Below are 71702 nucleotides of genomic sequence, written 5' to 3'. Positions count from 1 at the left end.
TGAACACTTACATTCTCACTATCAAAACGCAACTCCCTTGCACAACCATGGCCTTCTTCACCACCTTCACGCAATGCTTCCGCTAAATCAACTCCCAATAAATCAGCAGCTAACCGATTTCGCATTGTCAAAATGTAGTTCGGATTCACAAAGTAACTGCTAACCATCTATAAACAACTACATCACACTTCCCCATTTCCAAAATTAATTACAAATCTACCTTCAAACTGAATAATTACAATAATGCATGTACGAAACTTACATTTTCACAATCAAATCGCAGGTCCCGAGCGCACCCATATCCGTCTTGTCCACCGTCACCAACTGCTTCAGCTACATCCACGTCAAGAATGTCAGCTAACCTCGTTCTCATCCTCAATTTCCAATGTCAAATTTACGGTATTTCAGTGGTTTTAGTGCACCTGGGAGAGGATTTCAATGCCTTCAGTTTCATTTCGCTCAATTCGCCATTGAATAGTAAAATTATGCTTTGGAAAGAAAGAGGAATGAAGGAGCTTTGGAAAGAAAGAGGAATGAAAGAGGAAAATTGCTTTGTCAGACTTCATTTTGGTTTCCCGCTTACATTTTAGTTTCCCCGTTTCACCTTTCTTTGCCCCGTTATTTTTTCCTCCAGCTGGCACCTAGTCCCCACCCAACTTTAACATATTGCCATCCTATTTGCTTCACTCATCAATGCGCTGATAGTTATTCTATATAACGTGTATTCTATTAAAAAAAAATCATCCTTTCCTTACTTATTATTCGTTCAAGGAATTTCTTCATTCAATTCAGTCGACCCCCTCTTTTTCTTTCTCTTTCCTCATAGCAAAGGTGAAGGATGCCTTCCACCACCTCGCTTAAGCTGACGTCGGGCAGCCACCACCACCTCTACCTTAAGCCGAAGCCGCACCACCACCACCAATTGGCACCATCGGCACCTCCTATTGTAAGTTTATTTCTTCTTTTTTTCGATTTAGGGTTATTTATTTGTTTAATTTTTGATTTTGGGGATTTCATTTTTTTTTCTTGATTTTACGATACATATAAACGACGGTTCTTTGAATTTGGGGATTTCGTTTTTCTTTTTTTTTTTTGTTTGTTTTTTTGCTTTGCAATTACTTGATTTTTATTTCTTGCTGCTTGCTGCTGTGAGTTTTTTAGGATTAGGGTTCGAATTTTGGGTTAGGATTCAAACTGTTAGGATTTGGGTTCGAATTTTGGGTTTGGATTCAAATAGGAGGATGAATATGATGATTAAGCCTCCACAGAGGAGGATGATGAAAGCGTTTGTGGTTTTGGAGTGCCTCATCTTGATTGGAAACATTAACTCTTGGTAATTATTGTAAGGAAGCAAGGAAAAAATCATTTCTCTGTATTTTAAGTCTTTAACTTTTACTTGATTTAGCTTTTGCAACTCTGCCTGTAGGGAAACTAGTGATTTACTTTCGTTCTTAGTTTAAACATGATTAAGATTGCTTTATATGTCCTTTTCTATATGTTTGTTGCTAGCTCATATTTATGCTTTCATTGTGGTGGAGCCTTATTGCTCTTTTGTCCTTTGCTTTCCCTATCCCTTTACTCATGAGCTATCCACGAACACTAATCGCATTGAAATCTTAAATTGGTGAAGTTGTTGTAACTGTTTTCAAAACTAACACACGAATAGTCGAATACTAATTCTAGTTCAAATTACACTATCAATGTATGATCCACTTTTTTTAATTTCACTATTAATTCGTGATCATGGTATGCGATTGCTTATCTAGTTGCTTGACTTGATTTAGTAAATTTGATACTGTTTGCTGGAGTAAGGATGTTGTGTATCAGCTATTATAGTGAAGTGTAAACAGACTAAACCCGTTGCTGAAATCTTCTACATGACATCTTTCATGTTTAGGATGGTACAACTTTTGAAAAACAAAGTGCTCTCTTTGCCCTTGTTATTTATGATATAGTGCTTATAAACATGTAAGTACATAGTCTAATTGTTCTGCTTACCTGATTTGTTTAACCAATTTTTTTTTTTTTTAAAAAAAAAATTGTTATATGTGAATTTGCTCAGTAATCTGCAATTGATATACATGATATAGTACATGAGCAAGAAACGAATAGACCTCTATTGAAGACTGTATTTTAAGTGCAACAGTGTTTCCTATATTTATCTCTCTTTGTTTTTGCTATATCAGACCTTTAGCAAGTATGCTTGTAGATTAATTGATGTATAGATTGCATTCGTAAACAGTAATTACTATTTTTTTTTCAACTCTGATGTTTGTGATACATGATAAGTCAAGGATAAGTTTATCTTCTTTTTTTTTCCGTCAAAGGTAGTCAAGGGTAAGCTAATCATCTATAATACTGAATGTTGGCAATTTTAGAATTTAACAGTATCCCTTTTTTATGTTAGTAACAAACATCCATTGAAAATCTCAAAGCTCTTCTGCGAGAAGATATTCAAAAGGTGATTGCTTTGTAAAGTGCCTTTTCATTCCATGACCAAGTTTGAAATTAATGTTTTCTAACCATATTTCTCTTGCTATATAGATATGGGATTTGGTTCCTAAACCGCAAGCACATAAAGATACACCTCTGAGTAAATTCTAAAAGCTAATATGTTAGCCTCTTGTTGTGGAATGTTAATAACTTGGTATAAAATCTGATGAGTAGAATCTGCTATTGGTTTTCGGTTTTCACCTAAACTATCTGCTACTTAATATGCTATTCAAGATTCAACTAACTTCAATTTGTGGTGTTTTTTTCCAGGTTTTTATTCAGAATCTTTAATGAACACTTGCCTTTTTTATTTAGTTCTGTGTATAGTTTTTGTCTTGTACTAGGCTAAAGTCTCAGAATGCATTGATTGTTAAATGGAGTTTGTTTCGGGGTTTTCTGATGTCCTGCGGGAGAGTTACAACTCCGAGACTGGAACCGGACGCCTGTACCTGCAAAACAAACAGATGCTCCGGATGATTGGAGATCCGCCTTCGACGGTCAAGTTAGTACTTGCTTAAGGAGTAATTAATGCGGAAATTAAAGTGATTGGGTCTCTCTAGGTGAGAGTGTTTAATGTGTGTAATCCCCCTTAATGAGGATAAAGGGAGGTATTTATAACCTCGGGAAACGTGCCAATCTAGGTTTAGGTTAACCTTGGGCTGATTGGGCTTCCCTCGGAAGTTGGGCCTAGGTGGCCGGCTTCTCCATTAGGCATGGAGTATGCCACGTGTCATGACATAATAGGTCCAGGGTGGACGAATAAGTGTGTGCCACGTGGCAAGCCCTGACAGTTCCAACTGGGGGACACTTGGCAGGACCTGATTGGCCCACGTGGCGCATTCCGATTGGTGGGAGCAAAAAATCCCCTTATCATTTGCCCCTCATAGGTGGCACGTGACTGGTCACGTGTTACCTGTGACATGTGTCGCCCTGTAACAGGCGACGGCCTGCTACAGGTGTCACTCGGCGAAAGGCCGAGAGATTCTCCCGCCAAAATTTTGAATTCTGGAAGTGACCCTTCGCCTTCTCACTTCGCCTATATAAAGGAGTGTTGACTTCGGTCATTTTCACACTAGAGAACTTTGTGAGAGAACATTCGGACCCCTGAACTTGCTCTGACATTTTGGACCCTTTCTGCCTACCGCCTGCTCTAACAAGCCGACTGCAAAGGATTTTCAGAACGTCATCAACGTCACTCGTTCAGGTAACCGTCGGTTCTCTTACTCTTAATTTTCTCTTTTTTTATTCTTTTTTGGAAATGGCACCACGGAAGCACACGACACGACCTAGGTTAGTGATCAGTCGGTCACCGGGGACGGCTGAATCTAGGACTAGGAGTGCCGCCTGCCCTTTTCCGGACCCATCTTTGCCCTTTATACAAAGTCCGACTGTCTCTGTGTCTATGCAAAACATGATGGCAAGAACAAAAAGAACTTCTAGGATTTCGAACTCAGACGGCTCCTCTCACAGGGTGCCGATTAGTGAAACATCTGACAAGGCGTCAGATGTGGAAGTGAACCAAAGCGGCTTGAAAGCCGGCAGTTCTGAGGGAGGAGTCAAAGTGACCCCTTCTAATTTTACAGTTGACAAGTCTACATTTTCTCCTGCTCCTTTTAAAGGAGAGGAGGCGGGCCCCTCTGGGAGAGGGGAGGAGTCGTCCTCTTCGGACTCGTCAGAGGACGAATCCGAGTCTAGCTCTTCTGGTCATGCTTCTCTGGACACAGAAGAGAAAAACAGTCGCCTACAAGAGGCGAGGCTTTCTCATGCAGTTGAGAAGAGGGACAATTGGGCGGAGCCATCCGCCTCTTACCGAGAGCAAAATCCCCCTACTACTGCACTGTTCCATGGGGCCGGATAACGGCCATGCAAGAGAAAGTGGGGAGCTTTATTGCGAACCACACAATGGGCCCCGGCTTTTTAGTGTTCGTGCCGGATCCAGAGGACACAGTCGTCTGGCCGGCTGGTACTAGCTATGATGGCGCCTGCTTTGGCTGCTACGAGGCGGCCATCAAGGCTGGGCTGCGCTTCCCACTATATCCGGTTGTTCAGCGGATCTTGGATGGGTATGAGTTGGGGTTATGACAGTTAGCCTCGAACTCCTGGGTCAACGTACTCGGCTATGTGGCCGGGTGCGAACTGCACGGGGTGGAGCCAAACTTCGAGGCTTTCGCCCACATGAACTACCTCAGTCGGACCCCTAAGGCAGGCAGTACCGGCTGGTATCAATTGACGAGCCACAGGGGCTACCTCATGACTAGAGGTAAAGCAAACAAATGGAAGGACTGGCGGAGCACCTTCCTTATCATTGAGAGTTCAGACACAAAGCTGAACAAACGCTTCAACATGTGGAACAAGAATCCGCCCCTTTTTGCAGGCGGCCGCAGCATGCCGCCTGTTCCCCCCAAGGCTAAGAAAGAGATCCTAGATAAAGGACTCTTCAAAGTAGAGTCGAGGGTGAACTCTTTAGGGGTACGAGAGCAAGTACCCCTGCACTGCGTCCCGAGCTTCAAATGGCTCTACGACGAGTACTTTTTGGCCGCTTGTGGCCTCAGCAGTCGGTGCTCAAGAGGTAGCCGGCCTGTCGAATACTCTGTTTTTCCATGCATTTCTGTGATGACTTTTTATTAACTTTGCTATTTGTTTTTGCAGCGGACGCCATGAGCAAAATTACTGCCTCCAAGACTGCGGCGGCCATGTTGCGGGCCTCCATCATGCAACAGTCTTCAACCGACTCCCCCAACAAGGGGGCACCCTTGGTGAGCTTCGAACCCTTCACTCTCTTTTTTGGAGTTGGGTTTATGCATATACTGACCGAGTGTTTTTTTTTTTTTTTTTATAGACCGGAGCTCCAAGAGCTTCTTCTTCCCAACAACCGGACTCCAAGACTCGGAGGACGACTGTTGCGAGCTCTCCTGGTTCTGCCAGGAAACATGCGGCGGCTGAGAAGCAGCCGGCCACTCCTTCTAAAACTCCAGCTGGGCCACCTAGAAGTATGAAATTGTCCTTGTAAATTTTAGACTTGCTCCCTTCTTTACTAGGTCTAATCCGTTTGTTTATGCTTGATGCAGCCGACCCTCAGGAGCCTGACTTGGTCGAGGTGGCCAAGTCTATGATCAAGGCCGTTCCTCCAGCTGAAAGGGAGGCGGTCAGGGGTGTCGGCACCCTTGATCTAGACGGGATTGCAGGGGTCCTTGGTGAGGTATACTTAGCATATTTTTGAGTATTTGAATTCCAGGACGCCTGTTTTTTTTGTTTGGAAACTGACGCCTGTTCCCTTTTTTCTTAGGCCCTGCTCCGAGTGAACGGCCTCCGTAAGCCGCTTGACAGGAAGAACAAAGAGGTAAAGGTCGCAAAAGCTATGGCCGCCTCTGACTGTGATAAGGCAATGTTTCAAATTGCCCAAAATGAGGTTCTGACAATTGACATTCTTTATTATCAGGCGCAGGCTACTTCTGCCATCCGGGCTCAGTTAGAGGCGGCCCAGAAGAGAAAAAGCGAGCTGGAGGCCACCATCAACAATCTCAAGGCCGAGCTAACACCTCTTCGGCAAAAGATGTCCTCATACGAAACCTTGGAGAAATCCTTGGCGAACGTAAAGGAACGCCTGGTGACCCAGGAGAAGAGTCTTACTCAGGAGCTCTCGGAAAAGGCCGAGCAAGAAAAGAAAGAGCTGGTCCGGGAGATGATGGAAGACTCTGCTCAAATCCAGCACATGACCTGGGGCCGCCTCTTCCCCAATGCCGACTATTCCTCCTGGGAAAAAACGTACCGCCAGTGTTCTGATAGATATAATCAAGAGATCCTGGCGGCTGCTGAGGACGAGGCGTTGGAGGAGGAGGAGCCGGTAGTGGCGCTTGTGCCGCTTGGGGGTAATGCATCGAAGAAGGATGCAGCTGAAGCCGAGTCAAGCAAGAAGAGTGTTGACCAGGCGGCAGCTGCTAATATTGAAGATCTGCCCCCTTCTTAAGCTTTATGTCTTCTTTCCACGGCCTGCGTGCCGTTTGTTTGTATTTACCCGGCCAGGGGGCCGGGGGTTCTGAATATTTGGCCGGTCTTTAATGACCGGCTTCATTTATGCTGAAATATTTCATTTTTGTTTTGTTTCAAATTTGTTTAAGTATTGAATATTCTTATATCCAATTGCACACTATACCGACTGTTTTGCATGGCCGATAGTTGCGGACAGGTACGAAATAATTAGTCACACTACCTATGCCCCTGGACGACTGGTTGTTTGTCTCCAGGCTAAGCGATCAGTCGGCCACTTTAAAGAATGGATTTTTTTCAACCAAGTAGGAAGGTGGTTTCCTACCTGCCTTGTTTGTTTTTAAAGCTGGAGACTCTAGTCGGTCCAGGCCGACTGTTCCCCGCCATTTTTAATCTAGTGTGAACAGGCGTCGTATGAACACCTTTTTAGCTTCATACCAAATTTTTTTTTTTTTTAAAAGAGTGACCATGGAAACATAATTGTTACCTAGTCGCCAAGTGACTGAGTAGTAGAGGTATTCAGCGGTGGGTACCAGTTGTTCCCCTTTATTCGCCAATGTTTGTTGGCTATTAACTCATAAGATACCAACTGTTTTTATCCCAAGTAGTTCAGTCAGTCGGTTGACACGGATGGTTACTGCGAACACTTGTTTGACCTGATTAGTCAGTTAAGTGAGAGGTATCCTTGTCCGTGAAACGGCTACGTGGTTGTCTTGGTTAGACAGTCGTATAGGTGCCGTGTAATGATTTTATAGAACAATGTTCCACCCAAAAGGGAGCTGCTCTCTGCAACGAATTTCATCCGGATGGATGCCGTCGGACGCCTGCTATAACGTTGGGACAGGTCGAATTGAATTTTTATATTTTGATCATTGGCTTGGCGCCTGGTCTGATCATTTTAGCCATGAGCCTTTGATAGTTCTTGGTGAACTGTGTTCTGGGAGAGTAACCGGTTGTGTGGAACAAGCGGCGTGCCCCTCTTAAGTAAGAATGAAAATTAAACATGGAGAGTAGCCGACTGTTTGTCAGTAGGCATGCCCCTTTTAGTACAGAATTGAATAAAACATCAAACTTTTATTAAGCAGTCCTCGACTATTTACATCATTCAAAAGAAATATTTCTTAAGATTATCTACATTCCAAGTTCGAGGCAACGGTTGGTCGTCTGGTGTTTCCAGACGGTAGGTACCGTCCCTGACCTCTTCATAGATTCGGTAGGGTCCTTCCCTGTTGGGAGTTAGTTTGCCAGACTCATTAGCCCTACCAACTTCTTCCATTTTTCTAAGTACAAAGTCCCCCACTTTGAGTGGACGCCTGTGTACTTTTTTGTTGTATGATCGAGTCATTCTCAGGCGGTAAATTTCATGGCGCAAGACAGTATTGCCCCTCCTTTCAGGGAGTGAGTCTAATGTCAGGCGCATGGCTTCCCAGTTTGCCTCTTCGTCATATAGCATTACTCGAAGATTCGGCTCGTGGTGTTCAATTGGAAGAACAGCTTCCGCACCATAAGTTAGGAGGAATGGAGTTTCTCCAGTCGCCCCTTTTTCAGTCGTCCTAATGGCCCAGAGAACATGTGGTAATTCATCCGCCCATAGGCCGCCTGCTCGTTCAATCTTTTTCTTGAGACCGTCTGAGATGATTTTATTAAAGGCTTCTACCTGGCCGTTTGCTTGTGGACGGCCGACAGATGCAAAGTAGTGTGCAATTCCTTGGTCACCCAACCAGCTTTTGAGAACAGGCGTCTCAAATTGGGGACCATTATCAAAGACCATAGACATGGGAACCCCGAACCGGGTGATGACATTTTTCCAAATGAATGAAATTACATCCTTCGTCTTGATTCCCTTTACAGCCTCCGCCTCCACCCATTTAGTGAAGTAGTCGACTGCAACAAGTATGTACCTCCTTCCGCCTGTAGCAGGCGTATAGGGACCCAGAATATCCATGCCTCACTTAGCAAACGGTAGTGGGCTATGAATGGTAGTGAGGTCAGTAGCCGGACGGTGAATTAGTTTGCCAAACCTTTGGCACTTGTCACATTTTTTCGCCATCTCCATTGCATCTGCTTCTAAAGTAGGCCAAAAGTAGCCCTGCCACCTTGCCCGTTGAGCAAGCGTCCTACCGCCTATATGGGAAGCACAGTAACCAGAGTGAAGATCGTCTAATATCTCTCGCCCCTTTTCTAGAGTAACACACTTTAAGAAGGGTTGAAGGTACCCCCTTTTGTGAAGTTCTCCCTTTATCATTTCAAAACTGGCTGCTCGTTTTTTCAGCGCTGCCGCCTAGTGATGATCATCCGGCAGGATACCATTTGTCAGATATGCCCTGATTGGATCCATCAAGATTGAGCTTCTGTCTAGGATTCCAATAGGGTCTTCCTCGATGCTTCTCTTCTCCATCACTTCCCAAAAAACAGTTCGAGGAGTATCACAAGAGGCGGATGATGCTAATTTTGAAAGGGCATCCGCCTGGTTGTTTTCTGATCTCGGCACTTGAGTCAAATGAAAATCTTCAAGGGACCCAACTGCCTGTCGTACTGCCTGTAAATACTTGATCATGGCCGGATGGGTTGCTTCGTATTCACCATTATACTGACTCACTATCAAGTGTGAATCGGAACAGGCGTCTATTTTTCGTGCCCCTGCAGCCTTGCACATGCGGATTCCGGCTAGTAAAGCTTCATATTCTACCTCATTGTTTGAGGCCTGAAAACTGAAGCGTAGAGCATACTCGTACCTGTCGCCCTCTGGCGACTGACATATGACGTCTGCCCCACAACCATTTGAAGTAGAGCTTCCATCCATATATACCTTCCTGACTTGGTCTGGATCTCGAGAATCAGGGGGCGAGTCATCTCAACAATAAAGTCAGCAAAGGCTTGCCCTTTCACTGCTTTTCTAGGCTCGAAAGTAACTTCGAGGCTCTGAATTTCTATGGCCCATTTGATCATCCGGCCTGACGACTCCATGGTGGTCAGTGGCCGCTTGATAGGTTGATCTGTATACACGACGACTGCATGTGCCAAAAAGTAGGGCTTCAATTTTTTAACAGCCATGAAGAGTGCAAGACCAAATTTCTCCACTAAGGGATACCTCAACTCGGCATTTTTCAATACATGACTGACAAAGTAGACCGGGAGCTGACAGCCGTCTCTTTCAGCAAGAAGAACAGCGCTTAACGCATGATCAGAGACGGCCAGGTACATGTAGAGTACTTCTTTGGGCAAAGGGTTGACCAGCCTTGGCAAGGAATGCAAGTGAACTTTCAATTTCTGGAAGGCCGCCTCAGCATCTAGCCCCCATTCAAACCTTGCCTTCTTCTTAATGGCCTGGAAGAAGTATAAGAATTTGTCGCCTGATCGACTTAGGAATCTTCCCAAGGCCGCCAGACAACCTGTTAACTTCTGAACCTCTCGGACGGTACGAGGCGACTGCATATCGATGACCGCCTGTACCTTCTCAGGGTTCGCCTCTATTCCTCTCTGATTGATAAGGAATCTGAGAAATTTCCCAGACTCAACTCCAAATACACATTTCTTGGGATTGAGCATGACATGGTGCCGCCTGAGTGTGGCGAAAGTTTCTCGGAGGTCCGACAGATGATCTGTCTGAAGCTTAGACTTGACAATTATATCATCAATGTATGCCTCGACGTTTCTCCCTATTTGATTAAAGAACACAGTGTTTATCATATGTTGGAAGGTGGCCGGGGCATTCTTAAGACCGAACGGCATAACCGTGTAACAGTATAACCCTTGATCAGTGACGAAGGCCGTCTTCTCCTGATCTTTCTTCCATAAGGGAACTTGATGGAAACCAGAGTAGGCGTCCATAAAGCTCATCAAAGCATGGCCGGCTGTTGAGTCGACCAGGTTATCAATTTTAGGCAGAGGGTAACTGCCTTTGGGGCACGCCTTGTTTAAGTCTGTGTAGTCTACACACATTCGCCATGTGCCATTCGGCTTTTTAACAAGCACCACATTTGCAACCCAGTCTGGGAAGTAACATTGCCGAATGAACCCTGCATCAAGTAGTTTTTTTTATTTCGGCGGCTGCCGCCTGACTTCTTTCTTCGCCATGGTTCCGCTTTTTCTGCCTTACCGGCTTCTTTTTCGGATCCACAACCAGTTTATGTACCGCCAGGTCAGGACTAATGCCTAGCATTTCGTGGATTTCGAATGCAAAGATGTCCTTGTATTCTTTCAATAGTTTGTGCAAATCGTCACCCAGGATCTGCAGAGCAGTCGTCCCAACTTTGACTGTTCGGTCAGGACGTGAGTCGTCTAAGATCAGATCCGTATGCTCACCAGCCGGCTGAGAGCGGAATTCGTCCGACCGCTCCTCTGCCAATGATTGCTATTTTCGGTCTTTTCTTGCGGCCCCCGTCTGGGCTGCCTTTCTCTTCTTGCCGCCTGCTTCTTGAACAGGCGCACTCTCCTTGACATTGTCAAGGTCTGTTTTTCCACCACTTGATCCAGCCGTCATAACAGTGGGTTTGATATCCGAGAGATAGCACTCTCGGGCCATCCTCTGATCTCTCCTTAGGGACCCGACTGTTCCATTATCCCTCTCAAACTTGAGCAACATAAGTGATGGGATTATAACAGCCTTGGAATTATTCAGGGTTGGTCGTCCCAGAATCATGTTGTAGGCCGAGAGTTCTTCTACTACCAGGAACCGGACTACCATGTGTCGTCCTTCCCCTTTTTCACCCAGGCGGATGGGTAAATCCACTCATCCCACTGGGTGGACGACTCCTCCTCCAAACCCTACTAAAGGGTGGGATGCCGGATGTATGCAATCAGTCTGATATTTTAATTTTGACAGACATTTGCTACTGATAAGATCTGAGGAGCTTCCCGTATCTATAAGGATTCGGCCAACTCTTTGGTTGGCCACTTTACACTCAATAACGATAGGGTCGTCATGCGGCCACCTTATGCCTCCTAGATCTTCTTCGGTGATGACAATCTCAGGAAATGAATATTTGGAGGGCCGCTCTTGGTGAACGGAATTTACATTTAACCGCCTGATATTGTCTTTGTTACCCCTAATAGTGGGACCGCCTCCTGCGAAGCCACCTGCAATGGTGTAGACGACTGCATCATCTGTATCAGAGTTGTCGGCCTGTTGACTCTTTTTGGCCGACTGCTTTTTCGAGGAAGTGTTCCCCGTGGATTTCATGACATAAGAGTCAAGATCGCCTTGCTCAGCCAAGCGGTCCAGACACCGCATAAGACTGATGCATTCGTTGGTGTGATGACCAACATCTTCATGATAATCACAGAATTTTTCTTGGTTCCTATTGCTTGCAGAACCCTTCATGGGGTCCGGCTTCTCAATTGAGATCCGTCCCTTGATTTCCTTTAGGATAGCTTGGCTGTCCTTGCTAAACGCAGACTTTGGGGAGTATGGTTTGAATTCTTTTTTCTTCTTCTGGGCCGGCTGTTTAGAGGAATCAGCTGCCCAGACCTCTTTCCTTTTCTTCTCATCTTTGTTCGACAACTGTTTCTGTCGCCCTTCTTTTTTGTCGAACCTTTTCCCGTCCGACTTTTTTGTACTGCAAAGATCAGTCGCCTGTATATAGGCTTCTGCTTCAATCAAGGCCTCTTGAAGAGTCGCCACCCTCTTTCGGACCAAATCAAATTTGAATGTCGATCCGTCTTTGAGGCCTCTGAAAAAGTCAGTATAGGCTACCTCATCCGGTAACCCTTGAATCTGTATTCTCATCAGGTTAAACCGCCTGATGTAAGAACGAAGCCCCTCCTTCTCGCCCTGCTGAATCGTTCCTAAATCAAGGGTCGTTTTCTTCGCAGGGATGTTCATGGCAAAGTTGGAGGTGAATAAGTAAGCAAGCGTCCTGAAATTATTCACACAACCAGTCGGCAGGTTGCCGAACCATTGTTGTGCGATTCCTTTGAGAGTCGCTGGGAAACACTTGCACCAAGTGGGATCATCCAACCCTTGAAGGTACATCAGGTTGGTGAATGCCATCAAATGGTCTTCTGGGTTAGTAGTGCCGTCATAGGCGCCTACTAATACATTTTTCACTTTGGCCGGCTGAGCGGCTTCAGCAATTTCCTTGGAGAAGGCCGACGGCTGTTCCCCAAGTCTAAGCAACCGTAGCTGCCAGTCCATAGGTTGGACATTCTTTGCTGCATGCCCACCAAACAGAGGTGGCTGCAAAAAATATTGTTGTTGCGGTACAAATGATAAGTTTGGTACCGCCTGGTCACTGTGAAAGCCCGACTGACGAGAGGTACCGCCTAACTGACTCTCATGATGCGCTTGAGTATGTCTCATCGAGGTATTGCGCAGACTGTCTTGGAAGTTTGAAGTAGAGGCCGACTCTGACAATCGGTCACTCTTCTTCTGTTCTAGCAATAACCGAGCATCTGTGTATGTTTTCTTCGACCCGTCCGCCTGAATATGACGAACAGGTTTCCTCTTTCCTGGAGTAGGAAAACGGTATTTTGTGAAATCAAGGGCAGACGGCTCCCACTTCCTAGATTTGGGATGAGGGGTCGCCTCTCGCCCTTGAACTGGCTTCCTCTTCCCTGAAGTGGAGGGTTTCTTAGCCGACTGTTCCTTGGTCAGAGCAGGCTTCTTGTTGAGCAACTCTTGAATCTCTCCCTTGAAGTCCCTCATGAAGGTCATGAGTTCGTTCCTTGTGATGGGAGCAGACCCATCAGTCGGCTGCTGCCGAACAGGCGGCGCGCCTGCTGGCTCACTTCCAGTTTGAAGATGTTCCCGTTCCCCCCTTTCGGTATGACGGGTGCGTCGGGCCCTTAGGGTCCCGTCTGAAGCTATGTGAGCTTCAACTTCAAATTCATTCTCAGTATCATGGTCCGACTGAACTTGAGGGTCGTCTAGGGGACGCCACTCTTCAGGAGTCGGTATAGACATGGATGCCATCTCAGAAGTACTCTCCCCACAGATGGCGTCAAAATGTTTCGGGGTTTTCTGATGTCCTGCGGGAGAGTTACAACTCCGAGACTGGAACCGGACGCCTGTACCTGCAAAACAAACGGATGCTCCGGATGATTGGAGATCCGCCTCCAACGGTCAAGTTAGTACTTGCTTAAGGAGAAATTAATGCAGAAATTAAAGTGATTGGGTCTCTCTAGGTGAGAGTGTTTAATGTGTGTAATCCCCCTTAATAAGGATTAAGGGAGGTATTTATAACCTCGGGAAACATGCCAATCTAGGTTTAGGTTAACCTTGGGCTGATTGGGCTTCCCTCGAAAGTTGGGCCTAGGTGGCCGGCTTCTCCATTAGGCATGGAGTATGCCACGTGTCATGACATAATAGGTCCAGGGTGGACGAATAAGTGTGTGCCACGTGGCAAGCCCTGACAGTTCCAACTGGGGGACACTTGGCAGGACCTGATTGGCCCACGTGGCGCATTCCGATTGGTGGGAGCAAAAATCCCCTAATCAGAGTTCATAATAGAGAGAGATAATATTTTACTGATATTTATTTTTCTTTATTGTTTCTTTAGTAAGCTGGAATTAGTGTTGCCCCTTTTTTTAGTTCTTAATAGTGATAACATTTTGTGCTGATCTTTAATCCTTTCTTATGTAATTGCTTGTCAGGTTTGCTTGGAAAACTGGAATTATAATGCATTTTGCATGCATAGCTTTTGCCATTCCTACTGTTGTGAAATGTGTCAGGCTAAATTTGAACGATACTAATCTATAAGAGACAATTGATTGAGGTTAGCCCACTGAACTAGCTGCCTCATATTTAAAATATCCATTTCAAACACAGGCCTTTGCATCACAGTATGTTTACTGTCGTAAAAAACTGAACCTCGATTTAGTAAAAGTTAATGTTAATACAGGAGCAATAGCCCTTGGACATCGTTTGGGGGCTACACGGATGCTTTTTGAATTTTTAAAATTCATGTTTGCTTATTGAATGAGTTTGGCTCTATTTAGGGGGAAATAAAAAATAATATCAGCTAAAATCAGTTATACTTTGTAAAATCTGGTTATCAGCAAAAATCTAAATTTGATTATATTGCGTGAAATTAGTTTTAATCTATAAAATTAAGTTCGCGAACAAAAAGGCCTTGATGATTAGTGTACTATTGTTCTCAGCTCCTACTTTTGCTCTTTTTTCATGTGCTCAGTGTGTAGCTACTTCACTCCATGAGATGAAATGCCGAGAAAAGAGATTGCCGTTTTGGAGTCATTTCCATGTGCCTCTGTTTTTTAGAGAGGTGATCATGCTGACGGATTAACTAGTAGTTGCGAGTTTGCGACGAGGAGGGGCATAATAGCCCCTTGTCTTTAGGATTCCTAGTTTTTCTACTGTGAAAGAGTACACTTGTGTATTTGTATTTACAGTTTTATACTGATGTAAAATATGTTCATTTAAATAAATTTATTTTCAATGTTGAATCAATTTATTATTATTATTATTATTATTATTATTATTATTATTATTATTATTATTATTATTATTATTATTATTATTATTATTATTATTATTATTATTATTATGGTAAAGAGTGATACATCAGATTGAATGAAGTGTTACTATATGTTAAAAGATGATTAAAATATGTTACCTAATAATCAACAAGGTGTTACATTTGTTTACAAAAGTGATACACAATGTCGGAAAAAGTGTTACTATAAGATTGAAAAATGTTACTAAATATAAGTGTTACCTAAGAAACAAAAAGTAACACTTTAAAAATGATACCAATAATATAAACAAGTGTTACATAAGAGGGTTTATAGTAACACTTTTTAAAGTGTTACCATACGTTGTCTAAAGTGTTACATAAGACCTTAGGTAACATGGGCGGATGTATCACCCACTAAAGTATTACCTATTATCTATAATATCACTTTTACTACTTTATGTAACACTTTTTGGGTGTTACTTGAGGTTAATTATGTACTAAACAGAACCCAACAGTACGGTTTAATATTATTCGGATTTGTTCGATTTCAAGTTTACTAAAAAAGGTTTTAAACAGATTCGGTTCTCATTTAGCTCGGTAAATTTCGGTCAGTGGTGAAATTATGCGGTTTAAAATCGAACCGAACCGCAAACCAAACCGAATTAGAAACGTGGTGTGGCTTTTTTTCTAATATGGTTCGATGCGGTTTAAGAAAAAAAATTTGCGGTTTGCGGTTCGGTTTCGGTTTCAAGATATGAAAAACCGAACACCGAAATAGAAACCGAAATATGGCCCATATCTAAATTTTAACCTAGCCCAATTCTAATTTATAGCCTACATATATCACACAAAAAAAAAAACCTAATATTTCACCCTTATATGCCTTTTTGTATGCTCTCTCACTCTCTCTTACTGACTCACTCTAGTAGTCCACTCTCACACTCTAACTCCACCGTTCACCGTCCTCTGGACGACATCCACCCTACACCATCCGGTGTCCGAGACCTGATGGACCACTACCAGGTATGGACCCTATGCCCAATACCTAGGGGTATAAGCGTCATTCTAGATTTTATTAGGACATTAACCTCACAAAAACTTACTACATGTGCAAGCTGTAAAAATTGTGTTCTCTCTCATCTACTTAGAATGCTCCGTCCACCGGACGTTTTAGGAAACTAAGCTTCATTACGAAAGTAATTACAAAAATGGTTGCGTGGCAAAAGTATTTACAAAAATAAGCTTCTGGGGTAAACCGCTGCCTCGGGCAGCGTTTTACTTTCTATTTTTTTTTAAAAAAAAAAAATTCTGCTACAAAAACGCTGCCCCAGGCAGCGTTTTTATAGTTTGACTTTTTTTTTTCCTCGTTTATTTTTTTAAAAAAATTAATTAAAAAAAAGGCAACAGCATAAAACGCTGCCCCATGCAGCGTCTTATGCTTAAACATAAGACGCTGCCCCAGGCAGCGTCTTATGCTTGAACATAAGACGCTGCCTGGGGCAGCGTTTTATCTGTATATGTTTACAGGTAAAACGCTGCCCCAGGCAGCGTTTTACCTGGTTGGCAGCACCAAACCAGTTTCTTGCCCCAACCCTCAACATCCTTCCAACACCACCCCCAACCTCCTTCCACCACCTCCAACCCCTTTCCACTACCGCCCTCCACCACCACCGCCTTCCACCACCACCACCACCACCACCTTCCACCACCTCCAACCCCTTTCCACCACCGCCCTCCACCACCTCCAACCATCACCTCCACCACCTTCCACCACCTTCCACCACCACCGCCTTCCACCACCTCCAACCACCACCTTCCACCACCGCCTTCCACCGGCTTCCACCGCCTTCCACCACCTTCCTCCACCGCCGTCCACCACCTTCCACCCCGACCTCCCACTACCACAACCACCTTCCAACAACCGTCCACCACCACCTCCAACAACCTTCCACCACCACCACCTCCAACAACCTTCCACCTCACACCACTACCTTCCACCACCACCGTTGACAAGTCAATATATACATAAATCAAAACATATTGGGAAACAAAGAACATAACACACAAATGTTGACCGAAAAACATTTATTATATTAGAAATGTAAATGTTATATACCTAATCTATACAAAAATTTTACTACATGAAATAACTAAGCTAACACTATCCCGATTCATCTATCCGGGGCAATTGATCTAGGTCAGGTTGCTCGGCCCTCTGTCTGACACGCCGCCGCCTGTAATGAGTAATGGTGGTGAATGGGTCTAGAGGCGGCGGGGGAGTCAGCTGGCTGGTATCTGGCACCTCCTGGGAGCCGGACGGCGCAGTGCTGTGGAAGGTGTAGTCCTCTGAGAATGTCGGCGTCGTAAAATCACCTCCACAACTACTCTGTCCGAGCTCGAACTGTGAATGCATCGAGTGGCCATCATACGTGTCTCTTGTCTTGGAAGGAGTGGGTCTCTTGTCTCCACCTCTCCGCGAGCGCAGTCACAAGCGCTCGGTCGATGGCCCTGAAGGCCATCCGGTGAATTCCTCCAAAACCAGCGAGCTCGATGTACTCTAGGACGCGTGCCTCGACGGCCCACCCCACCATTACTCTGGCTGTGTGGTGCCTGCAAACAAGCGGCTTCGCGGGATCAACCTGCAAATGAAATACATAAACGTAAGTGTAAAACGATAATTTCAAGGAGCATTCTTAAGTATGTTGGCATAGGAAGTAAATGTTACCGATTGATGCCATACGGCAGTGCTCCGGTGCGTGGCCTGGAGTGTAAGCACGGAAGGGTCAAGCGGTCCGGGTAAATGCACCTCTCTGTCCATGGTATCTGTTCACTGACTACGGTATAGATTAAACACAAATATGATTTAACAAGTATTATTTGTTACAGCAAATGTTATTGTTTTATCTGTTACAGCAAACCAAATAAAAACTCAAAAGTAATGTTCTACGTCGTTCTGGCTGGACACGTTGTCCTGTTGTGACCTTGCTGATGGCATCTGCTGCATCTGGTGGGTGGCCGGTTAGTCTCATCCATTTCGTTGCGTATGCGTTTTGACCTCGGTCGCCCTCTCCCACGAACCATGCTGCTGTCGGCAATGATCTTCGGGCCGACGTACTGCTCCCAAGTTGTCTCACGGGGGATAGGCCAAAATTGGGCTGCATACGTGTCGGTGTAGGCCTTTGATTGAAGCGAAGGGTCTACCCATGGACGCTCTGACAATGAGTACGTCGCACAAACGGCTAGAACGTGAGAACATGGGAGATGGAATATCTTCGGTTTGTTGCACGTACACGTTAGAAGTTGAAAGTTAACCGTATGCTTATGACCTCCCTTGCAACCAAATCGCTCCCCCCTTTCAGTTGTGACCTGGTAAATATGCAATCGGCGATTATATGCTTCGACCCTGTGATATCTTGCATTTGCAGTGTTCTTCTCAAGAATGGCAGTGACCTTGGGGGGTATGGAAGTCCTAGTTCATACCTCGTCTTAGAAGACTCCCTTCTAAGCGTGAAGTACTTGTTAACCCTGTAGAAAGTTAACTCGACAAGAGACATGATCGGTAGAAACCGGGCTCCTTTAAGCACATTGTTAAAGGTTCAGAGAAGTTGGTAGTACATATCCCAAATCGGCGACCTGCATCGTGAAAGAGAGACCAGGCACTGAAAGGGACTTGAACAATGTACTCCATGGCCTTGGGACACTCCTGACCGATGAAACACAAATCAGTGTTGAGTTTTCTTTCTTGCCTTTGGTAAGCCGCACCCTTGAACGCATCTCTCATCTCGTTGCTTCGCACGTGTGTCCTCAAGTTAGACGCTATGTGGCGAACACAAAACCTATGACAGGCTCGCGACTCAGTGAATCCAACGTTAGGATCACTCATTGCTGCAATTATGCCTGGATGTCGATCAGATATAATGCACAACCCATCTCTTTGCGTGACATGAACCCGAATGCAACCCAGAAACCAAGACCAGCTAGAAGTGTTTTCCCCTTCCACCACCGCGAATGCTAGTGGAAATACCTGAAAGCTTGCGTCCACACTTGCAGCCACCAACAGTGTTCCCTTGTACTTCCCGTAGAGGTGCGTCCCATCGATGCAGATCACAGGCATGCAATGTTTAAAACCGTCAATACAAGGACCGAATGCCCAGAACACTCGTTCAAACACCTCCAAGTTACTGTAGTATACACCGTCCACCAAGCCCCGAGAGTCCGCACTTGACTTGGTACCTCGTAGCATCCAACCGCATTTCTTCTTGCACCGCAAATACAGGACACTCTCATTCAATGTCACCGTAGTGTACAGTTGATTCTTTTGTATGGAATACAGCTTCACCATTTCTAGGAGCATTTTCTTACTTTCAAAGAACATGCCCTTCTCAAATTCTCCACCGGGAGCAAAAGATGGACGACTGCCTGCATCAGTCCAATACGGATCAACTTCATAGTCCTCATTTATCTCATTGAACCAAGGTACGGGAGTTCTGACCAAGGGCTCACCAACTTCCATGTCTCCGAGTTCAACATCCATGTTCCGAAGTACGTCTGCCTCCTCTCCGCTCTCGGCCTCATCATTTGTGTACACATCATACACAGACAATTCGTTATTCACAACTGTGTCAAGATGAACCGCAACTAGTTCAGTCGGCGAAGCTCGAACATCATTTTGCACAGGCGTATTCTTATGCAGGTGCATCGGTGAAGAAGTGACGATGTTTGATGTCGAAGACCCAGGTTGCCCGGCCATTGCTGTATACGTCGCCCTATGTACAGGTGAAGCTATGTGAGAGCTGAACGGCATGTGAAATTGATCGTCGTTCAACATTCGACTAAAAGATCCTATCCCATATTCAGCCGGGGGAGTGTCGTGTGAGGGCACTTGCGGCTGTGTGTTGTTACCGGAAATAAATGTAGAATGTAGTTCTGCCCTGGTACTTTGTTGGGTACAAATAGGCACCATCTCCACATAAATCTCTGTGGGAACACCCTTCAACGCTACAACGCTCCTTAAAGCTTTGAAATGCTTATTCGAGGACACAGGTAACACTTGAACCCCATTCCCGGTCTCAAACCTCATTTTAATGTTTAGTTCAACACTCCCCGGGTTTGAACTAACGCTACTATGAACCTCGTTCATGAAATCACTGAAGGTCATGTTCGGTTCAAGTGTCAGTGGTTCCATATTTCCACCATTATACTCGACACGAGGTCCGTCAAACAAAAATTCACCTCCCCACCGGCACAACAAAACTACATTCTGTGCGGCCATATTCTACACAACAACCAAAACACATTACACTAAAACACACTAATCCATCTCTAAATCACATCCAACTAACCACTTTTGAACAACTAAGCATCACTAGGTCACCATTAACAAGCAATAATTCTAGAAATTCAAATACTTAACATCTTCAATATTTCAACACCAACAATTCTACATTATCCAAATTAATATTTAACAATCACAATTCATCAACTCAACCCTAAACCCCTAAATTCAACAAAAACCCCCAAAATTCAACATAAACCCTAGAAATTCAACAATTCAAGAAATTCAACAATAACCAATAATTCAACAACACTAACCAACAATTCAACAACACTAACCAACAATTCATGAATTCAACAACACTAACCAACAATTCAACAACAATATCCAACAATTCAATAATTCAACAACACTAACCAATAATTCAAGAATTCAACAAACATAACGAACAATTTGTAAATACTCAACTAATATTTAACCATACCTTGAATTGGATGTAATACGAAATTGGGTTGAAGAGGATTGAAGAGGAAATTTTGGAAGGGAAGGAAGAGGATTGCGAAGGAGGCGAAGGAATGAAGAGCAAACGTGATTGAAAACGAAGCTCGAGTTTCTGGTTTTACAACCAGACAGAAACGCTGCCTGGGGCAGCGTTTCATTAACAAGATAAGACGCTGCCTGGGGCAGCGTCTTATGTTTAAGCATAAGACGCTGCCTGGGGCAGCGTTTTATGCTGTTGCCTTTTTTTTTAATTAATTTTAAAAAAAAATAAACGAGGAAAAAAAAAAGTCAAACTATAAAAACGCTGCCTGGGGCAGCGTTTTTGTAGCAGAATTTTTTTTAAAAAAAAATAGAGGGTAAACCCCAGAAGCTTATTTTTGTAAATACTTTTGCCACGCAACCAAATTTGTAATTATTTTCTTCGGGAAGCTTAGTTTCCTAAAACGTCCCCGTCCACCACAAAGCTCCGGAATACACATCGGAAAACTGGTCAACTACATTACTCTTTCCCTTTCTTTCTCTCTCGTCCCTCCCTAACCCCAAGAGATAGAAATTCAAAATACCTTCATTTTTATTAATAGTAATAGGAGAGAGAAAGTTACCATCTTCGTCTTCAAATTACAGTGGGTAGGTGAGGTTATCATACTGTTCCACCACCTTCACTATCGAATGTGCAAGTAGTATACAAATTAACAATAACAATATAAATATTGATAATAACAGTATATTTATCAAAATAATAGTATAAGTAAAAACAAAAACCAATTGTTATAAGTTGATAACATTTAAATAAAACCCAAAAAATTATAAGAAAAAATATACCCAGAAAACAGACATGAGACATATCCAGATTCACGATGATAAAAATAATTTATCAGAGTGTAATAACAATATACAAATAAAAAATAGGAAAAATTACAAAGAAGGTCTTTTTAAGTAGTCGACCTTGTGAGAAAGGTCCTTTTTTAAAAAAAAAAAAGGTTAATTTAAGTGGTCACGTGCACAACACGTGACTTTTTGGTCGGAAAACGGAGGTCAACGCCGGAATTTGGTCAAAGGACCCTCCTCACAACCAAAACGCCATAAAAGGATCTTGTGTGCCACCTTTTTTTTAAAAGGACCTTTCTCACAAGGTCGACCACTTAAAAGGACCTTCCTTCCAATTTTTCCTAAAATATAATGGTAAGTACACAAATTAAAGTAGGCTAGTACAGGCAAATAATTCACGTCGTCGTCGACACTTCGCCCACCGATTATACTACTTTCACCAGCTACTTCCGGAGAGCAGTTGGCGTCATCGGCTTTAGCCATCACCAGAAAAGAATTCCACCGTTATTTGTGGTTGCAATGTGAAGTCATAAGTTTGCAGCTCCGATAGAGATCTCCCACCATTCTCATGGCTCAGACCTCTATTTTGAGAGAGCTCCGGCAGAGATCTTCCGCCGTTCTCATGACTTAGACATCTAGTTTGTTTGTTTGTTTTTTTTTTTTTTTTTTTTAACCATAATTTACCTTACTTTACATTTTCAATTTTCATTTACCTTTTTAAAATGTTTGAAAAGTAATATTATATTATGGTAGTGGGTATAAGGGTCCATACCAGGTATTGGGCCATAATTTCTCTCCGGTGTCCACCCTTGGCTATTCCTATGACTCACCGACTCCTCTCTCAAATCTAAAGGTATGCAATCTTCACTCATGTCTCTTTAATCCGAACCAAAATCAAGTTTTATTGTAAATTTTGTTATTTGACAGAAAATTATTCTAAGAAGGTAATATATAAGAACATTTAATCATGTTATTTATTTTCATATATGTATAAATATTTAACTCGGTTATTACTTTAATGCTAGACTTGAAGAATATGGCTATTGGTGATGCTGATATTGATGAAATGATCGAAATTATTGACTGATGTTGCAATTCTATACTCTGTGCTTGTTCTGTTGGATTGTTGCTACTGTTTTGGTGTTATGTTGCTGTAGTGTTGGTGTTCTACTACTACTACTATTTTAATGTTCTGCTATTGCTCTTTGGATAAAATTCAGTGTGGTTCACTTTCATTTTGAAAAATCAGATTTTAAACAGTGCAGTTTGGTTTAATTTCAATAGTAATATGGTGGGGTGTAGTTTGAAAAATTCCAAAACCGAATTAATGTGATTTGATTTTGATTTGGGGTATAAACCACACCGCAAATCGTACTTTAATCCCTAATTTCAGATAGTTAAACGATTTTTATTTGAAATTTGACAGCGCTAAAAAACACACATCAATGAAAAACCAAAATCCTGGGCCATAATCCACCTTACTTACTCCAAAATCCTTGCTCAATACTCAAATTAAGACCAGAAAATACCTCATCATTGTCTTAGTGCTCCTAAAAAGAAAACACAATAGCATAATTATTCATTCCCACTACCAACGCGCTATAACAACAGTTAAACCACGCGCTAGTGAAATTGCAACGCAAGCATCAAAGCTCTCACTTATTACTGGCTAGTAGCTGTCACGTGCTTTACACGTGCGTAAGAAATTTGCCCTCTATTTTGCACGTGATTTTCACGCGCCATCTCTTCTTACATGGTCAACTCAGCAACTAACTTTGCTGTACTTCACCGTTCTCCTCAGCTCGACGGCAAGAGAGAGAAAGAGTTAGAGAGAGGAGAGATCTAAGAGATTCGTTGGTTTTTGAGGTATGATTTCACTAAAAACCCTTACTTTTGTTGTTTTGAAACTTGGGATTATCGTTTTTTTGTGAATTTTGCTGTTTAAGTTTGATGAAAATGTTGATTTAGGGTTTTATTATTTGTTGTGTTTTTAGTTTTTTAGACTGCTGAGATTGAAGATGGTTTGAAATTGGGGTTTTTTTTACGGGGTTTTGGTGGGGTTATGGCAACTGGGATTGTTGGGGGTGAAGGTGGTAATTCTAAGGATAGGAAAAAGTTGGGTGATAGTAAAGTTTACAGTAGGAAATCTTTCAAAGGACGTAAAACCAACTTAGCTGAAGAAAATTCTCGAAATTTGCCTTCCCAAGAGTTGAATTCTGGGAAGGAGCTTGGTTTTAACAGGTTTGCGGCTTGGTCGTCGGTTAATCGTGTGGGTCGAGGTGGTGGTGCTGGTGGTGGTGGTGGTTACGCTGCTGGTCATCGCGATATGTTGGGGAATGGAATGAGTGGGACGGGATTTTCCCGGGTTGAGAGTCGGGTTTCGATTAGTTTGATGTGTAAGACGAAGAAGGAGAGGCGTGAATTGAGGAGGAAACTTGAGGGTGAGCTTAATCTAGTTAGGAGTTTGGTGAAGAAGCTTGAACGTAATGGTAGTGGTATGAGGTCTATGGTGGATGGTGGTAATAATGATGTGGGGAAGTTGAAAAGAGTTCATTCTGAGGTTGGTTCGGTGGGGTGGCATGAGGGTAGGCCAATTGATCAGCTGAGTGTTACTGTGCCAGAACATAGTCAATGTGCCAGTGAAAATGTGGAGAAGGAGAAGAGGACCCCTAAGGCGAATCAGTTTTATCAGAGTTCAGATTTCATACTGGGTAAGGACAAGATCACACCATCAGAACAGAACAAGAAGTCGAAAGGCATGGGGAAGAAGAACGGGGAGTCTGGATCTGGAGTTGGGATGAGCAGCTCTCTGAGTAAGGTATTTAAGAGTTGTAGTGTATTGCTGGATAAGTTAATGAAGCACAAGCATGGATGGGTCTTTAATACCCCTGTTGATGTGAAGGGCCTTGGTTTGCATGATTATTTCACTATAATTAAGCATCCAATGGACTTGGGTACTGTGAAATCTAGGCTAAATACCAACTGGTACAAATCTCCTAAGGAATTTGCCGAGGATGTTAGACTTACCTTTAATAATGCAATGACTTATAATCCAAAAGGGCATGATGTCTATATAATGGCAGAGATAATATCAAAAATGTTTGAAGAAAAGTGGAGTAGTGTAGAGGCAGAATATATGCGGGAGCTGAGACCTTCTATGGACTATGAAGCCAGTCTTTTAACTCCAACATCAAGAAAGGCTCCACCGGCTCCACCATCCTTGCCGCCTGCTGTTGATATGACTAGGACACTGGATAAATCAGAATCAATGACAAAGTCTGCTGGTGCTAAACCCAAAAACCCTAATCTTACGCCAACAGGCAGGATTCCTGTTCCAAAGAAGCCAAAGGCAAAAGATCCCAATAAGCGAGACATGGCATATGTGGAGAAGCAGAAGCTTAGCACTGACCTTCAGAACTTACCTTCAGAGAAGCTTGACAATGTTGTCCAGATTATTAGGAAGAGGAATCCTTCACTCTGTCAAAATGACGATGAGATTGAGGTGGACATTGATAGCGTTGACACTGAGACTCTTTGGGAGCTGGACAGGTTTGTGATGAACTACAAAAAGAATCTGACCAAAATCAAAAAAATGGCTGAAGTGGCCCATGTTGAAGGGGACGCTGCACCAACTATAGAAAAAGTGAGAAACAAACCCTCTTTGCTTGTTAGTTATAAATTATGATTCTATCTTGCTGGTTTTTCTGATTTTATTAATTTCATCTCTCCATGCAGAATGAAGCTCCATCCATCTTGGAAAACCCAAAAGAAAATAAAGCTGGTATACTTTCCAGATTTCTGGACTTATTTATAAGGTTTTTACTTGTTATTAAATTCTTTCAACTTTTGAATATAACACAACTTTATTTCAAATGTATGGAGCAGAAGAGAAGAATGACCTTTTATTGCCTCCTGTTCAACATGAAAAGCAAGCTGGCAACGCCAGCAGATCAAATAGTACAAGAAGCTCAAGCAGTGACTCTGGATCCTCTTCCAGTGGTACTTTTTTATTTATTTATTTATTTTTTTAAGTTATGGGTTTGGGCTTATGATTTCAAGTTTATACACAACCATTTTCCTTTCCTTAACAACTTTGCATATCAATGCAGAATCTGATAGTGATACTTCCTCAACCTAAGGGTCAGAAAAGCCAGCATTATCATGGGATTTCAACTCCCTTTTTAGGTAAAGATTTGATTAGATTATCTTATGACATTCTTTGTTTATTTCTTCTTGTATATGAATGTATTCCTGATTTTTGATTCATGGATTTTGTCTGCTTGTGTTTTTGGTACAAGTAATTTAGTAGGTACTGATCTTCCTAGAAAGGCAACATGCTGTAGGTAATTAAAGTGGATAAAATCATAAAAGTAATTTTCCTTTCATCCTTTTTTATGTATAATGCTTTAAACATCATTTATTATGATATCTCTTATTATATTTACTTCATGTAATCCCTGTTTAACTTTTTTACATTCGAATGCTATGGCAGATTATTAGTAAGACAAGATTTGATACACCCCCAAAAAAGCCTTTTACTTAAAATAGAGGACAAAGACATCATTATCATGGTCATTTACTTCATTCCAGGTGCTATCCATTATTAGCCCACTGTAGGCTATGTGTTAGAATCCGACTCCTTTTGATGTATTAGATGCCCCTTTAATGCTTTCCTACGGTTAGTTTATGCTTTCTAGGCCTTAGATCCCATTATTGTGTTATTGTAGTGCAGTGTTCACTAGGGATTTTCCTTGTAATTAAATTAAAGCTCTTTAGAGGGTGAATGATTGAATGAAATCTTAAGCTTTCTACCAAGTGTTGTCTTGCTTTTATGCTTGTTTGTTGTTAGATCTTTATAGATATTATGTCTTACTTGCATAATAGCTCCCCTCAACACCAACTTGATGCACTAAGAACTCGTGGTTCGGACCCGCTTGTGCCCGCCTTGAAGTATCGGCCGTCACAAGCCCCGACCACCCGCACCCGTTGTCCAAATAGACGTGAGTGCTCCTGATATTTGATTGTCCGCTTGTGTTGCTTCGTGCTCACAAGCCCCTCTTTTGCACAAGGCTAGTGTTCTTGCTGACAAAAGGCTAGAGCGCGCCGCACGTTCCGGGGCCCAAACTCCCGCTCGTGACACTATGATTGGACATGAAAACTACTTGCTGGGTGTAAGATACTGTATTTGTGTATAATTTGAACTTTAAAAGCACCGGCCTTGGCAGGCTAGGGTGGCTGGTCTTTGCTGTTGGATGAATTTGTAGTAGATGAGTGTCTTCAACTGTTTTACTGAAAGGACCACATATTCGAATATACAATGTACACAAATTAAATTAATTAATGCCTGACCTTATTCTTTGCCCATCATACTTGTGACATAGTATGATCTGAAATGTGGGCTCAACTTACTAAACTAATAGAGTGCAATTACGTTGATGGTATCAAGTACCAAATCAAGATAAAAATCATACAGTCTTCAACCTGCCTTTTAAAGACTTTGAGAAAAAAGCTTACAGGTTCATTAGAAAGATTGGATTGATTAACATCATATCTTAGGTTTACATAAAAATACATTAGAGAATTGATGCTCCTGCTTAAAAGTACATGAAAAGAAGTTAGGATCTTTTACCTCACCAGAGAGGGCTACCAGAGGTCAGCCAATGATTTTTATATAGAAACGCGTTAGCAGGTGTCTTTGTTCAGAGTAGATGAGGAAGTTGTCTAGTATGAAATTTGGAGTGGGGAAGATTAGTCATGTATAGCTGTTGTTTTTAAGTAGATCTCTCGTCTTTTTTCTTTAGCTTTAGTTCTTTGTATCTTTAGGTTAAAGGTAAGTGGGTTACTCTTTCTGTTCCCCATTAAAGATACCATTTAAGGTTTAGGTGAAGAATTGTAATGTGGCATTTGTTGATTAAAGTTGAATATAAAAAGTCTGGGAATATTTTAATTTTTATTTAGGGAAAGCAGGAGAAAGTATAGTAGAGGGGGGAGGGATGTGCCAGTTCTTCATGTTTTAGTTTGTGTGTCATGGTTGAAAAAAATGTTGTTAGATATGGAAACAAATCTATTGATGACCAAGTTAGAATTTTGGTGTGTTAAATTATATATTTTTTTTTTTCCAAACTAATACCAGAAAGTCGATAAAATTCGCTATGGTAATTGATTGGTGTGGGGGCAGTCTTCACCCTTTTACTCCCTCTCTCCCCATCCTCTTCTTTTGTGATGGGTTGAGGTGTTTGAGGGTGCGATGTAGGTACTCAGATATTTAAGCTTGTTGCTTCTTTTCTTTATCTTTCTGCAAACGAGTATGCTGTGTGTGCTTTCTGGCTAGAAGTTAATTGAAGCTAAAAATAAGTTGCAGAGATATGGAACTTTTTATTTAAAGCAGTTAATTTGTAAAATCGTGAAATATTTGGGAATGGTACATGAAAGATGAAACTGGTTCATCCAGAGTATCGCTGATGGAATCTTGTAAGAATTGTGGTGTTACAATGAGCGAGTATGTTGCTTTTAATAGGCATACAATGTGGCTTGATACTGAGTGTTAATTAACCTAACAAAGCACTTAAGTATGTATAGCACCATGTTCCAGTTGGCAAGGTTAAAGAAGATGGTTCGTTGGGTGGGGGTGAAAGAAATGAGTCAGTAAAATTGTATATATTGATGGTTATGTATAAGGTGCCACCATTGCTGTAAGTATTCTTCCTTTGACTTTTCTTATTAGTTTAATACATCCTATACAACACCCAAGAATTCCTCTGCAAGTAGTTCTGCTAATGGTGCTTAATGGAACTGATGAAAACTTTTAGAGTAGTTCAAACTTGGCGAAACCTATAAGATAGTGCTTTCTGAATGAATAACATTGTGCATAAGAAAACGTTGTGGTACACTATACACTGCGGGTTGCTAGTTATTCTTGCCTCCTTTTCTGACAACAGGGGCTTTCCCACTATTCTCAGTGGCTATATAAGATTTTTTTTTTTTTTTTTTTTTTTTTTTGCCTGAATGAAATTGTATGTAAATTTTCTAATAATAAGTTTTTATATTATTCGTGAAGATGAGGTAACAATTGTCCTCAGAGGTGAGTAGTTTTGGGAGGTCACAAACAGTACCCTCAGCATGTGACTGTAGAGGGGGAGGGGGGGAATAAGGGGATGAGTTATTTTGTTTGAATGGCTGGGGCACATCATGAGCCTAGTTCTCATAATTGAGTAATTTGTCTTACAAAGTACTTATTGTGTAGAAGACATTGAAAAGAGGCTTGGACTAAACCTAGTTCTCATAATTAAGTACATCCCTCATGCAAAGTGCGAATTGTGTAGAAGCCGTTAAAAAAGAGAAAAGAGGCGTGGACCTGTTTGTCGCTGAAATTCATATTATTATTTGAAGCCAGGATCTCTTGATAACTTCTGGCTTGACTAAAATTCTTTTATGTAGTTTCTTTTAAATTGAAGAACATTGAGTCAGCTTTCTATCTCAGACTTTAAGGTAAAAATGGATCAGCAACTCAATGGAAATTCCAGTTAACTTCTTCAGTTATTGCAGTGCCAATGATATTTGTTGATTTTGCTTAGGTAGTTCTTATGCTATTTGCTAATTGTCTTCTTACTGTAACTGATGGTTGTCATAGTTGTAATAACATAGTAATCATGTCAACCAAGTTGCATCATGGATCCAATTTCCTTTGTTTTAAAATAGCTTGTAAAAAAAAAAACTACAGATGGTTGTCGTCATACCCTGTTCACGTTTTATATCACGGATTGCTAAACTATTTTTTATGGTGTTGGTGGAGACTATTATCCCTGTTTTGTTTCAATATCAGAAATGTGATGAGTTATGATGTAAGCTACTGGTGTTCTGATATATACTTTGCAATGTTGCAGTTTACATTAAGGATTGAGGAGGGTGCTTTGTGGATGTACAGTGGTTCTGACTATTCTTGGGGCTCTCTGCTGCTGTAGCACATGTTGCTTGGAGTACCAGAGTCTGATGTGCAAGAAAGTGGAAAGCCTTGTCCTTGCTAGGTTGTAAAATGTGATTGTAAGAATGTTTAGTTAGGTAATCAGTGCTATAGCTTTTGCTGCTTTGTCTATATTGCTAACTGTGTAATCCCTTCTAGATTCAGGCAAGTTAGAAATATTTATCTGCTGGGGAATTTGATGTAAGCTAACCGAAGAATGTAATCTTCGTGATATGGTAGTAGAACAATTATTTTCTTCCTGATCTAATTAATTTTGTTAGTTTGCTGCATTCATCATCTGGCTAACTGGCTGCTGTGGGAGTCTAGAATTTTTTGCTGCATCAGATGAGTATGCACTAATGATCTCGTATTTGGAGTCTATCTCTATACAAATAAAAGGAAAGCGAGGGAGGGGCAATAAATTTCCTTGTTTGTAAACAAAGAATATAATAATAACAATAATAATAATAGTAATAGCTGATGCGGCTCATCAAAAGCAAGTCAAGTGTGAATCTAGTTGTCGGGGAATTAGAGAAGAAAGTTATTGCGTTGTTGAAGCAGGTTCAGAAGTTCTCAATAACTCACACGTGTTGCTGCTCACATTTTCACTAGGATAGACTTTGCTATTGTTAGAGGAGTGTAAGCCCAGATATTGCTAGAGGAGTGTAAGCCCATATTGCATTTGGGCTTTCAACTAATTTTTTATAGGTTGTATGACGTCTGTTTTTGAGATATAAAAAATTTGCTTAGTGGTAATTTCTGTTTCTGTTTTGCCGATACTTAAGATAGTAGTAGCTTCCTATTTTGCTTGAATTTATACATAATAATTTAACTCTTATCAATTCTAAATTTCTAACAGTATGTCATACTATACCCTGAAAATTCATAATTTTAAAAATAAATAGCTTTGTAATTTAAGTTTTTATTTCCCCATAATCTCTAGTAACGGAATTTATAATTTTCAACTAATTAAGCTCTTACAATTTTGAAATTAAACTTTGAACTAGAGCAAGGATAAAAATGTCCTCATCCTCGTTCTCTAACTTACTCTCTCTCTCTCTCTTATTCTTTTGACACCTCACTTTCACTTTCATATACCCTATTTTCTACTTTCTACATCTTCTTACTTTTTCTCATCCTTTAATTCCTCCCACAACAATAAAGGATCCTCTTATAATCCTCTTAATATATATGGAGTGCCATGTGTCTATTTATAGTTGCCCGTATATAGATGAGTATAAAAAAAGAAAATCAAAAATTGTTTGGGTGACCGCCCACGCGTCAGACAACAAGCCCAAATGTGGCTCTTGAGCCATGGAGTGTACACCCTCTTTCAACAGAGGATGGTGATTCATATCCGCTCTTACAAGAGTTATTTGTATTTCTAATCATGCCTATGGTATAAGGCCTATAAGCCATTGAGTTTCAAAAATGTCGTTCCTTATCAATTCTTGTCTTCTCTACACAATGAAAATAAAGTTAAGAAAATAAATAAATAGTCACTAGCACTTTCTAGGGCCTCACAGTTATGCACAAGCAAATACATAACAATGACAATTTACTAAATAATGACATTTTGATTCCAGTAGTATAAAAGACACTCTTAATAGTACTATTAAAACTTTCAGTAGTATAAAATATTGTTATGCAATTTTACTTGTGTCTAACACTGATATACTAAGACTTCCTCAATTCTCACCCCCTTTTTCATTGCTCGTGATTATCCTTGCTACAATCACCATCATCAATTCGTCTCTTTAGCAACTCCCATCACCTTCAACAAACTTTAAGCATATCTACAAGTGTTCAATTATACATTTAATGTTACTCACATCTCTTTGTAAAAAATTAATATAAATCTAATCATATATTTCCTTTCATATTTTATTAACATCACTTTGCAAATTGAGGACTCTTAGATTATTTTTGGAGATGAGAAATATAGAGAGAACCAAAAAAAAAATAAAAAAATAAAAATAAAATGGACCTATAAAATGGGGGAGAGAGAGAGAGTGTGTGTTTAATAACTAAAAAGAAAAGTGATGCAACTAAAAAGAAACGAAAGAAGTACTCCCTCCGTTAAATATTATTTGCAACTTTAGTCATTTTTTTCCGATCAGAATTATGTGCAACTATCTATTTTTTTCCATTTTTAGTAAACAAAAACCCTTAAAATTACATATTTACCCTTACTTAAAAATTTTAATGTTCTTAATTTTACCCTTATCTTATTTTAATCACAATAACCTTTTTTAATCTAATCTAAAATCATGAACCTAATTCTACCCACCCATCTACTCATCTCCTAGTTTACCCACCACCCATTCATCTCTTTCTTCAACCTTCACCCTCTTCATCTCTTTCATCTCTTTCACCTTCACCCTCTTCATCTCTTCCCACCACCATTCTTTCTCCTCCTTCACGACCATCGCCCCTCCCACTACCATTCTCTCTCCTCCTTCACGAGCACCGCCCTCCCACCACCATTCTGGCCCCTCCCACCACCATTTTCTCTCCTCCTTCACGACCACCGCCCCTCCCATCACCAATCTCTCTCCTCCTTCACGACCACCGCACCTCCCACCACCATTCTCTCTTCTCCTTCACGAGTCACGACCACCGCCTCTCCCACCACCATTCTCTCTCCTCCTTCTCGAATTTCAGCCGGATCTGCTTTGGGGTTTGATTTTGTAAGTTTGTCGTTTATTTTTTGGGTGATTTACGTTCGAATTTTCTCAGTTTTTTTCGATTTTATGGGTATTGGTTTTACGGGTTTTGATTTCGATTTTATGGGTATTGATTTTATGGGTTTCACAGTGGTGGGTGGGTATAGGGGGTGGGTTAGGATTAAGGGGTTTTCTACGGTGGTGGGTGGGTCTGGGTACATGGGTGGTGGGGTGGTCTGGGTTGGAGGTGGTTTGAGCTAGTGGTGGAGGGGAAGGTTAGATTTCTGGGTTTTCGTGAGGGTGGTGGTGGTGGTTTCGTGGGGGTGGTAGTGGTGGTGGTTTCGTGGGGGTGGTAGTGGTGGTGGTGAAGGCGGCGGTGTGGGTGGTGTTGCCTGGTCTTGGTGGTGGCAGTGGGTTTTGATTAATTAATCTCTCTCCACCTTAATTACATATCACAAGTGCATTAACTTTCTCTAATCTTTGCCCTTTAAAAATTGCATTGGCAACCGTGAATTGTACTACAGTTGCAGATAATATTTAACAGAGGGAGTATAAATAATTATAAACTAAATTTTAGTGTTGTCGTTTTATCAAAATTACCACCACCGAAAATCAGCCAAGTATCTTGTCACAAGGAGTGTTAGTATACCGTGTCTCTATGATACATTTAGTAATTAAATAGATGGGCCATATGGGACAAAACATGCTCTTATATTCGTACACTAGGTTATCTGATAGCTGGTCGCACACCTAACAAAAATAATACCTAACTAAACCTCCTAATTATGTAGTAGGGTAAGTCAGGGTCGATCCCACAGAGAGAAGGTTGTTTAACAATCAACTTTAACCAATGACAAAACTAAATAAGAGATAAAACGATGGATTTAATAACTATGACTACTCAAATATCAAACATAAGTCAAAAATAATAAAAACATCTAGAATTAAGTATCACCACTAGCATAATCAATACAAGACAAATTCCTACCCCAACCAATTAATTACACGTTCACAAGGAAAGGTACGCCCTATAAAATACCAAAGGTCTCTTCCGAGTTATCAATGGCTTCCCAAATCAACTATCAAGCCTATTTCCATGGAATCAAGCAAATAAGGGACATTAAGTCTGGCACCCTAACTTCCTAATAATCCGTTCTACCTACTTCCGTGGAGAATTTCATACCCTTAATTGATCTATTCAAATCCGTCAAAACCCAACTCCCGTTGCGATCAAGACAATGGAATAATAACAATACCAATTATCCCTAATAATCCAGTATTGGCATAAGCACAATCAATTAAGTATGAACAATATAAATAATTAATTAAGAATTTAAAAGAATAAATCAAGTATTAATCATGTCTAGGGTTCAACCTCACCCTAGATTAATAATCTACATGAACATCATAAAAACAATAATAAAATAAAGAGAATGATAGTATTAAAGTAATAAGAAAACAAAATAATAAATCTTAATATGAAAAGAATAATAGAAAAGAAAATTAAAACTAAATCTATAACCCTTAAAAAGTAAGGAAATCGCCCCCCCTCTGTTATGAACAGTACCCCGCTTATTTTTCCTTCTTATGAACAGTTTCTCTTTTCGCTGAACACTGCCCTTTGTGTGCTGACGATTTTACCCCGGCTTTTTATTGTTTTCCTACCCCGGCTTCGCTGAACAGTGCCCTTATACATATATATATATATTGCGTTTTTCCTCTCTCTCTCCTTCACATTTCTTTGCTTGTTGCGGCTTTTCGGTTCTTCTGCATTTGTTCTTTTGCTTTGTTTATTAATTGCAATATTAATTGCAATTTCTTCTTTCAGGCAAACAATCATCATCATCATAGCCTGAAAGAATCCAGGCTAAACCCATTTATTATTAAGTGAGTTTTCATTTATTATTAAGTGAGTTTTCTATTCTTTCTTTTTCCTTTTCTTCGTTTTCTCTATGACCCTTAGAAACAGTATTTGTTGTTTGTAATTTAATTGTACCAGGCTAAACCCATTTATTATTAAGTGAGTTTTCTATTCTTTCTTTTTCCTTTTCTTTGTTTCCCCTATGACCCTTAGAAACAGTATTGTGTTTACATTATAAGAGGGTTTGTATTTGAGGAACTTTGGCTCTTTAAGTGTTTGGGATTATTTGAGTTTGTGTTGAGATTTATTTTGATGGCGTTATGTGTTAGTTGTTTGTAATTTTATTTAAATTTGTTTGTAATTTTATTGTAAATATGAGGTTTTTTATTACGAAAAAGATGTAAGGTTTGATAATGAGTTTGATTTTGAATAGAATGCGAACATAATCACACTAATTTAATGTGTAGTAATGGAGGGTGCAGAAAAAGTTGCGTTGGCGATTGAAAAATATGAAGATTTTTGTCGGGTGCATGATCGTATTTTGGAGGTTTTGAAATTAGGTGCTATTGAAATGAAAAAGGATGTTTTACGCAAGAGGGATGAGGTTGATTTGGTGTTGAAGGATGCCGGTGAAGGTGTGCAAAGTGCAATTGACGAGGCACCAATTGTGGTAGTTGCTTTTGGCGGGTTCTTAAATCGGTTGAAGCGTGTTGCAGACGAAGGTGCTGCGCAGTTGAAAAGGTTGCGTGAAGATGAGCAGATGGAGAGGGAGAAAATTGATTTGGTGTTGTTGGAGTACAATAAATAGGCAATTTTTAGGTGTTGGTACATTTAATAAGTACATTGGATAAGATAGTGTGGTTTTTAAGTTTATGTATGTTTTGTGGGATAAATGTACTGTGTGTTCTGGTTATTTTAAAGATTTATTGAACCATGATGGGTATGGTGGTATATATATAGTAAAAAATAGGTCATTATCTGTTTGAATTTCAAATTCTTGAGCGCTGTTATGTCTATAATGTTTTAAAGTTTGTCGGTGGTTTTAATGGTGTTTTAAATCTAAAGGGTGAGTGGATAACATACTACTCTTATAAAACGATCCCGGAGACAACTACACCGTACGTAGAGCTACGTGTGTTTGGAGTTGGCTAGCTGATGTGTTCTGCGATTTACTGTGTTGCATTTTTTTGCTAAGGTTTTAAAAAAAGCTTTTTTTGTATGATTCGGCAACCGTGTCATTGTTTAGGAAAGTATATCGGACACTGTGACATAAATATGTGTACGCCGTGGTTCTTCGATGATATGGTCGTCGATGTGGCTGAAGTGAAGACAAGAAATAAATTTGGAAGAAATTTGCTTCCCGTTGTCGCAAATTTGTATGGTCGTTATTCTTGTTTATTACATTGGTGATACCGACTGCAGTGCCAGACGGTGCAGAAGGCATGAGAGTATACCTTCTTCGCGAGTGTGGTGTTAGCCGAAGGCGAAGTCACGTGCCGGGAATTGTTTGTTTTTCCGTTGATGATAAACTTCGGAAGGACTTTCCACTTTATATTTGGTAGTTTATGTAGTAGCGTTTTGTTTTGTTTGGTTTTTAAATAAAATTGCTTGTTCGGTACGGTAGTCGTTTTGTTGTCCAAGGATATGTCTCGGATGGTGTGTTGTTTTCCCAGAGGCATGGTTGGTGACGTGTCTGAAAGAGAAAAAACCATATCAGGATTGATGATGGGTATGGTAGTATATATAGTAAAAAATGGGACATTACTTGTTTGAACTTCGGATTCTTGAGTTCTATTATGTGTATTATGTTTTAAAGATCGCCGGTAGTTCTAATCGTGTTTTTAATATTTATTTAAAAGGTGGGTGGATAACATATTGCTCTTATTAAATGATCCCGAAAACAGCTACGCCGAACGTAGGGCTACGTGGGTGGAGATGGGTAATTGATGTATTCTGTGATTTACTGATGTGTATTTTTTTGCTAAGTTTTCTAAAAAATCTTTTGGGTTGGATTCGGTAACCTTGTCGTTGTCCAGGAAAGTATATCGGATAGTGTGTTGTTTTCATGATGACGTGGACGTTGGTGTGGCTGGAGTGAAAAAAAGGAATAAACTTGGAGGAAATTTGCTACCCCTTTCTCGGTGACAAGGTTATAATGAATATTTGTTGATTGTTATTTGCCGCGTGAGTTAAGGTAAATTCACGAAGATTTACTACTTCAGTTGCTTGGAAATTTTATGGTAGGGACTAAATAGCTTCATGCCAAGCTCACAGATCCGAATTGAGCGAACTGGTTCCGCATTGCTCAATGCTTTTCCAAGCTGAGATGGTGTTTTTCCGTTGCCTAGCCTCTTTGCAAGTTTCGCTGAGGGGAAAAATTATCAGCCGGACCCACTTACGGTTGAGGTTCGAGTTTACAACCTCTAAGCAATCCTAGTCGAAACTTTGTTTTGATCCAGGCCGATGTTAGGAACGCCTAAGCGGTAGGCTCTATGGCCGAGACTGGCTACGCATGTGCTTTAAGCTACTCAGACATGGACGAAGCTTCAAACTCCATTGGCGGGGTTAACAACGACGAAGCTTCAACTTTTGCCGAAACCCAGGTTATGCCGATGTTAAGGCCGTGACGAAGTGTAAGCTACGCTGAGGATCAAGCTTACAATCGCTGCCGGTGCCACGTATGGTTGAAGGCTATGCCGAGTTTAATAGATCACGGCCGAAGTACTCCAATCGCCGCCAGTGTGTAAGCTCGCCAGCTCTAACTGCCGAGATTTATCCGAAGCTACCACAAGCTGCCAAAGCTGAAGTGGTTTAATGAAGCCATGCGCTGAAATCAGATGATGTTGCTACTATTCAACGATGTGTGATAACAATTTCAGAATACAATGGCAGGACCGTAAATAGCATCCAAAGTTAAGGGTAGATTATAGATAGATAGGTGTTATATTATGGATTACAGCTCTTAGATTTTACTTATAATATTAGTATAAGAGTAACTCTAACAATCCACTAATATCAGATATTGTTATACGATCAACTATGTTTTAATAATAATAATTTGTAGTACTTAATAATAACTACTAATTATTAAGTACTACAAATTATTATTAAGTAATTTCATGGGTATTCATGAAATTCATATTTGAATTTAATTATTATAAAGAAAATTATTATTAAGTATATAACTCATAAAATTCATAATGACAAAACCAGTACTATTGTCTATTACTACTATCTTTTGTAGTAAATGGAAAGGTTTGTCCCCCACAATGTTTTTAATGCTTCCATTGTCAGTATTACCCTTGGAAAGTGGGTATGGTCCCTTTCACATTAGCAGAGGCAGACATTCGTGGCAGCTTAAAGGAAGTGTCATTTCCTTGACCAAAAGAAAAAGAAAAATGCAAGAAGAGGGAAGTTCTAAGCTAACTATTAACAAAGCAACACCGAGGTGTTTAAGTTTCGTGCTACGGCCGAGGTTTAAAGCTCCATTTAAGATATGGCCGAGGTTAATAATTCTGAGGTTCGAGAATCTATGCATGCCATGCTTCTCAGCCGAAACCATACATAGCTGAGAACTAATCGTATTTATGCATTGTTGCTTGTGGCAATATTGGTGAATGAATCTAAGTGAGGCAAAAATGAGAGTATTTATACTTTCGTTCTTTTCGACAATGGAACCCAAAACAGAGTCCATTATCTCTAAATTGGCGTTGAAGTTCCCCCACACTGGGTGTTTGTAAATGTAGCACTTTTTTCGATATCCAGAAACATCCCTTTTTATGAGTGGGCATTTTGGATTCGGTTTGACGCACGATCCATGTATAATATGAGTCTAGATATGTATCAGGAACACGTGGCCGGAACACCACGTTGTACACGTATTTATATTGCCCCGCAGGAAATAGTAGTTGATCTCCGTAATGGGAAGTTGGACTGTATTTGGTGTTTTTGTTACACGGTGATTAGGTTTGCGTGCAGTGTGCTTGATGAGAAGTTTAAATCATAAATTACATTATTTGAATGTAGTTGTTTAAAATCTAATTTAGGTTAATAACTTTAGGGTAAAAGGAACTCGGCAAGAGCAACTATTGTACGTTTAAACTAGAATGTTGTTGAGAGTAGGGGCCTTTAGTTTAATGCAGTCGTTGAAATTTTAATTTACAGTTTTAGGTTTGCTGAAAGTATGCTCCGAATCTTCGGCGGTAGTTTACATAGCATGTTTCAGTTAATGACCTTCAGTTGCTGGTGTATGGAAGAGCGTTGTTGCAACCGCCTAAATTGAGGTATTTCGGATTCCGGTAGTGTTGACCAAGGCTTGACGTTTGTTTAATTAAAATTAGGAGGTAATGTATATAGTGATTGTGTTTGTTTGTTAATTCAATTTATTAGTGGGATAGTCTAAGTAATGTATATGGTAATTGTGTTACAATTACTATCTTTATTTGTTTTTGTATTAGATTTATTTGTGGAATAGTCTAAGAAAGTATTGTAGCAATCAGTGGAGATTCTTACAAGTGCCGAGTCTAGAAATGCCGAAATCCCAAGCGCCGTGTCATGGCCGACGCTTCAAGCTCGGATAAAGTACCCTCGGCTTATTTGGACCCCAAACAGTAAATAAATAGACAATCAATCAAGTTAACCTAATCAGGCAGATTCTCATTGCTACGATAGATGATAAATAGACAATTAATCAAGTTAACCTAATGTATATGGTAATTGTGTTACAATATATCTATCTGGCTAAATTTCTTCAGTAATCTGAATATCATTTTTATGCGAATTTTTTGATAAATAGTCTAAGAAAGTTATGTATATTTGATTTTGTTTGAATCGATAACGTATTGCTGTTAGGGACGATAACGATGATTATATATGTTATACGGAGCTTTGTTGGGTGTATTTTGCGTGTTATATGTGTTGTATGTTCGAATGTATGTTGCATGTTGCGTGGTTGTTTTTGACGAAAACATGCTGTTGCTGGAGTTTTGTCAATTTATACAAGCTAATTAAATATGCCATGTTAAAATATTGGCAGTGTATACAAGCTAATTAAGTATACCATATCATAAGTAAATAAATAAATAACTGTCGAGCATTTTGTTTATGTTTGAAGGTGATGAATTAGAAATGACGGAACGTGAGTAAGTACGTTTGACGAAGAGTGTTACGATATCTAAAGTCGGATAATGGTGAAAAGGAAAAAGGGTCGTGCTGTTATCTATCTAGGTCAGTTTCCTTCGGGAGAAGGCTCACTTGCATGCAAAGGGTATCGGGAAGCGAAGGGAGGATGTGAGGGAGATGTGGAGAAACTTTCGGTTTCTGGTTCTGTTCGGAGTCAGCATGAGTGTGTGCAACAGAACGTGTGGAAAATGTCCACTGAAGCAGAGGGTCGAGTCATTGTTAACTCGGGACAAAGTCCTTCGGAAAACGCCTTTCGTGTTGCTGAGATGAACAAACAATGTGTGGGCGTAGCCGAGACATTTGCGGGCGGAATTCGAGTTTTGCATCCTGTTCGGAATCTAGAAGAGGAGTTTTCGCAGAAAACCTGTTATCCAGTATCATGTAGTATCCGGGCGTCGGAAAAACACCCAGACGAAGAAACTTCTCGACGGGCTGCTGCCTTTGTTACGGACATTGAAGTAGGAGAGAATGTGAACTGGGAATTATCGTCTGCTAATTCTGTCCAGGTTTCTGTACAACAATACGAATCACAGTGAGTCTCTGTTTTTTTTGGTTTATTTTTGTAGCAGATTATCTGTTATTGATGTGTTTGTTTTATTATTTATAGGTACAAATCACGAAAACGTAAGGAGGTCATAGGTCGTATGCCCAAGGCTTTTACTCACGGTAAGAGTAATGAAGGTGAATATGATATATCGTGTGCTGTTATTTATTTGGTTTTGATGGGGTTTGTTCGGGTCTTGGTGGTTATACCTTTTGCTGCAGTAGGGCAAGCCCTAACAGACGGTGCTATTGTGCTTAATAATGCAGATTTTCAACGTGTAAGCAAGTGTCGGCGTTTGTTTTGTCAGTTTGCAGATGCAAAAACAGGGCATGCAGAGGGTATGTATTATTCTTTCAGGCTATGATGATTGTTTAAACTGGTTAAGTTAAAATCCGAATACTTATGTAGTATAATATGTGTTGATATTTATTTGTTTTTTTTTTGGCTTAGTTTGGGTTTTGGTAGTTATACCCCTTGGTGCAGTGGGGCAAGCTCTAACAGATGGTCCTTTTGTGTTTGATGATGCAGATTTTCAACGTAAAAGCAAGCGTCAGCGTTTGTTTTGTCAATCTACGGATGCAAGAACAAGGCATATAGGAGGCATGTATTACACTTTTTAGACAATGAATATTTAGATTGGTTTTGGAGATACGTGAACACGTGTGGTGCTTAATGGTTACTAATTACTGTTGCTTGTGTGGATTGATATGGCTGATAATTGCATGAAAATAAAGTGTGCAAAAATGGTAATATGAGATGTGTTGAAAATTTACATTTAGCGGTTGATGTATAATTAGGTGATAAGGTAGTGATTTTTTATGGATTGGGATTCTGAAGTTTTAAAAAATGTTACGTATATAACACAATTGGTTACAGTTATAAGCTAACAGTATAGATTAAAGATTAATTTATATGAATGTTATCAATGGATGGGTAAATATAAGCGATTCACGTTTGACAATGTATTACACTTCTATTGTTTTAGTTAATATCTTGTTGATTAATATTGACTTTAATAAACTAATTTTAGATAAAGTGGGAGGTTCTTCTCAGGATTGTCGACAAGGACAGAGCAAACGCCAGCGTCTTTTGAGACGAGCTTTGGTTGCTAGGACAAATTATACAGAGGGTATGTATTATTCTTTCAGGCTACGATGATTGTTTAAGCTGGTAAAGTTAGCATCTGAATACTGACGTAGTATAATATGTGCTGCTATTTATTTGTTTTTTTTTTGTTTTGTTTGGGTTTTGGTAGTTATACCTCTTGCTGCAGTAGGGCAGGCTCTATTAGACGGTCCTTTTGTGCTTGATGATGCAGAGTCTTGTTTGCATTGTGGTGCAAAGAAATTTATGTACGAATCTCCACATTTTTGTTGCTGCAGTGGTTAGGTTGTGATTGCAGTTAATGAATTTCCTGATGAATTATGTCGTTTATATGTATCGCAAGATGAAGATGCTAGACATTTTCAGAAGTATAGCCGAATGTATAATAATTTGTTTGCTTTTAGTTCTATACGTGGTAAGACTGAGTCAACAACATATAAAGGGATATATGTGTTCAAAATGCATGGGCAGGTATATCATTGTGTTCCAGATTTATTACCCGATGATGATAGTCCCAAATTTTTACAGTTGTATTTTTATGATGGTCAGCATGAAATGGAAAATCGAGTTAAATGTTTTCCAGAAGTACGGGAAGATGTTATTCGTATCTTGATGAAGATTACTGAAAATAATCGTTATGCCAGATTTTTTAGATCGTTAAAGGAAATAAAGATAGATGAGAACACACAAATAGTATTAAGACAGAATTCTGTTTTGGAACAACATGTTTATATTGCACCTTTGTCGGATGAAGTTGTTGTGGTATGGCCTGACGGTGTTTCTTCTGATCAGATCAGCACTCCGCATATACTTTTGTATGGAAAGTCTGGTCAAACTCATCGAATCTATCATTATTATGGGTGTTATGATCCATTACAGTATCCACTGTTATTCCCCAGTGGTGAATGTGGATGGACTCAAAATCTGAAAAAAGGAATGCTATTGGGAAGAGGCGAACACAACAGGTTACATATCCTGTACATTCTTGTGCGGTTCATACGGTGCAAGACTTCTTAGATTAAGAAGCGTCACGTAAGTCTGTGTTTGATTATATAAGAATATTATCTTTGTATACGTTTATTTATCGTAAAACTGTGTGTTTTGAGTTTTGGCATTTTTGTTTTGCAATATATAGGTGCTGTTAGACATAGGACGAGGGCTGATAGATACATTTCTCCGAGGGAATATTATGCTTACAAACTTCAGATTAGCCCGCAAAATATGCTTCTAAGAGGTGGAAGATGTTTTCAACAGTTTGTTGTTGACATGTACGTAAAGATAGAAAATTCAAGACTTGATTATTTAAGAAACAATCAAGAAATTATAAGAGTTGACCTTTATCAAGGTATTCTTGATAGTGTGGCGGGTGGAGAAACTGATGCTTCTAAGATTGGGCATTTTGTTGTTTTGCCTCCTTCGTTCATCGGTTGTCCTAGAGACCTTAAACGTCGATATTTAAACGCTATGGCATTGGTTCAAAAATATGGGAAGCCGGATCTTTTTATTACCATGACATGCAACGCAAATTGGTCAGAAATAAGGGCTGAATTGCAACCAGGAGAGAAAGCCCAGGATAGACCGGATATAGTAATTCGGGTATTTCGTGCTAAATTATTAGCATTGAAAAAACAGATAATGAACCAGAAGGTTTTTGGTAAAGTGGCAGCAATGATTTATGTTGTTGAATTTCAGAAGAGGGGGTTACCACATGCACACTTTTTGATAATACTCGAACGTAAATTCAAGATAAGAGGGCCAACAGAGTATGACAAATTTGTGTCTGCTGAAATTCCGTCGTGTGATAATCCTGTTCTTCGTAAGATTGTCTTGACTCATATGATGCATGGGTCGTGTGGGAAATTGAATCCAAAATGTCCTTGCATGAAAAGGAATGGGCGTAAGTTGGCATGTAAAAATGGGTATCCAAAAAATTATATGTTAGAGTCAGAAAACAATAGAGATGGATATCCTTTGTATAAGAGAAGAGAAACAGGTGAGAAGGTGAAAATTAGACATGCTGAGTTAGATAATCGATGGGTAGTACCGTATAATCCGTATTTACTGCTCATGTTTGATTGTCATATGAATGTTGAGGTATGTTCAACTATTAAAGCGGTAAAATATTTGTACAAGTACGTATACTAAGGGCATGATCGAATCTCGTATAAGATTACTACCTCGAATGAAAATAAAGTCGATGAGATTGAGCAATTCCAGTCTGGTAGGTAGGTGTTGGTTATTTAATTTGTATTAGGTGTTGGTTATTTAATTTGTTTACGTTGGAGAATTGAACACATTTTTACTTGTAGGTGGGTTTCCCCGTGTGAAGGAGTATGGCGGATATTTGGATTTGATTTGTACGAAATATATCCTCTTGTTATGCCACTGCCTGTACATTTACCGAATATGCAATCAATTGTTTTAAGACCTCGTGAAAATCTCAGACGGGTAGTTAGAGATTCGAAGCGTTCACGAACACCGTTGACGGAATATTTTATAATGAATGCGACGATCGATGGCGGCACTAATCTTTTATATGGTGAATTTCCAGAGCATTATAGATGGGATTCAAAAATAAAAGAATGGGTTGAAAGGAAAAATGATGTCACTGTTATTGGGAGGATAGCATTTGTTTTGCCTGCTGAAGGTGAACGTTATTTTTTGCGGCTTCTGCTGTTGCATGCTAGGAATGCAAAATCTTTTACAGATTTATGTATGGTTGGTAATTATGTTTGTGCTACGTTTAAAGAAACTGCTAAACGGCTTGGTCTTTTGGAAGATGATGATGCAGCGTCAATATGTTTAGCCGAAGCTTCTGAGATCCAGTTACCAGATGCTTTAAGCGACTTTTTGCGATGGTTTTGATTTTTTGTCAGCCAAGTGATCCGTGTGCTTTATGGGAAAAATATTATACGTCGCTGTCGGAAGATTTTGGGTATAAATTTAAGGATTGTCCTGATAAAATCAACCAGCTTACTGTTAGTTTGTTGGAACAGCACCTTGAATCGATGGGTAAATCACTAAAGACTTTTGGTTTAGATCATCTATGTTATATTGTCCGTGATGATTTTAGGAGAACAAGAGATATAGTTGATGCATTAAATACGGCGATTCCTCAGGAATTTATAGATAAGAAGGAGTGTTTGAATGTAGGTCAGTTGAAAGCATTTGATTGTATAATGAAACATGTTTGTGAAAATACGGGTGGGGCTTTTTTCATTGATGGACCGGGTGGCACGGGAAAGACATTTTTATACAATTGTTTATACGTGGAAATTCGACGGATGGATAAAATTGTATTGCCTACTGCAACATCTGGAATTGCGGCATCAAATCTTCCTTCAGGGAGAACGGCCCATTCTAGATTCAAAATACCAATTGATTACGAGAACTCCTTTACGTGTGATGTGCCAAAACAGGGAAGCTTAGCGCAGTTAATAAAAGAGACGACTTTGATTATTTGGGATGAGGCTTCTATGGCCAACAAGGCAAATTTACAGTCTCTTGATTTGCTATTGCAGGATGTATGTGACAATAAATCACTTTTTGATGGTAAGCTTGTCGTTCTGGGTGGAGATTTTAGACAGGTTCTACCGATTGTACCTCAGAAGTCTTTAAAACAGGCTGTCGAATCAAGTATTGTGACTTCGTACATCTGGACATGTCTGAAGAGGTTTAGATTAACGGAAAATCAAAGAGCTCGTGAAGACCTAGCATTTTGTTCGTTTTTGTTATCTCTTGGAAATGGTGATCTGCAATCAAATGAGTGTGATTATGTTTGTCTGCCTGATGGAATGATTCAGCATCTGAATATGGAGGGAGATCCAATTCTAGAGATTGTAAATGCAACATTTCCAGAAGTTGGAGAAGGTACAATAACACCGGATATCTTTGCGGATAGGGCGATCTTAACTACGATGAATGATGATGTGGATTTGGTTAATTCGGTTTTAATTGGCCGGTTTCCTGGAGAAAAAGTAATTTATAAAAGTTTTGATGTAATGCTCAATGATACGTGCAATATATATCCAGTATAGTTTATAAATAAACTTTGTCCAGGTGGAATGAGTCCGCATGAGCTTGTCCTTAAAAAGGGTTGTCCAGTAATACTGTTACGCAATATAATAGTATATGTTGGACAATACAAAGGTACGACTGTTTTTGTGCACCGGGCGAACTTACGTCCGCCAGCAAATAGCAGGTATCCCATCACCTTTGAGAGGAAACAATTTCCTATAAAATTGTGTTTTGCCATGACGATTAATAAATCGCAAGGGCAGACATTAAATCGGGTGTCTATATATCTTCCTCGTCCATGTTTTTCCCATGGTCAGCTATATGTGGCTCTATCTCGGGCGAAAAGGGCTGAAAATGTTGTAGTATATGCCACCAAACCACCAGAAGGGTATCCTGCGAATTCGGTTAGAAATGTAGTGTCTTATGATATTTTAAGGTATTCGCATATAATCTAGCATTAAATATTTAATTTGTTGTTTAGCGTTATTTGTAGAACGTTGCTTGTTGCAGTAGTGTCTATGATAAATTGGGTTTAGCCTGATTTAATTTTTGTGCTATCCATTTGGTATCGTATATTTGCTGTACTATTATATGTGCTTTTTTGTAGACTTCTTTTCCTTGTATTAAAAAAGTTGCAGGTATCCTTTTCATGTTTTGTAGTTGGTTCATGTTGTTTATCATCTCTTTGTAACTGTTTATTGTGTTTTAATTCTTTGCGGGTAATTAATTATTATATAATATAGTATAGTATATATATAGTTTGAATTTAATTATGCATTGGTCAAGTTTAATTGGTCGTTGATTATAAGTTTGATCAGGGTTTATAAGAGAAAGAGGAAGACAAAAAGGAGAAAAAAAAAGGGACTGGGTTTTTTCTGTTTTGAAAGTTGAGTTCGTTGGTGTTTGAGATGATTGTGAATAGTTAGTAGTGTTTCAGGGATGTGAATTTTGTAATTTTATGTAGTGAATGAAGGATAGTCGACAATTCTTTAGCTTAGAGGCCAATGATGCCAGTTGATGATTTGGTTATTTTGTTCTTGTTAAGATATGTCTTTGATTTTGCTTATGATGAGGTCTCGGTACGAACTGAGGATAAAGAGCGTGGGTCGTCTGGTATATCACATTGGATGTAACGTAGATCTCCTCGCGGGTGTTCTTCAGCCGAAAGTCAGATGAATATTGGTGTGGACGGATCTTATCAAATGGTTGGGTAACGACCGTCACAAACAATTAGGTTCTGACATCCAGTTTATATATAATACGGGTTAGGTTTTGGTTTGATAAAGGAAATGAAAAAATAGTTATAATTTCGTCTGAATAAAATTTGAATAGTTTATATAGTCGGGACCGTAATTAACTGAGGTGTTTGAAAAATTCAGAGGTGTAGTGGATAGTTATTTTTTTTTTTATTATTTTTTTTTTTGAAAATGTGGGCAGGAGAGTTTAGTAGGATTTTAGTCGGTTTATCGAAATTTCAAATTATTTAATTTCGGGGGTTAGTATAAAGGAGTCTTTATTTCAGAATCCTAATTATATATTTGCAGACGTAAACACTTGATCGGAAACGAGTTAGGCAAAGGTAATTTCTTCTAGATTTAGTCTTTCTAGATTTAATAGATATTTTGGGATCTTAATTTCGAATAAGTATCTTCGACAGAAAATGCGTTGTGATCAACAACTGGTGAAGAGATTCGTGATTGACGACGAGGGGGATATTGAGGTATTTCAAGTACCTGTGGGTTCTGTCTCTTTCAAAGAATGGGAGGAGCCAACTACTTCTGTGAGTGGTTGCAGACATGGGTCTCGACGATTGACCGAAGGTGCTGAAGAATGGTATAATCCTATTGAAAATTCGGGGATTTCGACTGCTGTTCCATACAGTTGGTGGATCGTGGAGAACCTACGACATCGGTTTGCTGAGCAAATTGAGATTTTTATGGTATTTACGAACAGGATGGGTATTGGTGTCGAATGTCAGTTTTCGAAGACAGGATTCACAGACCTCCGCCTGGGTATGTTGGGGTATATATTAGGCAATTACAATTTGGGCTGAGATTCCCTCTTCACCCTTTCGTAATCCAATTGCTGAATGGATACAACATTTCGCTGTGTCAGCTTACCCCAGCCAGTATTCGTCGGGTAATGACGTTTTTATGGGTTTCTCTTTTTTATGGATTTCACCCTAATATTCATGTATTTCGGAGGCTGCATGATCTGGTGCCGGATAATGTATCGAACAATCGGCATGGTCCTGGATGGTGGCAAATAGAATCACGGGAATGGTTTCTGACGTCTTGGCCAGATGACACGTTTGATGAAGATTGGAGGGGTCAATGGATTTGGGTGAGAGCTCCATACGAACAAAATCATCCGAATTATTTTGGGGCGTCAAGGAATCTGAGGATGCCTGATAGCAATATGTCTGCTATTGGTCCTGACGATACGTCGACTGAAGATTTGCATATATTTAATCTTTTTGGAAAAAGGAGAATAAGGAAGCGAGGCCGAGATCAATTTGTTCCAGAAACTTGGCTTCCCTGCTACCATTATATCTTTCAAGAGAAGATTTTAGCGGCGGTTGGTCTCAGTCGAGTATATTGGGGTGGTGAGAATTCCGGTTGTTGCCGAATGATTATGTTTGATTTTTTACTATTATAATGTTATTTTCCACAATTACCGTCGTGATTTTACATTTGTTGCATGAAACAGTATACTATCAACACTTATAAATTACCTTCTTTTTATGATAAAGATGAGACAAATTATAAATTAAGTTATTTTGATTTTTGTATTTTCAGTGTTGGATGAGGCGAACTGTGGGTTGAACTATAGGTGTCTGGGAATAAACAGTAAGCGACGTGTGATAAGGAGTAATCCCTCGGTCATTGTTCAGTCTGAAAGACCTCCTTCGTTGTGCGTTTCTAGGTTAGACATAGTTGATTCGGAAATATATTCTAAACAGAAGCCTTGGTATTTAAAATCGGATCCATTTTTCCCTCTGAGCCCAGAAGAGGAAGCCGGTGTCATTGTTGTTGCTGCTGCTGCTAATGGAGTCGTGAAAACCGAGGGTATAGCGCACGAGTCAGAGTTTGTTGTTGGGATTGATGCTGGAGGTAGAGGGTTGTTAAGGGCTTCAGTGAGTATAAGTTTATTTGTTGCTTTGTAATGTTTTACAATTCTCTTAGAGTACAAATTTGTTTACAAGATTTGGGTTTGGGTATGCTTGTTATGTGTAATTTAGTGATTGTTTAGTATGTGGGGAACAACTGATAACTTTTTTCATCTTTCTTCTATAAATTAGTGATTGTTTGTCGTTTTCGTTTGGGCTATACAGATAATACAATTCTTCCATTGTTCTTTTGCTTCGTTGTAGGTTGATGAAGTAGAAACAGCGGTACGTGAGGAGGCATCTTTATCCCTTTCTTTTTCTGCAAGAGAAGATAACGACGGAATGGCTAGAAGGAGAGAGGCTCCAGTTGTTGTAAGACCAGGTCAACTCCCTCTGGAGGATTCGTCTCGTTCACCTAAGGGGTCTCATCAAGGCGGAGTTCTTTCCAAAATAGTAAGTACGAATTCACCAGAACCCTTTTGTGTTTGAAATCAGGAAATTCTAAATACTTTTACTGTTCAGGTTCTGGACGGAGATGTCCAGCACAAGTTTTGTTCTTCGAGTCTCAGTCGACCCCAACGTTTGACGTATCACTTTTCTGGGAATGTTGAAAGACAGATCGATGTTTTCGTTACACAATTTGATAACGACGATGTACTGAATCTCGAGGATATTTCGGTGGGTCTCGAGAAGAGCGAAAAATGTGTTGGAGTTTGTCATCAGGAAGACGTGCCATCCGTTTCTGGCGTAGAATCGTTCAAGACCTTTAAGTCCAATGAGATGGGGTTTGATTCTGCCCCGTTTGTGGTTGTCCCTGAGGCTGTGAGGGACGGCTTGATGACGAGCCGGGGTCCAGCTGTTGAGTTTTTCGGGGGCTTCTCCGGTATATCCGAGCTGGAAAAAGCCCAAGTATGGTCAACTCGGGCCGCTGCTGGAGTATCCGAATCAACTGAAAAGGTACCAGATCCCGTAGCCGAAAATTTCAGGTTGCTGATGCGGGTAATCTCCCTTACTTTCGTTTGCCTTTGTTTTTTATTTATTATTCTTTTCTCGGCTCTCTTTTTTAGAGGTCTATGTTAAAGTGCTTAACTCCGAAATAGCGGACATAGTTTGATTTTGCCGAAGATGTAATTCTCGGTATGCAGGTTATTCAGAACCATGTAATTATTGCTGGCTTGAATGAGGAGCTCAGGAATAAGCCTGGGACGGCCGAGCATCTAGGTCACGTTGCGGATCTGGAAAAGGAGCGTGTTGAAAAGGCTTTTTCGGAAAGTCAAACTCAGCTGAAAATGACAACGGAAATTTTGCGTAATTTTTGCCATGAACTTGAGCAGTGCTTTTTTCCTGGAAATAAGGAAGATGAAGATACCGCCTGTTTCTATGGAGCTGAGAATGTTCTAGATTTACGGCTCCGGATTCAGCAAAGGTTCCGAGAAGAGGTATCGACTAAAGAGTTATTGGTTAAACAACTGAATGACGAAATTATTCTCGTCAATGAGGAGACTAATAAAAAGCAGACTGAGTTGAAGAATAACATAAATTGTCTAAATGATTTGATTTTAGATAAAGATCTTAAGCTGACGGAAGTCCAAGATAAGCTTCAAGCTGAAAAAGATTCTGCTATCAAGGATAGGGTTGATTTAGAGAGTGTAAGAAAACGGCTGAAAACCCATATCTACACGCAAATGCAGTACGATGAAGGTTATGAAAATGGGTTTAAGATTGCTCGTCGTCTTGCAATTCATCTAGAGCTGGGTATTAACTGGGATGAGGCTGAAAAATGGTCTATGAACTCTGGCCATCCAAATATGCAGAACCCGCACCCTAATGAGCTCACTTTGCTTGGAAGTTTATCTAAAGAAGAGGTGTTGGAAGTAGATGAGGACGGTGAAGAGGATGGGCCTGGAATTGATAAAATTGTCAATATTGACTCATCTGAAGCCGCTGAAACCTAAATGGTTCTTTCTGTTGATGAAGTAAATGCTGAGGTTTAGGAATTTGGGTAGTCGTCTTCTTCGTCTAGCAGATCTACAGTTTTTTGGGTATTGAATTCCCGTGTTTACTCTTTTACTTTCTTATTACATAGGTTTTGGATGGACATATGTGTTGAATAATTGTATTAATTTCAGTTTCGAGTTGTGTTTGGTTCGGCGACTGGGTTTACAGCCGTGGGTGGATGCCGAAAAATAGTTTGCAATTTTCGTTGTTGTGGAGAGTGTTATCTTTTTTAACTGTGGTTTCGGCTTGACTGTCAGGTTCCGTATCAGCCAGTCTAGATTTCCGTTGTTTGAGAGTTTGCAGTTCTTATTGTTTTCAAGTGGATTAACTTACCATATTCAATTACATGGATTTCAGTTATAAAATAAAAAGATCTTACATGTTTAAAATATCGGCAAGAAGTTAACTTTTGTTTGGATTTTTTTGCAGAGTATGCAGACGCAGAGCTTGCTGTTTATTATAATGAGTAATTATTTCTTTAGATTATCTGACATCATTGGTAGATGATTGAATATAATCACTATTCGATCAGCTATATCTGTGCTAAGCTAATTTTAATTATCAATGTAAATAGTCTTAAACAAAATTATTTCTAGCTCAGTAATATACATAAATTTGAAAATAAAGGTTATATTAAAGCATTGTAACATAGTCTTAAACAAAATTATTTTATTATTGAAATGAAGGTGGAATAGGTCAAAATTTTAACAATAGTCTTAAACAAATATTTTGCCATGAACACGCATACACCCATTGGTGTACTATGTATTGAAGAAATATAAGTGATCTTCGGATGTATTAATTCCCACTGATAATTCTACACACCGATTAATAGTTGGCTGCTATTTTAAGAAAAAATAGATCGATCAAACACATTTCTGTGGAACAGCATCACGACATATAATATTACGTTCTAAACTAAAGATAATTAAAGAAACATTAATTTAAGACAAATAAGATGGTATTTTATTATAGTTGGAGACAGAAGGATTAATATACAATAGAGCAAGTTTAAAGGTATTACGTGTTTGTTTCGTAATACCATCTTAAAAATCTGGCAAACATCATAATAAATTCTAAAAAGTTTGATTTCACCACGATATTAAGAATCTATTGTTATAGATTTCAATCACCACTTGTACTCTTATACATATCAGAGTCTTGAACCGAATCCTCACCATCTTCGTTGTCATTCCTATTAACAGAACCGGACTCGCCGTCGTCGTCGCTATCATCACGTCTGTCGCGATCTTCATCGTCGTCGTCATCATTTAGATCAGTATCATCATCATTATTAGTATTATTATCAACGGTATTTCTTTTAGGATGGAGTTTTCGGGCCCGGGGTCTTGAATCAGGGATTTCACTATCTGATGACACAATTATTACTTTTGGGTGACTATTTAAATCATCGTCCATTCGTTTACTTTTACTGCTGGGTTCTCCTTTTTCTACATTGCGTTTCGTAGTATTCGGAGTATGTTGCTGTAGAAAATCGAGATGACTATTCATTCTCTTTGTCATACTAGCAAAATATGATAAGAAACTTGAAATTTTTTCTTGTTCAAAATCTCCCTTGTTCGGCTTCCATGCATCTGGATAAAAGGCTTCCCCGTAAGCCGCAGTGCTATCAGTGCTTGCCATTATTGTTTTTCTTTTTTAGAAAACTAAAGGAAAGTAGAGGATAGAGAAAACCAAGTATGGGAGAGGTAGAAAAAAAATATTGAAAAAAAAAATAGTAGAATGATGATAAAGATAAGATAATTGTAGATATATATAGCCAACCATTTTTCAATGTGAACAATTATTACTTCTTCTTGAAAGTACAAGACCTTGTATTTCCGGATAAAAAATTAAATCCCTTCTACACGTAAAGTAGTCTCTAAACAGTGAAAAAATGTTAAAACAGAAAGGTGTACTCTAAAAATACTTTATTATATGTAATACCAATGTACACATGTATTAATTGTTTAGTATCATTCTCTCTTCTTCTCAAAAATTAAAAAAAAAAAAGACAAACAAGAAAAAAGAAAAAAACTAATTGTAACTGCTCCGTAAATGTAGAAAAGTAACCTCCCATTAACTTTCATTATTAACTGCTCCGTACTTTTTTTTTCTTCTTTTTTCAAAATAAATAATTTTTAATAATATAGATATGATAGACAACTTATTAGTCTAATTAGTGTATATTTATTTGGTACCGTTAATTTGGCACTAGGATAACAGCATGCACAAATTTTAATCTGCACATTCAATTGTGTTCTATTTAAGCGTACTGAAAAAAGAAAAAGGATAAGTAAGAAGGAATAGGTAATGTCTACACTTTAAATATATATGATTATTATTATAATTTGAGAAATAGGGGAAAAAAGGGAAAAAAAAAAACAAAAAAGGTATGTGCAGTTATTTTTAAAACAGAAAACAGATTTAGAAAGTACAGTAGTTAAAATTTTTAAAAATTTAACAGGAGGAAGAATAGGAGAGGTTTTCTTGAAATTGAAATTGCTTAGACTAAATAATAATTAAACACTTTTACGCGAACATATATGATTAAGTAAATAACCGATGTTCACTTTATAACTAATACGAAGTAGTTAAATAAGGTGTCCATATAGTAGGGTTTTTTTTTATGCATTTAACTTATTTTTTATGAGTCGTGATTAGAATAAATAACTGATATTTACTTCGTAACCAGTAGTTAAGTAAAGTGCCCGTGTGCTTAAATTTTTCATATTTCTTGATAGACATTATTCCATAATCTAACATAGTTATTTATAGCTATTCATTTAAACATATATATTGTAACTGATCTTTTTGGAAAAAAAATAAAAATTGTTTTAAAACAATTCAATAAATGGAAAAAAAACTGAAAAAATAAAATTTCAAAATATTGGAATTTAGATAGCTTCTACAATTAGGGCCATAAATAAGGAGTTACATTGAAAATTTAAGAGGTTTAGTGGGTAGTTTTCTTTGAGATAACGTGAACAGTAAGGGTGTAATTGGATTTTTGGTAGTTTTTCGATACGAAAAATCATCTATTTTCAAAAGATCGTATTAGAAAATTTGTTTTCTCAGTTTATCAGTTACTTTTTTACGGACACAAACCCTTGTATTCGTTGTTATCTTTCCCAATTCTGAGATTTCATTCCAAATTCCTGTGAATCTCCGAATTACTTAATCTCAGAAACCTTCCCAATTCTAAGATTTCGTTCCAAATTCCTGTGAATCTCCGGATTACTTAGTCTCAGAAACTTCGGCATTCGGGCTTGACCGGCGGCGAACCAGATAAAGGTAATTCTTTCAAAAATTAATTTGAGTTTCTTTATTTTTTTTAAAATTTAACTTCGAGTCGATAGTTTTACGGGAAAAATGTCTAGAAATCAAGAATTAGTCGAAGGATTTCCGACTACTAAACAGATGGCTGCTGGGGTACTTCAGTCACCTCTGGCCTCTGTAATTTCTAAAGAGTGGGAAGATCGCATTGCAACTGTAGATGGTAGTGAATATGGACAGCCACGATTAACCAAGGGTTCTGAAGAGTGGTCTGATCCTATTGAAAATTTTGGGATTATGAATGCTGCTCCGTACAATTGGTGGATTGTGAAGGATAAACAACACCAATTTGCTAAGCAAATAGAAATTTTTTACGGTATATACGAAAGGGATGGGTACTGGTGTCGTATGCCGGTTTCCGAAGACAGAATCCATAGACCTCCGCAGGGGTATGTCGGTGTATATACGAGGCAACTAGAGTTTGGCCTGAGGTTCCCTCTCCACCCTTTTGTCATCCAATTGCTAAATGGATATAACATCTCATTGTGCCAACTTACTCCGGACAGTATCCGAAGGATAATGACATTCTTATGGGTTGCCCTTTTTTATGGGTTCAAACCTAGCATTCACGTATTTAGGAAGTTGCACGATTTGTTGCCGGTTAATCAACTTGATAATCTACACGGTTCAGGATGGTGGCAGATTGAACCCCGAAAATGGTTCATGACGTCTTGGCCCAATGACTCCTGATGAAAATTGGAGGGGTCAATGGATTTGGGTGAGGGCTCCGCCTGAAGAAGAACATATGAACTACTATGGGGCGCCGAGAAATCTGAGAAAGCCTGATAACGGCATGTGTGCTGCCGGACTTGATGAAATGTTGGCTGTTGATATGCAGCTACTGAAATTGATTGGGAGGAAAGTTACAGCAAGACGAGGTCGAGAACAAGAATTTCCAGCAACATGGTTACCTTGTAATCACTATATCTTCCAAGAGCATATTTTAGCCGCAGTCGGCCTCAGCCGAAAATTCCAAATGGGTAAGATTTTCGGCTGGGGCCGAACGTTTTCTACAGTTGTATAGCTTTTTTATTTTCCATCTTATTTTAGAACCAAAAATGAAAATTTTCAATTATTTTATTCAAATTTCAGTACTACACGAAGCCAACTGTGGTTTGGACTACAAACGATTGGGGATAGGTGTTGAACGACGTGTGACGAGGAGTGCACCACCAGTCACTCCTGTATCCAAAAGGGCCCTTTCGCTGTGTGTTTCTAGGTTGGACATAGTCGAACCTGAGGAATATTAGAGACATAAACCTTGGTATCTAAAACGAGATCCATATTTTCGTTTGGGTCCCGAAGAGGTAATTGTTGCTGCTGATGCTGCATGTGTTGCTGGTGTTGTCGTGAGAACCGAGAATTTAACAGAAATTTCTGGAGCGAATAAGGCTATAGTTTCAGAAGGAAACGAGTTGTCTACAACTCTGGTAAGCACAAGTTTGTTTATTACCTTGTCATATCATAAAGTACTATTTTTTGTGTAAATTTCCGGGTTTCAGCTTTTTGCTCAGGTGTGCACGTTATAAATTGCTTTCAAAATTTTTTGCTTGAGGAAGATAAAAATCCGAATGCTGCTGTATTATGTCTGATTATTTCGTAAGAGACGAATGTATAGTTTCGGTTGACATTCTCCTGTAATCTGCTTCGTTTATCTAGATAAATTAGTTAAATACAGGGTTAGACTATATTTTGTGTGTCTATATTCGCCGGTTTTCTGTGGACCACATTAATAACGTAGTTTTTTCCACGTCCCCTTTCTTTTGCTGTAGATTGATGACATGGCTAGAAAAAGAACAAGTCGAGCTGTCATTAGACCAGGACAATTTCCTCTAGAGGAGTCGTCTCCTTCTCCTAAGAGGGTTCGGTTGAATGAGGGTTCATCTGAGGTGGGGATTAAGGAGACTCCAGCCTCCTTCCTTGCTCTGAACCGAGAGACGCCAGTTCCTATTCCGGTCTATAGTCGAGAAGAGGAGGTTCAGCAGGAATTGGTACCTGTGTATTTTGATCTGTCCCAGCATACGTCGGGGCATTTTGCAAATGATATTCAAAGAGAAACTGATGCTTTAATCTCATGTGATGTGAACGATGGTGGGGAGAATTTTAACAGGGATTCGGATTGTCTGAAGGAGGGTTAAAGGTGTGTTGAAGTGCCTCCCCAGGAAGATGTTCCGTCCGTTTCGGGAGTAGAATCAATCAGAACATTTCGCTCCAATGAGATGGGATTTGATTATGCACCCCTTGTGGATGTTCGTTCTTGGTGCTGTCAGGGACATGTTTTTAAAGAGCCGACAATCGGCTATTGATTTTTTTGGAAACTTAACGGGTCTATTAGAACTAGTACGGGCCAAAATTTGGTCAACTCGGGCTGCTGCTAGAGCGGCCGAACCGTTTGATAAAGTGCTGGATCCTATTGCCGAAATTTACAGATTACTGATGTGGGTAACCTGTTCATTTTTTGCTTCTTGTTTTACTTTTATTTATACCAGCATTTTCGCTATTTTAAGGTTAGTATTTAAACGTTTAAATTCGTACTGTCCGAGGTTTGTTCTTAACTGATTATTTCATTTTTAATATATAGGCTGTTCATAACCATGTACTTACTGCTTGTTTGAACGAGGAGTTAAAGGAAAAGCTTAAGACCTCCGAGCATCGGGCTGAAATGACGGAATTGAAGAAAAAAACTGCTGAGGCTTCTCTTTTGGAGAGCTAATCTGAGCTAAATCAAACAAAAGAAACTCTGCGTAACTTCTGTCAAGCACTTGAGCAATTCTTCTTCCCTCAAATAGAGCAAGGTGAACAGCTGATGCGTTTCTACGGAGCTAATAATGTTGCAGAATTAAAAGCTCGGATACAGGATAGATTTCAACAAGAGATGTCGGTTAGAGAGCAAGTTGCTAAAGAATTGAATGACAAGATTGAACTGGTTAAAAAAGAGGCTGATAAAAAGGAGTCTGATTTGAAAACGGAAATTAAGCGCCTCAATGATTTGATCTCAACTAAAGATCAAAACCTGTTGGATGCCAAAAAAAAGCTTACGGCTGAAAAGGACTCTGTTGCCAAAAGATAGGGCTGATTTGGTTGATGCAAGACAGCAGCTGAAAACGCGCATTTACACCCGAGAGCAATATGATGAGGGTTATGAAAATGGATTCAAGATTGCTCGTCGCCTTGCAATTCATCTTGAGCCAAATATTAATTGGGACGAGGCTGAAAAATGGTCTATGGACATTGATCACCCAAAAATGCGGCATCCACACCCCAACGAGGTTGCTTTACTTCATCGGTTGGCTAATCAGGAAGCGTTGGAAGAAGATACCGATGGTGAAGAGGAGGATGAACCACAGGGTGACAAGATTGCCAAATCTGCATCATCCGTTGCTGCTAACATTACGGCTGTTCCTGACACTGACGCAGTGAACGCTGGAGCATAGGAATTCGGGCAGTCGTCCGCGGAATCTTGCGGATCTACATGTTCGTGAAAGCTGAATATTCGCTTCTACTCTTTTGCCTTTTTGTTTCAGCTGGCCATATGTGCATAAAACTCTTATTAGTTTCTGTTTGAGAAAGTGCTTGGTTCGGCGGCTGTATCTTCCGCTTGTGGGCGGCTGCCGATTAGTGACTTCTTTTCTTTTCTTTTTTTCCAGAATGTTATTTATGCTACATGGAATCATCCTTAGTGCCAAATTTTAGCTCGGTGATTCAGATTACGAATGCTTTTTTCTTACTGTCTTTTCCAATCATTTTTTGTTTATTATTTTAGTTTAAAAATTAAAATATGAAATCATTCTCTTCGTATGTTATTAGTTCTTAGTTTTTGATATTATGAAGTAAAAACAATTTCGGTTGAACATCTAACTACCTGGTTTAGGATTTATTTTAACTTGAATATTTGCACTCAAATGTTTTGCCATTTTTCCAACTTTTAAGGTTGAGTTAAAAAGTTTGCTAATTCTGTGACTATTTTATACTTACCATGTGCTATTACAGTTTTTGTAATCATCCAACATCTTTGAGTGACCATTCGGATATACTACTTGAACCAAGGGAGTTGGATGGACCGAGGTTGAAGAATGTGGATTTTTTGCGGGCTTCGTTTCAATTTTCTGAAAGGCAACCGTATCATCCAGGATAGTGTAATTGAAATAAGCATACGTACCACTTGTTCATAAAGAGCATTATATGTAGGTGTTTAAGGGAAAAAATTAGTTGGCTATGTATCCTTATAAATAGACGAAAAGCCAAAAAAGTAAAGTGTACTTGGTTATGTATCAGATCATCGATCATGTGCTAAAAATTAATTAAGTAAAATGAATTACTTGTATTCTGTAAGGCAAATGTTTTTTTTCCTCCTTTCCTTTCGGATTATATGTTATTCCTGCAAATTACGTACTAACAACTTTAATCTTCATTTTGTGTTTAACGAAGGACACGTCTTAACCACTTTAATCTTCATTCTTCATTTAACGAAGGAGGCGAATTAATTGACGTATTAAGTACCACTATTTACGCCTACTTAAAAGTGCTTACAATTTAATACCTTCTACTGTAATGCTAAGTTTAAACACGGAGACTAATGCTGCCTTCACACGTGGAGACATAATTTTCTCATCATTAGTGTGATTTAATTTAATTTTTACTTTTCATTTACGTAATACCACAGTAATTAGTATATATGGTCGTCGGGATTTGAGTGAAAAGTCTTGAAAAAGGAAATAACTACTCGTTATTATGTACAAAAAAACGTAAAACTGCTCAGCTCATAGCTCATATGTCACCTTTTAAATGTGGATGATTGGAGTTGTGGGGTAGGGATGGGTTGGCTATTTAAAATGGGCTGGGCCATACTTTACTATGTACCTGGAAAGCTAATATATTTATTGGGCTTTAATATCCGATAGTTTAAACTTCCAGTAGTTCCACATTGATAGCCGTGATTTGAATTAGTTGGAATTTAGGTCGTTTTAATTAGCATTAAGGACCGTGTTTAAAAATCTGAAAGGTTTAGTGGGTAGTTATTATTAGTAATATGTATTTGGAATAAAGTTAGTAAATTTTGGGACGATTCATTAACTTGCTAAGTTACGGATTACGTGGACAACTACATAAATATTTTTTCTGCATCTCATTAGCCGTTCACTTGTAAACTTATCTTTCGAAATTGTGCGATTTGTCAGCGCTGCAACTATCGTATTTATTTAGCCCGTGACTAAACACTCCTTCTATCATTCGGCAGATGATTTTCTTCGAAACACAGTTATTGTAACTGCGTTTTTACTTCTCCAATTCTAATTATTCATTTCAGTTATTATTAGTCCGGAGTCTGATACACGATCCGTCGATCTGCAATTTGTTACTAGCGACTGCCGAAATTTCCAGAGGTAATTTCCCACCAAATTTCTTCGAATTCGTTTGCTTCCTTCCAATTTCTATTCCGATTTTGTATTTATTGGTAACAATGGTTCGAAAACGGAATTTGGGAAAAAGACCCGTACCTATTGAGGAAGGGGAGGCTAACGTGTCTCAAGATTTGCCTACAATTGGTCGGCGTAATCGACCGCTTGGGTGGATGCCACCTCTTAGTCACAACGACGTTTTCTCGAAAAACGATGAGAGGGAGCCGACAATTGAAACTCCGATTATGGTTGTACCCTTGTCTTCCTTGCCGTATAGAGAGCTTGAAATGCCTACCACCTCTGCGAGTGGTTCTACGCATGGGCCTCGGCGTCTGCCGATCGGGGCCGAAGAGTGGGACAGCCATACCGATAATTGGGGGGTTACATCTACTGTTCCATACACATGGTGGATTACGGAGGATCCTCGGCACCGTTTTGCTGAGCAAATAGAAGTATTTTATGGTATTTATGAAGAAGATGGATATTGGTGTCGGATGCCGGTTGCTGAAGATAGGATACATAGACCACCGCCTGGGTATATTGGAGTATATACTAGGCAACTGCAATCTGGATTGAGATTTCCTCTTCACCCATTTGTAAACCCATGTACTGAATGGATACAATATTTCATTGTGCCAGTTAACACCGGTAAGCATTCGTAGAGTTATGACATTTGTATGGGTTGCAATTTTTTATGGGTTTGACCCTAGCATCCATGTGTTTCGGCGGTTACACAATTTGGTGATGAATAAACAATCAAATGCTGATCACGGCCCGGGTTGGTGGCGAATTGAATCTAAAAAAGGGATTCTAACCACTTGGCCGAACGATACATCCGACAAAGATTGGAGGGGTCAATGGATTTGGGTGAGAGCTCCATACGCAGCAGCACATCCGAACTATTTTGGAGGCCCGAGATATTTAAGCAAGCCCGACAAAAATATGTCAGCGATCGGTTCGGCTGACTTATCATCTGCCGAATTGGAATTACTGAACCTCTTTGACAAACTGCCTACTGGAAAACGTGGCCGAGAACTGTATATGCCGAAAAATTGGCTACCTTGCTATCATTATATCTTCCAAGAGAAGATATTAGCTGCTGTTGGTCTAAGCCGAAAATATCAACGCGGTAAGAATTTCTACACAAGCCGAAAGTTCATTTTTGTCATTCTGTTGTGTTTTTTTTCCAATGTTTGACCACTGGTGTTTTCAGAACTGAATGAAATGAATTGCGGTTTAAACTATACACTGTTGGGAATAACTGCTGACAGAAAAGTGACGAAGAGAGATCCTCCGATAATTAAACCCTCTGAGAGAGCTCCTTGGTTACGCGAGTCTCATCTCGATATAGTCGAGAAAAACGAATATTTCAAACAGAAACCTTGGTACTTGAAGCGTGGCCCATTTTCTCCTTTGGGCATCGAAGAAAAAGCTGACGCTGATGCCGCTGCTCTGAATTCTGGCACAACTATTTTCGATTCTGAAGTTGGATGTAAGGTCAACTCTAACGAGAACGATTTATCTTCGGTGCGTACATACTTTACTGAGTTTAAAATCTCGGGTATACATACATTTTTGTCATATGAGTTTGAGGCTAATCAACCGACTGTATGAGCTTTCGATTAATTTTATTCCATTTTTTTCTCACCTTTTCTGTTAATTTTACTATTGAATTACGGGAAATTAAGTAACTGGTCTATGTTAATGCATATTTTTTTTACCCCTGTTACTTCAACTACAGGATGGTGAAACTTCAACTGATCGATCTTCTTCTGACGAAGAATGTGAAGAGAAGCCCACAAAAGGAAAGACCATGGTCGTTGTCAAGGTCAGCCAAATTCCCTTAGAAGAGTCTTGTCCATCGTCAAAACGTCGCCGTATAGCTGAAAAGGCGGGCGGAGATACCGTGTAGGAAATTACCGCTTCTTACGTGTCTCCAAGTCATCCAGAAAAAATGCAGCTAGAAATACCATGTCTGATGCCTTGTTCTTCTGGACATGTGGAAGAGCAGTCCGACGGAGAAAACCAAACACAGACTGTTGCCTTCACCCAGCATGCTCAAGATAATGATGTGGTTATTTTAGAGGAGAAACCGGAATCTTTTAAGGAAAATGAAGAACAACCCGATGAGTCTATGCGGGTGGATGTGCATCATACTTCTGCTGCAGATTATATCAAACCCTTTCAACCTAATATGGAATTTAAATCTGCCATGCTTGTAAATGTACCAGATGCTGTGAAGAAGAGTTTGATAGGAGAACGAGAACCTACTATAAAGTTTTTCGGAGATTTATCTGGAAACTCCGAGTTAGAAAAAGCCAAGATTTGGTCGAACCAGGCTGCTGCTGGAGCATCTGATCTATCTGAACAAGTGCCGGATCCTATTTGCGAAAATTTTAAGATGCTGATGAAGGTAACTTATTTGTGATCCTTTTACCCGGTGTTTTGAAAATTTGTTGTTCGGCTCTTACCTATTCCAGAAAATTCTTTACAATTACCTTAGTTTGATTTTTTTAAAGACTATATTTTCGCTTGAATTTTTAAGATAACTTGGTCATAAATATCTTACTTAAGATTGTTTCAGTGTTCAATCTCGGCTAATGTCTGTATTTCTTATGTGTAGGCCGTTCATAATCATGTGGTTGTTGCTGGTATGAACGTAGAGCTCGAAAGAGGTATCGAAGCAGCCGAGGCAGGAATTCACGCGGCAGAGCTGGCGTGGGAAAAAAATGAAAGTATGATCTCGGAAAATCGCAACAGAGTGAACGATATGATGGAGAGTTTCCAGGCTTTTTGTCAAGATGTAGAGCAGTCTTACTTACCTCATATTAGACAAGCCGAAGAGTTATTTCGCTCTTATGGAGCAGGTGATGTAGAGGAATTTCAACTTCGGCTTGTACAGAAGTTCCAGCAAGAAGTAGACGCCCGAGAACAATTGACTAAGGAACTGAACGAAAGAATTTCCTTTGCCAAAGAAAAGGCTGAACACACACAGTCTAATCTTAAGGCTGAAGTCCAACGTCTAGGTGACTTAGTTTCGGCTAAAGACAGCCGTATGGAGGAAATCAAAACCCAGATTCAAGCCGAGAAAACTGCTGCTTCCATAACAAAGATTGAGTTGGAGGGTACCAGGAAGATGTTGGAGACCCGGATTTATACCCAAGAACAATATGATGAGAATTATGAAAATGGATTCAGGACTGGTCGTCGTTTTGCGATTCATGCTGCACCGAATATAAATTGGGATTTGGCTGAACAATGGTCTATGGATCTTAATCACCCGAATATGCGGCGTCCACATCCTAATGAGCTTGCCTTGAATTCTCGGCTTTCTAAAAACGAAGTTCTGGACAAAGACGATGGTGGTGTGGAAAAGAGATGACTTATGAGTTCAAAATATTAACAGACCTACTACATCATCGTTTGCTAAAACGTTCGAGGCTCGATATGATAGTGTGGAAGACGCCAATGTATAAACATTTGGGAGGGTGTTTAAAATATCTTATACCTTTACGTGTACTTTATTGTTAAGATTTTGGTTTTTGTTACTTTCGTCTTTTTCATTTCGGTGTACAGTCCAGATGAAAACCAGTTTAGCGTTCGTAACGGTTAACGATCTTCGAATGGAATAGCTCTCGCTAGAGAATTTACACGCCAGTTTTAAATCTGTTAGAATCTGACGACCAAATTTACCAAGTAAACTTCTGTAGAGCAATATCACCGAAAATAGTATTCCATTCTAAACAGAAAACGAATTAAGAGCCATTAAAAAACAATAAAATATTAACACAGTATAGACGAAGATAAAAAGTCGAATAAAAATACAATGAACCGAATATTATCACTTCAATAATCTAGCAAATACCGTACGATTTAAAAGACCTTATTGCAATTTAGAATCTTAAATCTATATTGTTGTAGATCTCACTCACGTTTCTTTCTTTAATTTAATACATATAAGAATCCTGGATTGGATTTTGATTGTCTTTGTTATAATTTCCATTATCAGAATCAGACTCACCATCATCGTCATCGTGATTGTTCCCCTTACAATCTTCATCTTCGACATCATCATCGTCGTCGTCATCGTCATTCTTGTCAAAATTCTTCTGCGATTGGGATTCTCGCGTCTAAGTTATTGGATTACAAACGCTATCTTCATCCGAAACGTTCGCAGCTATTAACTCATTCCAAATTACGGGTTTTTTATTATCTTTATCTGCTTCAAGGGCAACTACTTTTGAATGACGGTCAACATTAACATTGGTGCGCCTTCTTTTGTTGCTTGGTTCTCCCTTTTCCACTTTACGCTCCGTCTACACAACATACTGTTGCAGAAACTCCAGATGACTGTTCATCTTCCTTGTTATATCAGCGAAATATAATAGGAAACTTGTAATGTTTTCTTTTTTAGAAATTCCTTCGTTCGGCTTCCATGAAGGTGGAGTAAAAACTTTTCCAGATGTCGCAGTACTATCAGTGCTCCCCATTTTGTTTTTATTCTTTAATTTAAATGATCGAAGGAGAATAATGAACGGAGAAAAGAGCAGAGTATATATGAATAAATAGAATGAGTAATAATAAATAAGAAAACAGAGAAGACGATGGCAGAACGGTGTTAAGAATAAGACAACTGAGAATATATATATATATATATATATATATATATATATATATATATATATACATATATATATATATACATATATATATATATGTGTATGTGTGTGTGTATATATATATGTATATATGTGTATATTTATGTATGTATGTGTATATATATATATATATACATATGTATGTATGTACGTATGTATGTATGTATGTATTTATATATACATGTACATACATATGTATGCATATATGTAGACATATATGTATATGTATACATATATGTATATACGTGTATATACATATATGTATATTTACATACACACGTATATGTACATATATACATACACATATACATACATATGTATAAACACGTATACACATACACACATGCACGTATACATACATGTATATATACATACATACATACACGTACATTGGTACATGTATATATACATATATACATATGTATATACATGTATATATATAGAGTATATATTAACCAATCGAATTCAAAGAGAACCATTATTACTTATTTTTTTAGAAATAGACTTATATTTCCCAAGAAAAGTTAAACGCTTTTGTGCGCAAAATATTTGCCTGGTATATAAATTGTTCGAAAATTAAAAAATGAAACCGAACTCTTTAAAATATTCTACTTTACATAATTTCAATATATTTATAGATTATGTGTCGGATTGTGGATTAGCTACTTAAAATTGCTTCGAATTTTTCAAAAAGACGGAACGGAAAAGAAAAAAGAGAGAGAAGCAGTATCCTCCTCCTTCACTGATATGTATATTGGGTGTTATAATTTTCATATCGGACTCCCGTCTTAAATTGGATTATATATTTTATTTTCTCAAATCAAAAAGCTTTAATTTCTAATGATATGTAGAATTAATCCAAAAATACAATGATTTTAATCCAACAATGGTCTAAATTCAAAATACAACCGTGGTTTAGTTAGAGGACATTTATTTGAAACATCAATTTTAAACAGGGCTGTATGTTTTAATACTCATATAGGACAACCTTTAAAATCGTAGCTATGTTGTCAGTTTTTATAGTCTAATTAGGGAATATTTGTATGATATTAAAGATGTGGTACTGCAGTAATGTCATTCAATAAATTATTTAAAATAGAACTTTTTAAAAATTAAAACACATCATTCTTATTAAATAATGCTACGTTTACAAGCTCCAACAAGAGTGAAATAATATTTTAAAAACAACGAAATTTCTTTTAGTTGATATTGGTATGAAAGAAAAAAAGGTTTTAGGTAGAGATGAACCTGAAATAGGTAAAGGCAAAAGAGAAAGAGGAAAAAAATAACAAAAAAAAAAAACAAAAATTAGACTTGCAAAAGAATAGCGGTTTGAAAAAATAATAGAAAGTGAAAAGGTAGTGTACATAACTGTGGCTTAACGGGTCAATGGGTGATAGTGGCAAGTACATTGGAAAAGTATTACAGCGGTTAAAGAGAATTTAAGGAGATTTCATTAATATATAATCAACTTTTTCGTCTACATTGTACGTCCGCTGGCTTCCAATTCTCATTTCATCCCACTCCCATCTCTTTCCTCAACTACGAGATACTAAAATGGTTGAAACTCGTTCTGAGGGTCATAATGGTTTGAGTAATCAACTCTTACCCCATCCACGACAACCGATATTGTATTTCCAAAAACAACCGAGGGAGGTGTCTGAAATAAACCTCAACTTCGTAAAGTATTTTGCGAATCCCTTTAACTTTTGTAATCGAAAGGAGGAGCCTGTGCAGCGTATTAGAGCACATCTCCTCCAATCCATGTGTTCCAAAACTTATGGTATAATGATACAAGATGACACGAAGAAGCCGGGGCACATCCCTCTTATAGAGGACTTAGTAAGTTGTTATGACGAAGGAGCCTGTGTCGTGCTGTATTGGCTCATAGAGAGGTTCTATTTCTCAGACTCTCCTTTTATAGTGCCATCTGAAATAGAAGGAGTAATTGACTTAAAACCCAATCTTAGTATCAACTCCATAAGTAATTACAGCTTTCCACCAGTATGGCGAAGCATATTTGTTGGCTCTTTCACAGATACTGTCCACAGTTGACGGTTGACACCGCTGCCACCCATCTAAGGTTCCATGTAGAAAGTTATGCCTTAAAATCTGATCTTAACAACCGTTGGCCTATTCATAAAAGATACCATCGTGTAAGCTACAAAGCAGATCATATTTCCTCGACCATCGAACAATATGGCGAAGTTGATCGGGGGTCAGTCGCTCTAATTTGGAATGCCCGAGGTTATTCGAGACCTTCCTTTATGGAAAATTTAGCAACCCTATACGAAAAATATAATTCGATCTTATTTATCATTTTGGAAGTTCGTCTTGGGAAATATGCGGCAAATGAAATCGTTCATAGCTTTCCCGATGAATATCAAGCCAAGATAAGTAGTTTGGAGTCAAGGCCTGGTGGTGTTATGGCGTTATTGAAACAGGGTAAGCTAAAGAGCAAATTCTTACACGTCTCAGATGAGGTGAAAGGAATAGTTATTGATGCTTTCTTCCAGGTAATTTGCTTAATTTTCTAATATTATCTAGAGTGGAGATCAGTGCAATGTAATTCTTTTAATAGCTAACTAAATGTTGCTTACATTTACAGGCTCCATTACCACCTCTACCACCACGAACATGGCTTCCACAAGTTCAATTGAACGATGACAGTCTCGTCTCAGATGAGAGGGCAGGGCAAGGTAGGGTGAACACCCCGACTCGGGTTTAGCCTTGAATGACTACATGCACAAATGATGATAAAAAAAGGACCTATTAATCTATTATGAACCAGGAATCAGACACTTCTCGGTGATCCGTGTCTTTAATTAATTATAACTGCAATATTAGTTACTTGTGATTTCATATCGGTTGCGCCTTCACCGTGTTCTGTTATAAATTAATCTTAAATTATTTTAGCCTTCATTACTTGAACTTTAATTATTTGTTTAATGCAATAGCTATCTTTCTAAAAATATTACAAGTAGTTGCAGCCTTGCGGTATATACCGTGTCCCGTACATATTACACACCTATTATCTGCAGGGTCTTTACGTTATGTACGTGGAATAAATATGGAAGAACGTATATTACTAAGTTAGAAGTAATTTCCGGAAATCCTGTTTGTCAAATTAGAAATAATCTGGGGTATAAGATAAACCAAATTACTTGGAAATCCTGTTTTCTCCCATGGCTTACCATTTTTTAGTCGTTGTACTTTGTTTAAGACTATTTACACTAATGTCTCTAAAACAGTGTTGTCAAGAACATTTTGCTCCAGCGTAGGATTGATGGAAAATCGTAATTTAAAGTGAGTTTTCTAAGAACACATACGATGGTAAATGTTATTAGAGGTCACTATAGAGTACTCGGGAGTTTATCATCAAAAAATACCATAAACGAATATTTAAGAGAATATAAAAATGCAAGTAATACTTTACTCCAATATTTCAACAATGAATGGTTATAAGTTAGGTCTCGGCGGGTACCAGCGGACTTTGAATCATTACTTACATTGTTTCACTAATCGGGTGAATTAACACCTGAATACTGACGTAGTATACAAACAGCTGGTAATTTTATTTCTCTTTTCCTCTTTATATTTTTTAAGATTGTCTTTTTACATGAGGTTCATTAAAACATGGAAGATATCACTGAAGATGTGCAGATTACAGCTGATGAGGTACCTATTACGGTAGACACTTTTATTAGGTTCTTAAATCGGTTTACGGCTGTTACGGACGAGGATGTTGTGCAGTTGAGAAGATTAAAAGAGGGTGAGCAGAAGGAGAGAGAGAGAGACTTGATTTCGTGTCGTTGAGACACAATAAATAGGCTACGCTGATAGTAGAACCACGTACGCCTGGAGTCAGATAATTGATGTATTTCGTAATTTACTGTAACGTATCTTCCTGCTAAATTTTTTTAGAAAAAAAAATGTTTAGGTTTGACTCGGTATTCGTGATATTGTGCAGAGAAGAATATCGGATAGTGCGTTGTTTTCCTAATGATACGGTCAACTATGTAGCTGAAGGTGGGGGAAAAAAAAGAAAAAACAAGAAAAAAAGAAAAAAAAAAAAGGAAAAACTAGGAGGAAATTTGTTTCCCGATGCCGAAAGTTTGAATTTAAAGAAATTTCGAGTAAACCAGAAGGAGATAAACGTTTGTAAAAAAAGAATTTAAAGTGTTTGGTAGATTCTTTTTAATAAAAACAATTCCCAGAATAACATAACAATTTAAAGTGCTTGATAAATTCTTTTTAATAATAACAATTTCCAAAATAAAAAAGAATTTAAAGTGTTTGATAAATACTTTTGGAGCTTCGGCCATGACATGGTATTCGAAGTTCCGGCTTTGAAAACTTCGGCATAATATGTCTCGGCAACGGAGTTTACAACTTCGGCCTTAGCATTTAGAGAATTTAAAGTGTTTGAAAATTTCTTTTTAATAGATTCCTTTTCAAAATAACAGTTTCCAAAATAAAAAGGAATTAAAAGTGTTTGATAAATCCTTTTTAATAATAACAATTTCCAGATTGTTTTTGCGTTTCCAAGATAATAATTTCCAAATTGTTTTTACGTTATTTCCAACTACTTTATTATTTTCAATTACTTTTCCAAAATAACAATTTCTAAAATGACACAAGAAAATATTGGTAAATTCTTTTTCAGAATAATTTGTTATATTTATGTTACCACTTTTCCAATGTGTAAAGTGTTTTCCCCATCTCCACTATCAGATACATGTATCGATGTGTAATGCCTATTGTCTTTGTTCGTTGAATAGTCAAACCACGGGTCTTCACTCCACCTTTTCATTTTCTCCCTCCCCTTAACCTAATCACTTTATCCATTATTTAAACAAACGTTTTCTCTGTCTTCTATGCACCTACTTCACCGTCTACATCTCAAAATTTCATTCTTGTAGTCAAAATAATACCCAAAACAAAGTCCATGATTTCTATACCATCGATCAAATCCTCATAAACTATGCATTTGTTAACATAGCTGTTTCCAAATTGTCTTTACAATTCCGACGACCAATCTTTGGCCTTTTTCATCTTTGTTGCGAAAGTTCTTCTGGTCTATAGCTAGATCATCTTTCTCTTTATTTAGTTCCTAAACCATATTGTCTCTTTCTTTCGAACTTCCCCATTCCTCTCATTCTAAAACATCCGTAGAAAAAAAAATAGCCGAAAAAGAACAGATGGAAAATTAGTCATCGAAATTCGAAGATGATACAACCAAGATTGCGTAATTAGATTTTAAAAGAGATGCTATATTTACAAGTACTCGGTGTGGAAGTTTTTGAAATGACCATGAATAATTGCTAATGTTGCAAGAATATGGAGCTTGTAACCTTAGACAACTAATGGAGGATGATCATGGATTGTTCAGCCCTACCGTCCGAGCACTGATCCTACTGTTGATAAGAGAAGGGGTTGTTCGTAGGAGAGGAGGAATTCTTGCGAGAGCATTTTGGTGGTTGGAATAAAAACATTTTGCATGCAGTGATCAAGGATAATTCTTATCGAGTTAGTACTACTACAGTCAATAAAGGAACCAAAGGCGAGGACAAGTACCAACCCACACCAAGGGTATCAATAGAGGCGCAAACAAAACTGCCATCCGCCGGAAGAGAAACAATGGGGCATAAGAGAATTGGTGCAATACGCAATTTTACTCCTCCATCTTTGAGGAACAAGAAGATGGATTTGCAGAACAAAGGAACCACACTTATGAGACCCTCATCACTTTCCCCAACAAACAAATTTCAATCCGCCACGAAATGTATCGTCAATACAACACTTTATAAACCCTCAAAATGTATCATCACCTGGGCCTGTGTGGTTATAATACGGCCCAGATGTTGAAGTGATTGTTATTATTGTTATTATATTAGCGTATTATTATTATCATTCTTATAATTATAATACGCTGATGTAATTATTATTATCATCCATACATGATAACGGCCCAGCTTCTCTGGACACGGTTGAGGTCACGGTTTAGCAGAAGCATCACTTAGCTCTACGACATGGAAGTCGATACGATATTCAAAATACATGTCTTACGAAATTTCTTAATCGTTATGAATGATTATCGTGATTTATGTAAAATTATTACAATTTTGTTTTTCTTATAACGGTGACATTCTTTGATAATAATCTTTCGTAATTTCTGTTTTTATTGCTTTTTATTAGTTGTTTAACCTTTTTTCTGGCTCCGTACATTTAAATAGGAAAACAGGAAAAAAGGGGGGGGGAAAGAAAAATATCATAACAAACTACGCAGAAGTAAGACCACCTAGCCTATATCTCTACATAAACGAAAATTATAACGGAAATATTTAACAGTTTGAATAATTACAATTGAACAAAGTCCTAAATCAATAGCAGGTTTTACGAATCCGCAAATGGCACAGCCAAACTCAAAACCAGAGACACCCTCAACAATGGAACAAGAACATGTTGAAAACAGTAATTTTACGGGAAAAAAAAGGGAAGTAGGAGATATACGTACAAAAAGTGAAAGAAGGTACATAATTGTTGAATACTAATGTGTTTTGTAATGGTTTCGTATATTAAAAACATAATTTTGAAGCGACGATTCTTATATTAATATCCACAACAATTTAAAGTGTGATAATTTTTTTTCATTAATAACAATTTCCAAAATAAAAAAGACTTTAAAGTGTTTGGTAAATTCTTTAGGATTTTCGGTCACGCATACTGTTCGAAGTTTCGGCTTAATAAACTTCGGCATAAATTACCTCGGCAACGGAGTTTGAGACAACAACCGCAGCATTTAAAGAATTTAAATTGTTCGATAAATTCTTTTTAATAAATTCCTTTTCAAAATAACAATTTCCAAAATAAAAAGGAATTTAAATTGTTTGACAAATTCTCTTTATTAATGACAATTTCCAAATTATTTTTACATTTCCAAGATAATAATTTCCAAATTGTTTTTGCCTCATTTTCAATCACTTTTTCAAATAACAATTTCTAAAAAATCCAATTTCCAATGTGTAAAGTGTTTTCTGTGTCCCCACTATCAAATATGTGTATCGATGTGTAATACTTATCGTCTTTGTTCGCTGAATTGTCAAACTACGGATCTTCACTCCACTTTTTCATTTTCTCACTCCTCAAAACCTAATCACTTTATCCATTATTTAAACAAACGTTTTCTCTGTCTTCTATGCACCTACTTCACCGTCTACATCTCAAAATTTCATTCTTGTTGTCAAAATAATACCCAAAACAAAGTCCATGATTTCTATACCATCGATCAAATCCTCATAAACTGTGCATTTGTTAACATAGCTGTTTCCAAATTGTCTTTACGATTCCGACGACCAATCTTCGGTCCTCTTCATCTTTGTTGCAAAAATTCTTCTGGTCTGTAGCTAGATCATCTTTCTCTTTATTTATGTCCTAAACCATATCGTCTCTTTCTTTCGAACTTCCCCATTCCTCTCATTCTAGGACATCCGTAGAACAAGAAAAAAAAAGGGCCGAAAAAGAATAGGCGGAAAATTAGTTATCGAAATTCAAAGGTGATACAACCAAGGTTACGTAATTAGATTTTAAAAGAGATGCTATATTTACAAGTACTCGCTGTGGAAGTTTTTGAGATGATCATGAGTAATTGCTAATGTTGCAAGAATATAGAGCTTGTAACTTTAGCCAACTTAATGGAGGATGATCATGGATTGTTCAGCCCTACCGTCCGACCACTAATCCTATTGTTTATAAGAGAAAGGACTGTTTGTAAGAGAGGGGGAATTCTTGCGAGAGCATTTTGGTGGCTGGAATAAAAACATTTTGCATGCAGCGATTGAAGATAGTGCTTATCGAGTTAGTACTCAATAGCAGATGTTCAAATCGATGCATTGTAAAAGGAAGGGATGAATAAGTATAAATCGTAGCAACTGAGTAAAGGAGAAGAGGGAGGAAGGAAGGACTGAGGGAAAAAGGAAAGGGGAGGAAAAGGTAAAGCCGAAGCCGAAACTGACAGTTACAGCTCACAAATAGTAACTGTTCATAAGTAGTTATTGTTCGTAACGAAGGACTGCTCATAATACAAAGGGGGATGAATTCCTCTCATAATACTAGTCATAGTTCAAGAGACAGTTTAACAGAAGGACCACTTGGCTATGCATCATAGAAGATAACGTACCAGCCGAAATGCAAGTTCTTAGATATACCTTCATCATTAATGAATACAAGATATGAAAAGGATGCTTGCAGATTATAAAGAGACACGGTTCAGGTGACAGCTTAGCAGAAACATCACTTAGCTCTACAACGTAGAAGTCGATACGAAATACATGTCTTGCGAAATTTTTTAATTGTTATGAATGATTATCGCAAT

At 38.9% G+C, this 71702-nt stretch overlaps 4 protein-coding genes and 1 long non-coding RNA gene across 12 annotated transcripts; all 5 read left to right on the top strand.

The window, feature by feature from the left end:
* Positions 1–22318: 22318 nt before the first annotated feature.
* Positions 22319–29726, top strand: LOC110685234 (transcription factor GTE4-like). Of its 6 annotated transcripts, XM_021861724.1 has the most exons (7): positions 22319–22351; positions 23300–23364; positions 23493–25141; positions 25234–25279; positions 25384–25497; positions 25608–25683; positions 29382–29726. In XM_021861724.1, exons 3-6 carry the CDS (start codon positions 23561–23563, stop codon positions 25634–25636), a joined length of 1770 nt encoding a protein of 589 aa, XP_021717416.1. In that variant the 5' UTR covers positions 22319–22351; positions 23300–23364; positions 23493–23560; the 3' UTR covers positions 25637–25683; positions 29382–29726. The 6 variants fall into 6 exon arrangements, 3 of the variants coding, with proteins under 3 accessions (XP_021717416.1, XP_021717415.1, XP_021717414.1); XR_002503971.1 differs by lacking the exon at positions 22319–22351 and adding an exon at positions 25805–25868 and having other exon boundaries at positions 22953–25141; XR_002503969.1 differs by lacking the exon at positions 22319–22351 and adding an exon at positions 25797–25868 and having other exon boundaries at positions 22953–25141.
* A 3172-nt stretch (positions 29727–32898) lies between these two features.
* Positions 32899–35349, top strand: LOC110685159. Its single transcript, XM_021861615.1, has 2 exons — positions 32899–34011; positions 34453–35349. Exon 2 carries the CDS (start codon positions 34455–34457, stop codon positions 34791–34793), a length of 339 nt encoding a protein of 112 aa, XP_021717307.1. The 5' UTR covers positions 32899–34011; positions 34453–34454; the 3' UTR covers positions 34794–35349.
* Positions 35350–43822: 8473 nt separating this feature from the next.
* Positions 43823–44851, top strand: LOC110685128 (ATP-dependent DNA helicase pif1-like). The gene has a single exon (XM_021861590.1). The coding sequence runs from the start codon at positions 43823–43825 to the stop codon at positions 44849–44851; it is 1029 nt and encodes a 342-aa protein (XP_021717282.1).
* An 8076-nt stretch (positions 44852–52927) lies between these two features.
* On the top strand, positions 52928–57181 carry LOC110685233. 2 transcript variants are annotated; one of them, XR_002503967.1, is made up of 4 exons: positions 52928–53232; positions 54367–54704; positions 55047–55712; positions 55856–57180. It is a non-coding gene; the product is annotated as an uncharacterized LOC110685233 (long non-coding RNA). The 2 variants fall into 2 exon arrangements; XR_002503968.1 differs by lacking the exon at positions 52928–53232 and adding an exon at positions 53249–54254 and having other exon boundaries at positions 55856–57181.
* Positions 57182–58439: 1258 nt separating this feature from the next.
* Positions 58440–62322, top strand: LOC110685232. Of its 2 annotated transcripts, XM_021861720.1 has the most exons (4): positions 58440–59799; positions 59884–60197; positions 60412–61083; positions 61294–62322. In XM_021861720.1, the coding sequence occupies exons 3-4, from the start codon at positions 60625–60627 to the stop codon at positions 62050–62052; spliced, it is 1218 nt and encodes a 405-aa protein (XP_021717412.1). In that variant the 5' UTR covers positions 58440–59799; positions 59884–60197; positions 60412–60624; the 3' UTR covers positions 62053–62322. The 2 variants fall into 2 exon arrangements, with proteins under 2 accessions (XP_021717412.1, XP_021717413.1); XM_021861721.1 differs by lacking the exon at positions 58440–59799 and having other exon boundaries at positions 59810–60197.
* Positions 62323–71702: the final 9380 nt, after the last annotated feature.

This window comes from Chenopodium quinoa, unplaced genomic scaffold (assembly GCF_001683475.1).
Source record: "Chenopodium quinoa cultivar QQ74 unplaced genomic scaffold, ASM168347v1, whole genome shotgun sequence".
Taxonomy (NCBI): Eukaryota; Viridiplantae; Streptophyta; class Magnoliopsida; order Caryophyllales; family Amaranthaceae; genus Chenopodium; species Chenopodium quinoa.
Note: the sequence above shows the minus strand (reverse complement) of the source record. Positions and strands in the feature narration are given on the sequence as shown.

Excerpts from the sequence above, each read along its gene's own strand:
- LOC110685159 (XM_021861615.1), top strand. The coding sequence starts at position 34,455 with ATGGAGGGTGCAGAAAAAGTTGCGTTGGCGATTGAAAAATATGAAGAT.
- LOC110685234 (XM_021861724.1), top strand. The coding sequence starts at position 23,561 with ATGGCAACTGGGATTGTTGGGGGTGAAGGTGGTAATTCTAAGGATAGG. Across the intron at positions 25,280-25,383 it reads CCCAAAAGAAAATAAAGCTG|AAGAGAAGAATGACCTTTTA; the intron begins GTATACTTTCCA and ends TGTATGGAGCAG. Across the intron at positions 25,498-25,607 it reads CTCTGGATCCTCTTCCAGTG|AATCTGATAGTGATACTTCC; the intron begins GTACTTTTTTAT and ends ATATCAATGCAG.
- LOC110685128 (XM_021861590.1), top strand. The coding sequence starts at position 43,823 with ATGGGTAAATCACTAAAGACTTTTGGTTTAGATCATCTATGTTATATT.
- LOC110685232 (XM_021861720.1), top strand. The coding sequence starts at position 60,625 with ATGCAGCTAGAAATACCATGTCTGATGCCTTGTTCTTCTGGACATGTG. Across the intron at positions 61,084-61,293 it reads ATTTTAAGATGCTGATGAAG|GCCGTTCATAATCATGTGGT; the intron begins GTAACTTATTTG and ends TCTTATGTGTAG.